Source organism: Lissotriton helveticus, chromosome 3_1, assembly GCF_964261635.1.
Source record: "Lissotriton helveticus chromosome 3_1, aLisHel1.1, whole genome shotgun sequence".
NCBI lineage: Eukaryota > Metazoa > Chordata > Amphibia > Caudata > Salamandridae > Lissotriton > Lissotriton helveticus.
In genome coordinates this window covers 642738572-642810660 of record NC_136061.1, presented here as the reverse complement: position 1 = coordinate 642810660, position 72089 = coordinate 642738572, and positions in this window count along the sequence as shown.

Genomic DNA, 72089 nt, shown 5'->3' with positions numbered 1-72089 from the left:
ATATTCATCACAATATGCTTGGTGTTTGAGTGCACCTGCCAAAATGGGGCCAGGTAGTAGATGGCACAGACAGGAGCAGCTGGCTAAATTACTCTGGCAAGGTTTAGAGTGCTGCTCTATTTAGTGTCTATATTTTGTTGTCTATTTGGAGTGGTTCTATGGATATGATGAATATCTGCATCACCGGGTGGGACAATCACATTCTTGACTATACGTGCAGTGCACAACTATAAAGGATTGTTGGGATCCCTAAAGGAAGGAACCGAGATGTACCACATACAGACATGCATACATAAAGATAGTGAAAAAAGGGACTGTGGGCTAAACCTTGCTGCCAAATGATGGGCTAAAGGAATCAAACTGGACCATCTGTATGATTCAAGAAACACACTTACTCAAGAGTGGCTAAGGGTGACTCAAATTGAGGTGGTTCTTCATACAATAATTTTCAGCCATATAAACTTGAGCAGCCATTTTATGTTCTTAGATCTTATGATAAAGAGGGTTGTGGCTGATGAAATGGTCATTTAGCATTCTGCTCACTATGGGTACTCACCCATACATTGTCTACACTACCCACTTCCAGTGAGAATTCAAAAAACATTCTTCATAAAAGTGATCTCAAATATTTTCCAGATAGTGAAGGTGACTATCTAGAATAGACATAGATTTCAATATTGCAATGGACAGCATAAACAATAGTAACACATCACAGGGATGTGGTCAGACAACTACAAGTGGCACGTTTGCTTCAGGTACTGCGTGGGTGCAATTCTATGAGTAAAGTGCCTAGAAGAGAAACCTAGTGTGTACATGCTTGCCTGGGCCTTGTCACCATGGATCCTTGTAGGACAGGCTCAATAAGGCCCCACAGTTCATACTCATCTGATATTGTGTCATAAAATGACCACGAAAAAGTTCAAAGCTCAGCCAGGTGGCACTAAAAACATTATTCAGAGTTTGATGGAAGGTGGACATCTGACAAATATTGACTGATGTCCATTTCAGCCCTATATACAGCACATACCCTGTATACACTTTGAATAGGGGTGAAAGGGAAATCTACCAATCTAATGACTTGAAATAAAAGGTTTATTTAGAGTATGGCAGATGCTCGACCTAAGCATAAAATTGGTTGATGTCTGATCTGTTCTATTTAGAGGAAATACATTCTAAAATCTTAGGCAGACATTCCTTATTCGTCAATCCCTGGATGTCCATTTTAGTCTTCATGGAGTGACATTTTCTTCCCAGAAAGTAGATCTCAAACATATTAGCACCTTAATATCCACCTGCATCGGTGGTCCAGGCTGGGTGTCTTCACAACCCCCTGGTTGATCTTTGGTAGTCCATCACTTTTGAACTGAACATGACTTCAATGTTTACCCTCATCCTTGAATTTATAGCGTTCCAGACATGATTAAAATTAGATGCTCATGTCCAGAAAAGGTTAAAGAGGCTACTATAACTCACAGTCGAGGTTTTAAAGACGTTTTGGATGTACTCTGGTTTTGAGATCTGCTGGTTAGAAACACAACTAAGGTGTAAGTGTATTCAACTGTAGGGTTTCCCTTGTCACCTTGTGAGGTTTGTATTCATTTTTGGTGTCGGGATTTTTAAAACATTTACTGTTTATTTAAGTAGATATGTTGAGATCTTCATTTCGATTTCGTCTCTGCTAGATTCTTATTTAATTGTTCCTCCTATCCATGAAAAGTGATTTGTTTCTATGGGCTATCAAAAGGAAAGTGTGAAAGTTCAGTTTAGTTTAATTTATTTGTTATTTTCAAACTTTACACACAAAAATGCAGAAACTCACTTGGAAGCACATAAAATCCAAATTTTTCACAGACATTTTAAAAAATATTTTTTCACTTTATTTAACTTTTAGTGCTAATTTAACATTTAATTTTAAAAAAAGCTGCAAGAGCTGTTGCATTTTATTTTTGTTTTTACACATTTGCACAAAGCAATTCCTTGTTGTTCTGAGATCTAGAACTCACTAATTGAGTTGTCCCAGTCACTACTTTTATATTACTCTGCTAAGTTGATTCTGTGGGCCTGATGTCTGGAGGGTTGTGACTCTTATCATTAGATCAATGGTGCCAGAGCCAAGATTGTTGGGGGGATTAACATATTAGGGTGCCGTAAAATATTGAAGTTTGGCTCCCACAATGTGTATGGGTGGACGGTGCCAACTGTTTGCACTTTTTTGCGCAAGGAGTAGGGACGCCATTTTGAAAGTGTACTTAAACATATGGCTGCTCAGCCTGTCAGTGAATAACACAATCATATAGCAGAACAGAGGCTGCTAATAGGATATTAGATAGGGTGTGAGAGTTATGTCATATCTCCTTGTCATTTAAATCCCTGTTGAACCTTTTCTCTATGTCATTGAGGTCATTTGAGGATTCTGGGCAATACCAGTGTGTGATTCTGTCATCTCTTCTCATTTAATTTAATTTAATTTAATTGCGTGTTTATATAGCACTAGGAATTGACTCCCGGAGGAGTATCTCCACGCTTCGACCGCTGGGGAACCCATCCTGGCTCACCCTGAGAGATGGTCCCTGATGGGTATCTCTAAGGTGCGACCAAGCATCCCCGGCGGTCTGGGGGGCCGTTGTGAAGATGAGGCAAGCTGATGCCCAGAGTTGCCGAGTGTGGTTTCTGACTAGAGTAGGCACCGAGGCGAGAATTATCGAGTCCGCTGACCCTGGTTCACGACCCTGCCGCGTCGGGAATCGAACCCTGGTCCCGGGCCGTTCTCTGCTTACGGGTCTGCCGCCTCTAACCAGTGAGCCACACTTCTCCACCAGGAGCTCGGATTCTAGGGCCATATTATCAAGAAAGGGCGATACATTGTGAATTCCCATAGAAGCCCAGGTTAACATAAGAACCTGATCTTCTATGGGAATTCACAAGGGCATATTATCAAGCCCATTATTGCCGCTTTAGCAGCAGTTTCCTGCCGATAAAAGTGGGGATAATGTATCGCCCTTTCTTGATAATATGGCCCCAAGTGTTTGCGATGTTAAACAAGACCCCTTACTTTCCTTGGCTTTCCAGCGGTAGCTCATGTTGACTCGTCAATTGTCATTTAGGAATTGGATTCAAATACAGTTTAATACAATTATAGTTTTAGCATGCTGAAAAGACAAATGTCCAACGACATTTGTTTGCAAAACTAAAAGGAAATTAGAAAACCTACCTCTTACAGTTGTTAAGAAATGAGCTTAAACACAGCCTGTTATTTTATGAACAAACTCAACTCAGTCTATGAGACCAACTTGGTTACCTCTTCACAGGGGTTCAAACATCACTGGCTTCAGTGGTTGGTGCATGTAGCAGACTTCAAGCAAAAATGTACAGAAAGGTTCACCAACTTGGGGAAGAGAAGTCAGTGGGGGATACTTTCTACGGGGCATGTTTGTAAAGTCAACAATTTTCAATATATCTCAGTTCCTTTGAGACTTTGCCTGCTCTCAACTATTCGTTGGAGCTACTGAGAAAATAACAGAGCCTCGCCAGCTGGGCTCAAACGTCAGAATGAGCCAGTCATAACCAAAACAATTTGGTACAACTGGGGCTTATGGGCTACAGGGGGCTAATCACATAGGATAAGGCAAATGAGGAACCTTCAGATCACAGTATCTCCGGAATCATCGATCACAATCATGAAATTATTTCACCATTGCGTAAATAAAGGGCATGATCACCCTCGGATGTGGATGGGACCATTGGCCTTAAAGATAACAGATTGGGGGCAAGGAATCCTTAGATCTAAGGACTATTGAGTCACCAGTATAAAACTTTCAACATCTAGACCAATGGAAGTCTCATGTAATTTAAGGTATAACAAGGACGCTCTCAGCTGAACAGGCAATCTTTGCTGAAAAAGTCCTATAGGACATTGGGCCAAGACAGCTAGGCGACTTAAGTGAAGATTGTGGTGGCAGCTGATCTTTACCAAGCCTGTGTCATTGGTGCAAGGGACTAGACTTGGAAGGTTGCTGCTGTAGATCAGGTGAGCTGGCATAGGGTGATCTCAAAATATTGGAGGAAGATAAAGCTGTGATGGGGGCTCTAGACTGTAATAATTTTCCGCACCCTCGCCTTTGCAAAATACTTCGATGATTCTAAATAGTATCCAGTGGGAGCAGACCGAGGAAGAAGGCCTTGTTGCATGAGCCACAGAAGAAATAAACAACATGACAATAAGCAGAATGCCATAACATACTTACAAGTAAAAGTACAGGTCATCATCTCCAGATGGAGACATAAAAGTGTGAATGTTTTGGGGGTTTGGGGTCCTAATGGTAAAAGGCGTTGGGAGAAGTGCTATATCCACTAGATGGAAAAGGGGAAAGTGGTTCTTCCAAGTTTGAAAATAAAGGGTAACTTGTCTCAGGATGAAGCCTGGTGGGGGGGGGGGGGGGGGCGTAACTTACCGAATTGCACTCTGCAGAATTCTGTGGACCTAAGTAAAAACTTTGCGTGATTCCGCAGAGTTCCGCCCACCAGTAGCTACATCTTGGAGCTGGACAAATGTATTTTTAATATGCCATTTCCTGTCACAGCTTTAGAGCTTACCAAACAGCAGTATATGAAAAACAACATGATTCGCTATTACCAACGTCAAATTCCCCATTTTTATTGAAAGATGAAAGGCTGTATTTGCCCTGCTGAGATTCAAACTTAAGTTCCAACAAGGGGTGCATGGAGCAGCAGCACAGGAGTGCTTCGTGACACTTTCAAACACCTAATCTTGGAAATAGAGGTGGTCAGCTTGTGATCCTGGGTGCTGCAGCCCCTCACTGTAATTGGATCCCATTCCCGGGACGGTGCAGTTACAGAGGTGAGCCCTTCATGTGCCCACACGGGAGCGCTTGCTCTCCCCCTCTCCCCCCCCCCCCCAATACTGCCAGAATGGGCTGTCTATGGAAATCAGTCCACTGGGATCTGCGCCCAGAGGTCCCCCACCTATCTCCTCTGTCCGATTCCCTGGTCTAGAAGGAACCGCTGTTCACAGCTCGGGGTCTGTGGGAAGAAAGTCCTACCGCCTGGGAAGCATGTGCTGGGACTCACATACAGGAGGCCACGGCGAGACACACAAATATGGAAGTTGATGCAAGTAGTGGCATGGGGTGTGTGCGCTGATAAAGTAGACAGGGGGGTTCAGGCACAGCTCTCGAGGCTGGGCCTTTATGATCCCACTGCTTGCCAACCATTGCCAACCAGGGCATGAGCTCTGCTTTAACCCCAGCTACTTCGTAGCACACATTTTTTCTTCAGGGACTTGTATCCAGTGCATTATATGAAATAATACAATAATAATAATGTGAACCATAGAAAGATTTATGAGTCCTGTAGCTGCGCAAGGCTTTATCACAAGGTTGTACAAAAGACCTCCGTCCTTCCTGCTTTTCAGAGGAGCGTCCACGACTCAACAGCAGTAGCTGACTTCCATGCACGTGGCACGCGCCTGGATCGAAATCCTTAAAAGGCTCCATGGCTCGTGCTCACAGGACCAACCTGCACCACGAGAACCTGACCCCCCTTCCGACTCCTCCCCCGCCATCTTGCATCCACCACGCAGTGAGTTTAGAGTCAAGTACCTCCTGTCCTGACACACCTTAATTACAGCTCCCAGATATTCTGGAATGCATGCCTCGGCAGCTCTGCAGCTCCTGTCTCCATCTTCTGAAGGTGCATGCTATTCATGGGCAGAGCCTGCCTCGCTACGCCTAATCAACATCATATCACCGCTTTATTTGGAGGTTTGCCAGTAAACTCAGCTCCACGGCAGTGGGTGGAGTTTGGCAAACTATGTGCTCCAAGCAGAGCTCTGAGTGGCAAACCTCTGCAAACTCTGCTGGTGGAGCGGAATTTACCGCCCATCCCTAGACAGTCTCACTAGCATGTACACTTCACACACCTTAGACAAGGCAAGCTCTCCTGATTTTATCAGCACAGAGAAAACCTTTCCCTGTACATAACATTCACCATTTATGTTTTTACATCCTGCAACATCAGATGAGGCAGAATGCTTTCTCCTTATGCTGCTGAATTTGTTTGCAGCCATTTTTCCCATCGAGCATTCCATCTGTTAAAACGTCTGGCTGCTTTAGCTCATCTAGGGGGACCGGCATTGCAATAGTTAATTCCTGACAGGCGAGAATAGAGGGAGGGCTTTCTTTTCTAGCCCCTTCTGTAGTTGTCGTTGTGGGGTTCTCCAGGAATCCTCTATGCCCCCTTTTTGGTTTAACATACTTCTGGAAGTATTGGACAATCTTTCCTGAACCCAGGGATTCAATTTATTGAAAAATGATATGCAGTGATACTCGTCTGTGACCGAGCTGCAGGGCTGCTTTTGAGAAGCTGCTGATAGTCCTCTCCTGATGCTTGCCTAGTTGGGTTTCAACAGCCTTTAACTCTGTGGAGCCATAGCTGAGGTTCCTAGCCTGAACCTCATATGGACATTGGGATGGGTTCCGGAAAATCCAACCTGTCTATCCAGATGCCCACTTTTCATTCAAACCGTGCCTTTATTAGCTATAAAGGCAAAAACTGTTGAGCACGCAGAAGATTGGGTCTCTGGTAGAAGGGCCAACATGCAGAGCCAAGCGGCCGGGCCAAGCAACGTGGTGAATCAAACTCAGAGGCAGATTTATGATGGGAATGCGCCATGTTTGCGTCACGCAACTGCGGCGTAAACGTGGAGCATCCCTACGACCCATTTACAACGTGACGCATCTAGGCAGATGCATCACGGTGTAAAGCCCTGCGCCACTTGTGGGCGTTCCGGCGCAGGGTGGGCGTTCCTGGGCAGGTGCGCCTCGCAAAAGTGGCTGAGTGAAATCTATAAGATTTCACTCAGTCACTTTCAGGCCAATGCTGCGTCAAAACCCTGCGCCTGCTTGAAGCAGGCGTAGGTCTTGACGCAGCATTGTATAGATGGGGCACCCCCAAGCCTTGCTGGAGCTGCGTCGCGCTTGCGACGCAACTCCAGCAATGCGCCACCTTTACGGCACAGATGCGTCACGATGCGTCACGCATCTGTGCTGTTTTTGCCCCATGGTGCGCGGTATTGTAAATGCGGCGCACCATGGGTGGCGGAGCAGCGGCGCAAAATAACTGGCGCATCCCTGGGGATGCGCCAGTTATCATAAATCTGCCCCTCAGTGTCCAAGCCAGCCCTCCATGTCTGTCAGTCTCTCAACCCGCAGTAAGGATTGAAGAAAGCCGGTTGATGCCTATACTCGTCTCTTTCTGCATCTCCCTCCATAGCAGTGGCACCAGCACAGATGCACCATCTGAAGGTGAAAGGGCCAGCCCTTCACTGCCTCCGCTTGAGGGGTCTTCTTATGCAATATGTTGTCAGTGCCATGTGCTAAAGACTCTCTCGAGTCGGCCTGGGCGCTGTTATATACATAACCCGAGCACAAACAATTCTGAAAAATAGATGTAATTCTAGCAGCGACACGCTACTTGATCTTTCAGCAGAAATGTTTACCGCAGTTGGCGTTTTATTCTAATTAATGTGTGTGCTTAGATGATTCAATATCATTATTTTTATAACAATCATTTGCGAGACAATCATCAATCGTTCAGTAAATGAGCCATTTTTTTCAAACTGCACCTAGCATGCTTGACTCACATCATGCAGAGCTCTGAGGCTTGGACTAAATCACTCACCACAAATTGTCAAGCCATGCTCACGGATCACACCACTGGCTTTTGGACCTACCTGCCCCAGGTACTACTTCAGGATCCCCGAAAGTGATACGGGGTACTCCTGGATCCAACATTTGTCCTCTTAATGAAAGACCACTTCAGTCAAAATTAGCGGGATACCAAACCGCTAGTGCTCTCTCCAGGAGTGATTCTTAGGGGGTGGGCCCGTAAGAGGTCATAGATAAAAATGGGGGGCGGGGGGCACTTACAATAGGCAATCATGAAGATTGTGCACTTGTGTGATATATATTATATATGTATATCTAAATATATATACATATATAACATGCATTATATATATATATATACACACACACACACAAACACATGCAAAGTCATTTGAATCATTTAAAATCAGATTGTAAATTAAACATTACTAAGTTCTGTGGAAGGAGTAGTGGTCTTCAGAGTGTCTCAATTACTACTTAAGACCACTGTCTTCTGGAGTCTCTCAGTTAAACACACCCGATTTCTCCTGCTATCTTCACCTACACTCACTGCTTTTTCTTTGGGTCTGATTTACATTTTGCCAGACAGGTTACACCATCACAACGGTGACAGATATCCCGTCTGCCAAAATATAAATCTCATCGGATACAACAGGATTTATATTTTGGCACCTACGATGTTGGGCACCGTTGTGACGGAGTAATCTGTCCGCCAAGATCTAAATCAGGCTATTTATCTTTTACACTGGCCATATTTCAACAGTTGTGCACCTCCTTCACATTCTTTCACGTAGAATCAGATTTACAGTTGGCACACCTGACCACAGCTCTATGCTTTCTGCAGAGAGGCCAAGGATTGGATGAGCATGTATTCTGAAACCTTTTAGGACCCACTGATGGGCACTGTAAGACATTTGCTCTGTTTATGGCCTGAACTCTACAAATCTCAATCATTGCCCTTATAAACTCCCACCCGCAACCTGGACTCACACAGATTTACAGAGACAGCTCTTTTCACAGAATGCACTTTACATGAGTAATATGTTACATAAAAAAGGGAAACATCCTTTACAACGCAACTTTTACAACACACTACCATTACGACGCAGCTTTTACAATGCAAGTTATTACAACGAATTGCGCTGGGGGGCGCTCTAGGTAAGGGAATAGGTTAATTACTTTCCAACACCTTCCCTACTATCCACGGGGACTGGAGTTGGAATAGTAAATTAAACTATTCTCTATCCAGCGCCCCACAACGCAAGTCATGGCATTTTGTCATCTAGCTTCTCCGTTGGCAGGGGGGTAAGGCAGGGTTGCGTTTTGGCACCAACCCTGTTTTGCCTCTTTGTCAACAGAGTAATCAACCACCTGAACTCGGTCCCCAATAGAGACGCTCCAAGGCTCGCTGGTGAAGGGATCTCTGCGATTATGTTCGCAGATGATACCCTGTTGCTGGCTAAGACACCAATGGGCATACAGCGAGTCTTGGATGCATTTGTCTCATTCTGCCATGACCGGGGATTGGAAATAAATAAATCCAAAACGAAGTTCATGATTTTTAACTCACCGAAAACAATCCGCCCGAATCCTGCCATAGGAGGTGTTCGTTTAGAGAGAGTCCAAACATTTGAATATCTGGGACTAACCCTAAATGAGGATATGACTTGGGTACAACACCAGATCAAAACCCAACTAAAACTCTCCCAAAAAGCAGGTGGGATTCTTAAACTTCTGAAGGAATCAGTCTCTAAACCTATTTCTCCCCCCTTGAAATTTATAAGATGCAGGCACGGGGAGCGGTGATCTATGGTGGTGAGCTATGGAGCTATAACTGCCACCCTGAAATCAACACTATAGAAAACAGGTTTCTCAGGCAGCTGGTCTCTTTGCCAGCCAGCACGCCCCTACTTCCCCTCAGGATGGACTTGGGACTCAGACCCCTTAAGGAAGAATTGGGACTTAAACCCCTTACCTTCTGGAGACGTCTTTGGGTAACACCAGAACTTGCCAGCTACAGGCGAGAGCTCGCAGAACTTTTAAAAACACCAAATGTCTGGAACCTGCCCTGGCTGAAATACATTAGGCAAGAATTCGATAGATTGGGATGTTCTCTACTATGGATGAACCCTGAAGAAGCGTGCAGTGGTCTATCCAGACGGGAATTGTTAGCCTGTACTATGATAAAAATATGTCTGCCTGTCTAAACAATGCCAAAACTGGAACATTGACGAGATCATTTTTGGGTCAAAAGGACTACTATAAACTAGAGCTTGTTTTTGACATTATTAGCGCTAATGGTCATAGGAAGCTTTATCTCCAATGGAGATACGACTCCCTACCGATAAGGGCCCTGACCTCACGCTGGCATCTTAACGCCCCCAGAAATTGCCCTGCGTGTGGTGCCGAAATAGAGTCCGAATTACACATACTATTCTTTTGTCCTTCCTATAAGAACTCTAGGAAGAAGTGGATTATCCCTATCTGCAAAAATCTGGGTATTAGGCAGTGTTCTCACTCCTATTGAAAACTAAAAACAGATTTGTCCCCAATAATTGTTTTTGCGGTTACGAAATTCCTGGCTGCCATGTGGAACACTAGAAGAAAATTTTTGGAAAAATGTGACGCACTACAATTGTGTAATTTCCCTAAGGTGTTCTGTGGTCTGTGATGATCTGAGGCCGTCTCTGGGGGATAGTCCTATGATTTGTGGTTTGACAATGTATTGTAAATAATTTTAACACCGGAACATAATTTCTTTTAACAATTGTAATCATATATGATGTTTTATTGTGCACTCTTTTATGACATTTCCTTTGTCGAAATAAAGATGAAATGAAATGGTAACGACTTGCGTTGTAAAACCTGCGTCATAATGGCATGCGTTGTAAAAGCATGCGTTGTAGTGACATACATCCCATAAAAAACATTAGCAACAGAACATCCTAACAAAATCAAATACTCTTAGGGAATTCAAGAGTAAGTAAAATGTGGAATGTAAACAAAAAACAACATCATGTTCCCAGGCTGAGCAGACAGTCTCTGTTTTTGTTGACTGCAGCTGTCTCCCGGTTGGTGGCCCACAAGGGGGAGAAGGACAGAACAATTACAGATGGGGCACTGGCCACACCAAGAATCAAGTGCAAGCTATGAAGGGGCGTCCTGCAAGGCTGGTGAAGTGCGGCTCTATCATTTGGGTCACCTAGTAGTGCCAACATCACTGGGAAGGAGGTGTAGCCCAGTGTGAGGGCACTTGACAACGAGAGACCACAGATTCCACACCCAGCCCTGAGTGAGTGATGGCAGCTTAGAGAACCATGCTCTTAGTTAAAGCTGTAGCAATGGATACCTGAAGTAACCCATCGATTAAGGGCAGGCCCTTACCGCCCAGGGTTCACCTTAAAATTTCTGTCATCTGTCAATGGCTTACCAGTTATTTGTACAAGGGACGTTTTCTCTGTACCAGTTGCTCTCAAAAAATGTAATTAATAACATTTAACTTTGTGTGAGGGCTATTTCTAGTCACATATTTTATGTCACACCCTCTTTGGCTCTGCTATCCTGTAATTTCATAGGTCAACTTACTGCGCACAGGGATGTAGCAATCATTAATTGTGCACTTCTCTCTCACATTTCTTCATCCATTACCAGGGCTTTAAAAGGGATGTCAAAAGTAGGTGGGTGTCTCTAAAAGTGGTGTGGTCCATGCAACTAATGGCCTGGCTTAATTTTGCAAACTTAGGGGCTCATTAGGATGGAGCAAGGACCGCCATCACCAGCCATGCGGTGGTGGTCCTTCCAAATGCTGACCGCGAGTTTCCCCTTGCCAAATTATGATGGCGGGGCAATCCCACCAGGACTGTGGCGATCGCAAAGACCATCTGCCACAGAACCGCCACAGGCAATCCTTAGGATTGCCTGGCGGAGCGGTCCTCACCAGTAAAATGGTGGCGGTGCCTAGCAGGCATTGTCCGCAAAATTACGATGATGGCTGGAGACAGCATTTCCATGGCGGTGGAACCGCCATGGAAAGGCTGGTGGGGATTGTGTTTGGGGGCACGTTGCAGGCCCCCCTTGTGCTGGGGGAGGTGAGGGTGCACTTGGGGGTAACAAACATTTCACATCACTACGTGGTAGGCACCGTGTGGTGCATGCCATGTAGTGCTGTGAAATGCGCAACATGACATATTGACATCGCGGCGGGTGCTGCTTTTAGCAGCACCCGCCGCAATGTTAAACTTAAGAATGCGTCCGCCATGGTGGCGGTCGCATCCTGATTTGTGGTGCGGGACTGCCGCATGTTTGGCGGATGGTCCCGGTTTACACCAGCATGGTGGACGGACTCCAGTCCATCTGCCATCCTAATGATCCCCTTAGTTGTTATTATTTCCATTGTGTGTTACCCGACCTGTATTTTGGTGCCTGGATTAACTTTCTGCTATTGTATTTAAATTTACAACAGAAGAACTGGCATAGACCTATAACCAGCCAGCACTATTGCCTTTGTCAAGGATGGTTAGCTGTAAAAAATAAAGTACTATTCAAGAGTAACATGCTACACAGAAGAAAAAAAACAAAGAAAAAAACAACATTCCGGAATTAACTAACACTCTTCGAGCTTGCAAGGTTGAGTAAAACGTGAAATATAAACTGGACTAAATCACTATCATAGATTATTTTAACGTTTAATACATTAATTATTCAGAAATCGATATGTGTTCGCCATTACAGTTAAGGACATGAATATAGGGCCCGACAGACAGGGCCGGACTGGGAACCAAAACCGGCCCAGGCAAAGTGCTCGGCCGGCCCCTCAAACTCCCCTCCCCTAGTTGGGGTGCAGCCGAGCTCTTTGCCAAGGCCGCTTTTTGGCCGATTTTGTTACAGGGCCGATTTTTCAGCTATGCTGCACAAACGGCTCTGTAACAAAAACGGCCCCCAGGGGCCCAAAACCGGCCTCCACCCTTGCGGCCGAGAGGTGGATTGCCCGGTGCCCGCAACGGCCAGTCCGGGCCTGCCGACAGATACTCATTTAAATTTCCGTTTTTAATTACTTCCAGGTATTAGTCCTGGGTGGACCCGGCCCACTTAAATCCCTGTCCCTCACCCTGCTAAGCACTGCATCCCATAACACGATAACTGCACTTTGGTGGTCATCATACAGTTCCCATGGAGGATGAAAACAACACACACTTCCAACTGCACACCCATGTGCGCAAGCGCTTCAGCGCCCCACATAGGGGTAGGAAGTAATATAAATGTTGCAATGCAATACAGTACCTATAGGGAAGGTTGTGGTGGGCTATTTCCTTGATTGCCTAAGTGCCCGAGGCACCCTTGCGAAGCTGCTGACTGATTTAAGGCAGAGCCGACACTAGGGAAGGCAGGCCTGGCAAGGCGCAGCTCTGCCTTCCTGCCACAAAGGCAGATCCAGAGAGAGCGAGAGCAAGGAGAGAGAATGACAGCCTGAACGCAGGGACATGAGGCAGCAAAAAAGAAGAGAGGCACATAAAGGAGACGCGTGGAGGACAGGAGAGAGAGGCTTGCATTGCAGAACAAATAAAAGCCGCCCACTGAAACACAGGGACCTAGAAAAGTGGAAGGCAATTAATAATAAATGATGACAAGCGGAAGACACGGCTCTGTTTGCTGACTTGTTCTGGGCAGGGAGACCTACACGAGATGAGGTCGCGAGGAAGCGACGGTGCCCATTTTCCCCGTGATATTTCCACTCTGCTTTCTATTGTGTGTGCATGGGGAGCCCTTTTGATTTTCCTCCGCGCAGCCCCATTGGGAGATGCTCAAATAAAACTTTATATTGTTCTGCACGAAATAAATCAATGGAACAAAAATGAGTACATTTTTTAATCTGTTTAAAGGGCAATGAAGCTTGAAAATGGGATCCCCGCGCGCATGAGTGCCATGGAAATGAACAACAGACCAATGCAGGAAGCAACTCCGGGAAATGTCGCCTCTTCTTCCTTTCTCACCCGACCCTCCACCAAGAGACCCTGATCCGGTAATCCAACCATCCTAGGTTTCCGGGCCTTCTTATAAAAGAGGCCTAAGGTGGAGAAAGCCCACCAGACAGACGTATGGCGATGAACAGGAAGATTCGCTCTATAGAGTGACGTCCAAATATATACTAGTCTTGTTTGTGAACCAATACCCCCCTTTAGTTTAAGGGGCGTCATTGTAGATGGCAGGGCTCTCGTCAAGATTCGGCGGCAACACTTACCACATGGTACAGTGACGTGCTCTACATTATGTGCGCAGTCACACACACCTGTGTTTGGTATTAGTATTCATATGTTTGCAGCTTTCTGGCAGGTAAGGCCATAGGCGTTGCTTCAAACAAGGCATAGGAAAGTAATCAGAGATAGTAACAAAGTCTGTAGAAACGAGATATCCTGTTGATAGAAAGTTAGCAATCTTACTTCCCAAACTTTGATTTTTTATACTGCTGTAAGGAACAGCTTTACCAAGTTATTATGTTTTTAATTTTGTTAAATGGCTATATTCCTCCCTGCGACCACAGTAATGTGTGAACGTGAACTCGCATGCAAAGCTTTATTTTTAATAGTGGAAGAAATACAGATAATATATTCATAATGCTGTAAATCCAATCTGTTCCTGTCTCTTTGACGCCTTCCCTCGATCCACCGAAAGGCAAAACATTTTCCACTTATTTTGTTTATTTCAGTCTGGTGAATCCTTGCAAAGTGCTACTGTCCTGAAAGTACCCCACAAAACTCAAAACTGAGTAGTTTTTACCTTAAAGTTAGATGTTTTTGTCAAAAAGTATAGGATGTAGACTTTACCAACCATCACATTTAACTCAATTAAAAATGCTTAATATTACAGTGGAAGGTTGGCAAAACAAGGGTTGAGGAAATATCCCCATCTTAGAGACAGAGATGTGGCCCAGATGGGACAGGGAAGTGAACGCCAAAATGCCTCCTGGGAACGAAGAGATATTACAGCCGCTGTAAGGTTACCGTCCAAGAGGTCCTGATCTATGAGATCAATCTGGATCCCTTGGTGTTGGAGAGCCGAAGTCTACACGCGTACTCCCCACCCCCTCATGTCCCAATGCACTAGCACCACCACCAGAGCCAGGAAGACCAAACATGATTTTGACACAGTTGAACTGATGAGTTGGTCTAAGCCATGTGCTCCACTTGCCTGGCCCTGGAGATGTGCTGTGACATGCATAAGACCTTGGAAAACCTGTGCGTCCAAAACTGAGAAACTAAATGAGAAGCAGCATGCTTGCAGTGGGATCCCAGTCCTTAAGGAAAGATGGTCCTGGCTTTTCTTTAGAAAGGATGGAAATCTATTCTGAATGGAGAGAAGACAAGCAGTTTAAAAGACCCATGAGGTGACGTCGCAACCTGACTGGACCAAAGGAAATCAAATGAAAAAACGACATGGCACTTCAACTGTACCCGCCGAAAGCAAGGTCAGCAACACCTCTCAAACTGTGAGCATAAGAGGAGTAGGAAAAAAGTGCAAGAGGCATTGACCAGGAGCAAGGACTAAACATAGATGCGTTCAAAGTTAGGTTAGAAAGACTGAAGAGGACGCTTAATAGATGAACAACCCATACAATATTCAAAATAGGAAAATAACTAATGTGTCACTCCCAGGAATGGGTGAGTATAAAGCACAGGGTGTAAAGTTTTGGGACTTAAGGCAAGCAGGTGAAGCAATCCATAAAGAAGGAAAGCGAACCTTATAAGAAAAAAAGGAGTGAATTAAGAGAAAAATGGAAGATACTGCCAGGTTGGCAGTCAGTAAGAGAAATAGACCATCTGGTCGGATGTTCTTAAGAATATGTATGAAGAAAAAATTCAAGAGATTCGGAAAAATAAGCAATGTAGATTATTAGAAAATACATATTTAGAAAAACCTGTGACCATGCCAGCAGAGAAAAAAATGAAAGAAAGAATTGTGCGAAGACAATTTATGAGAAAAATGACCCAGAACAAGGTAGACTCTTAAAATATCACTTTGGAAAGCGGGAGACCTAAACCTCGAACCAAAGCTTGGGAGATAGGAATGTCAGCAAACTGGTCACAAGAGAAGGCGGCACATAGAAATAAGCAGGATGAACATACTCTGAATATGTGGGGAAACCAAATCAGAGGGGTGAGCCACCTCTCAACTATGGACGTGTGCAGCTGAACTACCTTAATGGCTACATTCAAATATTTATATTACCAGAGGGCAACAAGTTGGGGCATATAGCAATACAACGAAGCTTGTTGTGTGTCTCTTCATAGAATTTTAATGACAATTACATGAAACACTCAAGGTTGCTTTTCTCAACAAAGCATGAACGGGCCTCATGCCATCAATAATCGCTGGGTAGATGGAGAGATGAGAGGATGAGAGGTACAGATTTACAGACTAGGATCCCGTGCCTTTGTTCTTCAATTCGTGAAAAGCGTCACTGAGCCATGACCCTGTTGCCAGGGAAAGAAGGTGTTCTGAATGCAGAGAGGTGAATAAGAGGAAAAATGCAGATTTCTAGCACCTTTCAACCCTAGTTAGTATGCATCTATCCAAATGAACAGCTTTATATCGCACCTCAGAGTGAGATATCGCCCACGGGGCACTACACATTGAAATCACATTTACACCATTCAGCGTGCTTACAATAAAGGAAACAAAAAAAGAAGTGAGGAAAAAACTTAATAAGAAGCCAGATAGCACTTTCCAACAATAAATGGATTTTTTTTTTTAAATAGGTTACTTGGTAGTAAATGCCTTTTCAGTGGTGTATTTATTAGAGTTACCTAAAACCGATATTGCCTTGGTTTAGTTTGAGAGACAATGTCACACAGAGTTTAGGTTTGTAGATGTTAAGGCAACGCAGGTGGAGAAGAAGCAGCCAAGCACGAGCCACATTTGGGAGAAGAACAATAGAGTCTACAAAACACCGCCTGAGATAAGTAATCATCAAACACTTGTAACTGGCAGAGGAGTAAGAGTAAATGTGTGAATGAACCACAGAAGACCACTACAGACATCCCTACAGACCTTAATCAGACTATTAACAACATCATCTTCTGGTTACTGGGCCTACGGTGGGAGCCTGACATGGTCCTGTGAGCTGGTCCCAGTCATGTCCACCTGGTGGTATATTATTTAGTGTGAAACATATTCCCATTGTAACAATAATGATGATCAAAATATCAAAATAGTAAGTATATATGGGTAACTATAGGTTTACTATACTTAACTACTCTTATGTGTTCCTTTGCACATAAATATATGTCTTCAAGGTGCATATCTGTGGAGTTAGGAACAGAAATTCTGTACTTACCAATATGTGCTTTTCTCCTCGATATTTTTATTGTCGTTATTTTTTCTAGGATATACTTGTAGCAAGATAATTCTGTAATCGATTGCCTGACATGCAACCCCACATAGCTGTGGACGAATGGATTACTGGTGTAGCGGTGAACCTCATGGCAGTTCAGAAAGATGGGCTGCAGATGCTTCCATCTCTGCTGAGAAAATCTGCTCTAGTAAGTGCTGTGATTTAGTTTAAAAATGGCTTTCAATAGAAGATTATCTTGAAAAACAGTTCTCAACCTTATTAGAGGAGTTTTGATGCAATGAGTGACTATTCATTTTAAAGGGGTGATTCAGTCAATGATGTCACACTAGTCTAAACCCAAGCAGATTTCATCAAACAAAGCAACATTTTAGAATGTCTTTTGTTGGTGATTGCTAGAGATGCAGGACTGGGTAAAAAGAACTGCTTTTTTCCTCTGCACTGGGTATTTCTTTTAAACCCCTAAAAATCAGCAAACAGTTAAAAGATTACTTACGCCACAGATTTTTTTGATATTGCAAAGATATTTCATTTCAAAGAGAGGCAGAGTGGGCATGTTGTATATGCATTTAAAGGGGGAATTTTTTTAGGGTCATTGCGCTCGACAAACATTGTTACTGGAGCATGTTCTACTCATGTATGGAATCATTTAGATGTTTAAAAGATTTTGGAGCTGATTATGAGTTTGGCGGTGTGGGAGAGGGCTTCATCACAACTGCCCTGCTCCCACACTGCCAAACCTTACCACAGGCTGCCTGCCAGATTATGAGTTATTCTGGCGGGCAGTGTTTTGGCGTTCTCGTGTGGGTGCCTATTAAAAATGCACTGTAATTGGAGCTCAAAAGCCCATTCCTGCATGGCATGGACTGTGCAGTCCATGCCATGCAGAAAAGGGAGTGCATGCAGACAGGGGGCACATCATGTGCCCGCCTGCATTCATGCCATGGCCCAGCGACAACAAGGGACCCTGTAGGGCCCCCTTTATTTCCTCACCACCACAGGTTTCATGTCAGACTCACTGCCACGAAAAGTGAGGGAGTCAGGAAACTTGTAATATGCTTGGTGGTGCTGCAGCCGCATAGCCACACATATTGCAGTCTCAGACCGCCGTGCCACGGCCAGGGATCGTGAATTGGCAGATGCAGCGGTCCTGTGAGGTCCGACCACCATAGTTATAATACAGCAGTCGGACCGCAAGTGCGGCGATTCCCGACTGCCACTGCACCTCCACTGCTGGTTTGGCGGTTATATGGACCACCAAACTCGTTATCAGCCCTCTATTTGAAAGAGCAATTAAATAACTGAAAAGCACCATCATAATAAAAATAAGAATACTAGTAAACATATTGTACTAGAACTACATAAAAACTCACCAATGCTTTTATAATTTTTTAGGGGGGGAAAGAGGGAGGAAGGGGAAGGAAAAAACTAAATCATATAAAGAAGAAACATCACTTTTATATACACGAAGTAGTGTGTAAATAAAAATGCATAAAAATATGAAATAACAGATCGCATATATATTCATGAAGGTTGGACATTTTAAGACAAAGTACAATTAGTAGATGAAACACAAATATCGACTTGATTAAGAAACACAGTCAAAGGTAACCATAACAGATGAGCATTATGAGAAGTTGTGCATTGAGATTTGTACATACTATCTAATGTATGATGTGAGCAAACACAATCCCACCAAGTCTTATATGATAATTTAGAGGAGAATGTCCAATTAAAGGTAGTTTGCTGAAAGATGATCGCTAATAACATATCTAGTAATTTACTCTTAGGAAGAGATGGGTTAAAGTGCTTAGTCAACGTACCTAAAAAGAGGTGATAGATATTGATAGAATATTGTAGATTAAAAATCTTTTTGATTTGGGACCAAGCCCTGTGCCAAAAAGAAATTGTGCTTGGAAAATTAAACATATGCATAAGGTCACCCTTAGGACAGTCACAAGACCAGCATTTAGATGAAGTGTCTGGTGAAAATGTGGAGCATTATGCAAGGGTAAAGTATATTCTGTGACAATGGAAAAACAAGGTTTGAGTAACACTAAATGCCCTAGAGATTTTATGAATACGTGACCAAACTTTGTTCGAAAAGAAGACATTCCAATTCACACCAAGGTATTTTTCCCATAAAAGCTCAGTTTTGGATTTGGTTCAAGAAGGATCTGAACGGGAGATAGATTTAGAAACAAAAGAGGTTCTAGGGGAAGTTTTAATGAAATTGATTAAGTCAGAAGAGAGGGTAACAGAAATAGGAGTATGTTATAAAGAGAAATAAGCATCTAAAACAGCATTCATAAGTAGCAAAAAACAAGAATGAAAAAATTGACGACAATGGAAAACAAATCTAAACTGGGAAAAAGAAATAGGAGCATTATTATCAAATAACTGAGTAATCCATATAATAACCTTAGTCTTCCAAGAACGGAAAAACATTGGTCTATTATTAAGTTTTATAAGTTTATTATTCCACATTGGCATATCAAGGAACATGGAAGGGGTTAAGATAGTCGAGGTAGACATAGATTTAATAAAAGAAATAGAATGGTGAAAAATGGGAGAGTTAAGAAATGAAGATTTAACGCAGAAAGATAATGCTACCTTTAGAGAAAAGGGATGAAGAAGAGCTTTCTCCACATCCATCCATAAAGGAAAAAAGGGTGAGAATGAATCCAGACCACAAAAGGAAGCTTGGTGTAACCCAAATGCTTTATGATAACAATAAAATCTGGAAAGCTAATTTCACCCTCAGTTTTAAACATCTTTAAGAGAGATAAAGATATTCTCTTTTTCTTATTGTGCCATTGGAACTTAATATGATAAAATTGATTTAAAAAAAAGAATTGAAATATGAACTGGCAACATAGAAATCAACTACAGTAAAAGGTGGGATATCATCATTTTAATTGAGTCCAAGTGACCCCACCAGGATAGAAATACGGGATTCCATGATTCCAAGAGGAGAGAATATACTCAAGTTTAGTAATGAGGTCTTTGAAATTAATTTTAATGGAATTCGTAAACAAAATAACCAATTATTTAATTTTAGATGAAGTAGCCCACTGAACACCAGTGTTCATAAAGGAATGTCTTATTGTATATTTATTAAGTGGCAGAATTTGCGTTTATCCTTGTTAATCTTATAACTGGAAACATTAGAGAAATGGGTTATTTCCTGAAGCAGAGCAGATAAAGAAGTTTCTGGGGACGAAACAAAGAGAAAAACATTGTAAGCATAAGATGAGAGTTTTAGTTGCTGATCTCCATAACAGAAGCCAGATATAGAGGAAATTAAGACGAATACGGGAAAGAAAAGGTTCAAGTGCTAGAACGAAAGGGAAAAAGGACAACCCTAACATCATGCTGAAGAGGTAAATAAGCCAACACATTACCCTTGATGAGAACAGATGCACATGGAGATAATTGATATAAAAGGGAGATGAGATGCATGAATTTAGGATCAAATCCGTGCAAAGCTAATTACTTTAACATAAAATCCCAATTTATTCTGTCGAAAGCTTTTTCTGCATAAATTGTTATTGCTGAAAGTGGGGATTTGAGAAAGGGAGATTTACTAAGTACATGAAGAAATATTCTGGTATTGTCTGATGCTAGTCTACCCTTAATTAGAACATTAGAATGATGGGAGTCCATTGAAAACAATAGAGTGCTCTGGGCTTCTAATGGCTGGTAGAAACCTGGAGCTCCAACATTCCAACGTTGTCCTTCACAGTTGTAGTTGTGAACAAAGGCCTCACGGAGCCTGTAGGGATTTCAGACCCTCAGGGCTCCATGAGGCCTCTTTTTAACTTACTAGAACATTCTGCTCTCTGGTGGTGGAATGTTTTATTAGCCTTAAAGCCCTCCGTATCTGGGCTATACCGACATTAAAGTCCAGCTCCCTTGGTAAAGGCCTTCGGCCCAGGACTTTAACGCTGAAGCAGGCATTTAAAGGCCAGTATAGCCCACTACGGTTATATGAAACCTGACAGTTATTTCCTGATGAGATGTGGGAGAAAAGATTCAAAACAGAGGGCTGAATGTTTATCATAGATCTTGTAATCCACGTTTACTAATGAGATGGATCTGCAATTTTTACAACAAGTAGGGTCCTTGCGGATAAGACATATTGTGGCTTCTTGAAACGAACAAGATGTTTAGCTAGAATAAAAAAAGTGATGAAATAAGCGATAGAAGTGGGGAAGGCGAATATTAGAGAAGTGAAGACAAAATTGTATAGTAAAACCATCTGGCCATGGCATCTTCCCTACCTATAATGCTTTTAGAGCCAGAGAAATTTCTTCAAGTGTAAGATTTGCTTGAAATGAAACAAAGTCCAATTCAAGGTGAACAGGTCGAGGGATATAATTCAAGTACTTCTCAATGTCAGAGTGTTGAACTGGAGCTTCTGCTGTGTAAAAGGTTTGATAGAATTGAACAAACTCCTTCAAGATGTCTTGATGATTAGTAATCGAGGTACCCTGTGTAGCCAGTAAAAAAAAAATCTTAACTTTCTGGTAATTAGCTAGCAATTTGCCAACTTTGCTCTTTCTCCATAATATCGCCATTATTACTAAGTAATTTGGAATTAGCTTCATAAGTAGCTATAGTATTAAAATGCATTTTGGCTTTAACTAAGCTTTGGAAATCAGAGGATGATTTAGAGGAGAAATACTGTTGTTCTAAAGATTTGAGTGAGAAGAGTAACGAAGTATACCCTTTGGTGGATCATTTCTTTTTTTTAGTCATGAAGGGCTAGATGTAGGTAAACGTGAAATACCGATTCCTTAATACCGAATGTTACCGATTCGGTATTAAGGAATCGGTATATCCAATGTACGTAAAGATTCGGTAAAAATTACTGAATCGGTATTAATCGGTAAACAATAGCGATTCGGAATGGATCGATAAAAAAAATGACCGAAACCCCAATACTGAATCGTAAATACCGAATCCCAATACCGAATCGGTAAATACTGATTTGGTAATTTAAAAATTAGTTTTTTGTGGAATCAGCCAATCCTGTGCATCCCAATTACCTCCTAAACAGGAAGTGACCACACCTAGGCAGCTGCATTGAACCTGGAGCTGACTGTGAGGCAGGGAGCAGAGCAGAGAGGAGCCAGGTGCAACACAACCTATTTTTGCATCCAAAACCAAGCAAAATGGCAAACCAGGAGAGGGAGAAGGAGGGAGCAGAAAGAAAAAGAAAGCAGAAATTGAGCAAGATGGAGCTGGAGGTCCTCATCGAAGATGTCACCAAGGACCCTGACAAGTTGTTTGGCAAGCAGTCCCTGCATGTGCCAGAATCCCAAAAAGACAGCTCTGGCTTGCTATTCAGACCAAGATCAATGCCATTGGAGTCACCCAGCGCTCCATTGAGGATCTTAAAAAAATATGGTATGACCTGAGGAAGACTGCAAAGGCGAGGATGGCAGAGAGGCAAAATCAGGCCAGCAAAACTGGTGGAGGGAGGAGCACAGTACCTTTACCAACTGCACTGGAGCTCCTGGTTGAGTCCACCCTCCAGCCGGATAGTGTGAGTGGGGTTGGTGACGCAGACAGCTCTGCCAGAGCTGCCAACAAACAAGGTAAGATGCATGCACAGCATGCTGTGCACCCCCTCCCCATCCCCAATCCCCAGAGAGGCACAGGGACTCCCATTCCGGTACACGTTTTACTCATAACCTGCAATGCATTATGGGAGATGTAGTCAGAAGTAAGACATGTTCAGAACAGTCAGCCCAGCAAACCCAAAGGCATGTGACAGCAATTAGCAAGCAGAGGACAGGCAGTGTAATTGGCAGGCATTATGTTTATTACAATGCAAATGCTGCCAGATAAGTGAGCATATTTACATTCTGTCTTCACAGGCGAGACATTTTGTAGTGCAGCAGAGGGGAGCAGAGGGAAGGCACCCAGGCCAGAGAGGAGACAAGAGGAGGAGGACCAGTCGCCTGCAGGGCACACAACCCCACCACCACCACCACCACCATCACCATCACCACAGTGACGTTCAACGCCACAAGACCACCATCACCACCGCCACAATCTACGCCACCGTCAGGCAGGAGGCATGCAGTGGCCACCCTCCAGCAGATGGAGGTGTCCAAGGATGACAGCACAGGGGGCCAACAGTCGACAGTGGCTGAGGAGGGCAACAGGGCAAGTTCACAGTCCCCAACAGAGCGCGCCCACACATCTTCCAGACGCCGCAGGGCAAGGGCAGCCAGTCCTCACATGCAGGGTGAAGCTGACAGTGTGTTTGCTGGGCTTGAAGGCAACATGCTGAAGGTCCAGCGCCTGCAAGGGAGAGTGATCAGGTCACTGCAGCGGGAGATGGCACACATGAATGCTCACATGCATCGCATTGAAAAGGGCATCAATGCCATGAAGACCACCATGGCTGAGGGCATGAGTGAGGTGGTGGCGGCTGTGAGGCAGTTCTGCAGCATTTTGTAGGAGGACCGTCTGTCTAGGCGCAGGGAGAGGCAGAAACTGGATAATTACACCAAGGCGGTGAACCGCTTGTCCACTGCAACCTCTCTTATGTGCAGATGCTCAATAGCCATGCAGGAGGAGATGGCACACTGTAGTCGGGATGTGGCTAGGGGGCTGGTCACAGTGACCACTGCACTGGAAGTGCTGCAAACAGACAAGGTGGCCACTACAGCTGCTGGGGGTGAAAGTGAAGAGGCTACTAGCCGTAGTAGCATCACGCCCTCTCCCACAGAGAGCAGGAGGTGCAGCGAAAGCCACAGCACTGTGCAGACAGTGGTGCAAAGGAACGTGGCAGTGCAGCGCGTGAGCGCAAGAAATAGAGGAAGCCATGATATGGTTGAACTGAAATGGGTGATGTAACCCATGTTTGTATGGACACTGCTTTTGATCTTGGTGGTGTGCTCTGATAATTAAACACCATCACTCAAATTTAGTAACTGGCTCACTCAGAAATCTGCTCTCCTTACTGACTCAGAAATAGTTGCGTGTTATCTCAGCCTGTCTGTGTCTCCCATCCGGTGCTGCTGCCACACCTGCTGCTGTGGATAGTCCTCACCCTCGTCCTCAGAGTCAGTTAGTTCCACTGCTGTTCCTTTCTTTGTGGTAAGGTTATGCAGCATTGCACATTTTGCTATTATTTTGCAGCTGATGATGGGGCGGTACTGACGGGCACCTCCACTTTTGTGGAGGCAACGGAACCTGCTTTTTAGTAGTCCAAAGGTGCGCTCCGTAACGTTGCGCGTGCTTTTATGTGCCACATTGTATCTCCTCTCACTTGGGGTAGATGGGTTGAGGTATGAAGTTAGGATGAATGACCGGACGGCATATGCGCTGTCACCTAAATGGGAAAGAAAGTGCCATTAATTTGGGTCACAAGTACATTCTTCCAAGGTATACATCAGGGTGTGTCACATTGATTTACCTAGAAGGTATCCGTCTCCAAATTCACCAGCAGCCAGACGTGTATAGATCCCACTGTTCCTGAATATGTAGGAGTCATGGGTATTCCCTGGGAATTTGGCCACAATGTCAGTAATGATGTAGTCTGCATCACATATCACCTGCACGTTGATGGAGTGGGTGGATTTGCGGTTGCGGTATATGTATTCTGTAGCTGCAGGTGGGCAGATTGGTATCTGGGTCCCATCGATGCAGCCTATTACATGTGGGAACTGTGCCTTTTCGTAGAATTCCAGCTTTGTCTTCTGCAGCTCCGTCTGTGTGCTGGGGAAGCATATGTAGTGATGCATTCTCTGCATCATGGCGTCCAAAAAGGAGTTGAAGAAACGGGACAAGCAACTCTGTGACACACCACCTGCTGCAGCTATCACACCCTGGTAACTTCCTGAAGTGAGTAGGTGCAGGCTACAGAGCACCTGCACATGTGTTGGTATGGCATGCGCCCTTGGTGTCTGATGGTCCAGGTATGGTTGCAGGTCCCATATCAGGTCTAGGATGGTTTGTGGGTGTAGCCTGTACCTGTCATTATTTCTGACTCAGTCATTTGGAACAGTGTGACACGCAGTCTGTACACACGCTCTTCCCGTCTCCAAACTCTCAGTCCTGCTGCTCGCAAACGTAGCCACCTTGCTGCTATGACTTAGAGGGCCGCCATTGTATTCACACTGTTGCATTTTGTGGCTGTTTTATGCACTGCACCTGATTACCACCTGCTGTGGGTCAGTGGTAATTACTGATTCTTAAATACCGAATTTGCACAAATTTGGTATTACCGATTTTTGGTACACCACATTAACGAATTTTTACCGATTTCTTATTTACCGATTCGGTATTTTGGAGATTCGGTGTCGGCCGATTGGTAAATAACGAATCGGTAACTGATTTCCCTTTAATTTACCAATTCGTTATTACCGATGGCATTCGGTAATACCTGAATCTCACATGGCTAAATACCGGTCGGTAATTCTGAAATTTACCTTATTTCGGCTTTACCAACCAATATGTACCCACCTACATCTAGCCCTCAGTCTATTCTAAAACCATGTGCAGCTGTTTTAAAGGTATCCCATTATAAAGAAGAAGTAGTAGTAGAATTATTAAATGAGAACAATTCAGAAGTAAATGATATAAATGAAGTAGAGAATTGTGCATCTTTTAATAATGAGTTGTTGAATCTCCATATATGAGAATCAGTGTGAGGGGGAACCAAGTCCAAGTCTGTAATGGTCATAGAGTGATTGCAAAGTAATAAGGGACTAATATGTGAGTGGAGTATGAGTTGTGATGGGGGTTAGAAACAAAAATGTAATCTAACAATGTGAGCATACCATGTGAGGCTGAGTGACACGTATAATCTCGGGATGTATGATTTGAGAGGCCCTCAAGAGTCAACCAAAACACCTTGGGAAATAGTGGAATTAAATTGTTTGTGGATTTCATAGGAAGTAAATGGAAATGGGGATTGTCTGTCTAAGAACTGATCCATAACTTGATTTCAGTCGCCTCCTAAGATAAAGTATGAGTCGTAATATTGAGCAGATTTTTGCACAACTAAACAGCAGAGGTCCATGCAGGTAAGTGTGGTAGGATGGCGGGGGGGATGTGTTGACAGACTGCAGAATAGGATTTATTTATTTATTTTTCCCTATTCCGTCGTCTGTTGACATCCCCCCTCCAGCCCGCAGCACTTACCTGCACAGACCGCTGCTGCAATTAAAGGCCAAAAAGTGTGATCAGGCTTAGTGGGGGCATAAACATTCAAAGCAGTTAAAGGAACATCATCTCTTAAATTCATAACATCTACCCATATCATCTTTTTTTTGCTTAAGAGATTTCTTACATAAAACAATGACCCTATTTTCCTTATTGAAAGAGGGAGACACAGATAAAGAACCTACCCAACTACGTGTAAGTTTTAAAACTTCAACATCAGTAAAATGGGTTTCTTGCAGTATAACTAAATTAGGATTAGATTTATTTCAATGGGATAGTACTGTCTGTCATTTGACAGGGTAAATATAACTATTGACATTCCCCCATACAGGGAAATGACAAAAAGACCCAAAAACTATATATAAGAAAGGAGTGTATTGAGTAAAGGAATATAGGAGTGATGAGAACGAAAAGGGGTGAGGACAGGAAAAGGAAATAACAAGAAACAACAAGAAAAGACAGTGCATGTCAAAAAATTACAACTGAAAACACATACCTGAATAAAAGACAAAAGGGAAAAACAGGCACCAGGAGTACACAATACAGGGTGAAGGCAGAGAAATGATTTTCTTCTGCTGGCAGTAGGATTGGATACATCTTACGACAAGAAGAACTTTGTAAATACCAAGTAATATGTTGTTTAGATTTCGCAGCAGTGAGAGCCTTCAATAAGTCGGTGACTTCCATGAAAAGGATGATAACTCCTCTTGGTTTCACAGAAGAAGCAGAGGTAGAGAGACAAGGACGCAGTCTGTGAGCTCGAGGTAAATTTAGCAAAAAAAGAGGTAAATCCAACAACTTTGGGAGAAAGGAGGTATAGAAGGAGACAAGGGTCATTGCCTTCAATACCTACAGGGAGGCCATAAATGCAGAGATTACATCTATTCCTATTTTCTAAGTCTTCTGTCTGTTTCTTTAAATGAAGAACCTGCTTTTCTAAATGTGTAATGTTATTAGTTTCATCAGCTCAACAACCTGCTGTTCCACCAAAGACACACAGGTTTCCATGAGTGTCCGTTTATCATCAAGTTGTTGAATACGCATGTTAGTTTCCTCAACAAAAGGCACAGTGCTCAAATTTCCTCCAGCAGAAATTCTAGAGAAATGGGAGATGAAGATTTCTCTGCCAAAGGAGGATTTTGCTTCAGATGTCTGTTAGCGGAAGAAGGTGAATGAGGTTTAGTTGAGAAGATAGGAATGGATGACGCAAGGGGAGTAGCAGAGCTCGCCATACCACCAAAAGCAACTAACGCATTCATTAATAGACTTTTAGAGGTCTAGCACCCACTTGACATGGGGGTAGATTGTGCCCATTAGTGCACAACAAGATTAGGGCTGGGCGTAGTTTGCGAAGTAGTGCTTCACAAAGCTACGCGAAGTGCACTTCGCGAGCTTCGCGTAGCACTACGCGAACTGCGTAGTAGCATGTTCGCACAAGCATCCGGCACTGTGCAATCATTGAAAACGGCATCTTGCACAGTGCGAGCTGTAGTTTTCTGCCACTCTAGAAAAAATTTCCTCGAGCGGCAGCTTTCTCAACGCGGATTGGTAGTTTCTCATCGAGAGCAGTCGCCAGCATACGCGACCACTCGCAATGGGAAAACAGACCTCCCCGCATTGAGAATCTCGCAGGGAGGTTTATTTTCCACGCTCGCAATCGGCAACTTGATGTTGCTGAACGCGAACGAGGAAAAAGTCTCGCCAAGATGTAATTTTGCTTGCTCGCAGTCGCCAACTTGTTGTTGAGGACCGTGAGCAAGCATAGAATGACCGCTGCACTACGCTACACTACGCGTGTTCGCACTGTGCTACGTACAGCTCGCGTAGTGCGAAGTTACACATACTTCGCAAACTATGCGAGTGTAACGTAGTGCTTCTCCCAGGCCTAAACAAGATGTGGTTTCTTTAATCTATCCATGCGCTTGTAAAGTACCAGGAAACCATAAAATTCGCACATGTGTAATGAATTAGAGACCAATATTTCATTAGATACTGCCAAGCAGATAGGTATAATAATTGTATGGTCTCAGTCAGCATGAAAAAATAGTTAGGTGCCAGGACAGAAAGTATTTAGAATTCCCTCATAATAAAATTAGCAAGGAAGTGTCGTAGCATTTCAAAAAGTGTAAGGGAACCAAAGAAAAGCAAAATTCAGGAGACATATTACTTACCAATAAATGAATTGCACTAATTTATGCAGATTCGTACTCTAAGCCATAAAGCAGTAGTTTCCTGATAGAAGAGTGTCTGAGAAGAAATTCCAAACTGGTGGCCACAAGCGAAGCGCCGGCCGCTAAGGTGATGAAGAAGTAGGGAAAGCCTTCACCTGCAGAAAAGATGTCGCTCAGGAATTCTCCTCAATTCCGCTCGCCTGTGGGAATCAATGCCTCTGTGTATAAGGTCTAAAGATGCATGAAAAGCGTTGCAGGTTCATTGCTGTGGCGGAGCTTTTCCTTTATGCGGCTATCTTCGGCGGTGCAAAAGCCACGCCCCGCATGTACGAAATCCACACTAGTGAGTGCTTTGAAAGAAAGTACTCTAATAGTGAACCAGCAAAGATTAACCAATATGCAAATGGAATCAGGAATCACACCCAAGCAATAGTTTGCATGAAAAGGGGTCATAGCTACATATTGGTGCTTTTTAGATTACACCAAAGATATCTACTCATGACTAATGCCACTAAATACTCCCTTGAAATGCAGTCTTGCTTCCTTAAGAGTGAGTCCTGAGTCTTCATGGAAGAGACCTGTTGGCAATTGTGTGGCTCCCTTTGAAGGACGAAAATATTGATTTGCATATCTTGCCTTGAGTCAATCTTTTCTTTATGCTAATATGATAAGTTATTAATAGTTACCTTGAAATTCTGAGTTTTTAGACACATATTTTTTATTGTTGGAGAACTGCAAGGTTAAAAATATTAGTAACAGACGGGATAAAAAGAGAATCCAAAGATATCATTGTCAGGAAATCTAGCGATATCTAAGTAATGCATTCTTCTTATGAGGAAACAATAGTTTACTCATTAATGGACTGAATTATTTTCAGCAACTCATCTAACAGGAGTAATAGCTATGATGTAAACTACTCTCCTGGACTCAGATGTTAGACTTACCTTCTCCATGTGCTTAACCAGGGCAAGCTTCTCTGTAAGTGCAAGATGCTTAACAGGTGGAAAGTGTACTTCAGTCTTACAAAGATAATTTAAACTCTCAACAACTGAACTGCTTATACCGGTTGTAAACTATAAAATGATTCATCCCTTAGTTACAAGGAAAAGTAAAAGCATATGATTGCCACGTATAGAAATACATGACATCTTTTACATCTGATACAGTTCCGGCAACCCGCCAGCATATTGACTTCAGGCCACTTCATCGCCCACCATAGAACCCAGTAGTGCAGACTGCAAAAAGAAAAAATATCTTTCACAGGCTTGATATCTCAGAAGTTTATTGAACATCGCTGGTCTAACATAGTTTGTGGAACTGTAAGGCCATTAAACAGGCCCAAATCCTCCTAGAAGTGGGGTGGGCGCAGGTGTGTAACTTCACAGGGATATTTGGGGTGAACACCCCCTCAAATAAATGCATTCTTGAGCCTTGATAGTTAGGTCTGCTATCTCTTTGTTGGTTTTTCTTGTTGTGCACTTAGAATAAAAGCAAAACAGTGGCCTTTGATTTCAAATGCAGGAGGTGGAGGGTTGAGATATCCATCTGGTAGTTGAATTTCAAAATCTCAAACCAGATAACCTGGAATCAAAACCGGCTTTCAGGTTTATACTGATTGTGAGATCCTAGGCAGATCTTTTCAGAGAGACTCCTTTGGCTTTATAATCACTTATGAGCGCACTTTTACATACTTGAGTTTAGGATATACACTGTACAAGCACCTCTTATGTTTGATTTAATAGACTGTACCCTTGCTCCATCAATAAAAAGTATCTAATCCCTATGTGACTACTGGCTTGGCTCTTTGTTCACTAATGGCATTGCCATTTCAATAACTGTCTGTCTAGGCAGTACTATAATCTGATCTACTAAGGTGAAATGCTTCCGCAGGTTAAAGAAATACACTTTTTAAAATTTGGAAGAGACTGTATCATATATTACCTTATATTTGTTGCATGATATACAGGCCAAAGGTTTTCATGGCTCGCTCATACAAAGAGTCTTAGAACCAAGTCAGCTCAATGGCTCAGCTCTGGCTCAGAACACCTTGATAACTTACCTACACGCCCTCCCAGTGATAGCTCGCAAAGGGCGTGCGGCGGGCGGTAAGGTGGGTGGGGGAGAAACAGGGTGGAGGGGTAGTAAACTTGGACATATAACGGAACGGAGGGACATAATAATTTTTTCCGCCATTCCGTCTTATGTCCGAGTTTACTACCCCGCACCCTGCCCTCCCCCGCCCCACCGCCACACAGCACGCCCTATGCGAGCCGCCACTGCGCCCTCCTGTATTTGCAACTCAGGCTTAGCACATGGGGCTGACAGTCACTTTATAAAATGAATTGTAAAGGGTGAGGACTAGAAAATTTGAGCCCTGCCCACATGCAACAATTTGACAACTCTACCATCTACGCTTCTTGTAGCAGAGACGAAGAATAGTGCATGCAGTGAAAATGCATTTAAAATAAGTGATCCTGGGCAGGGACAGCAGGCCATTGTGTTGTACATGACTGTAGTCATGAGTTCCCAGAGAGAACTACGAGACCCAGGTCGGACGGGCAGGGGTATAGCTTCAGCAGGGGTGTTTGGGGTGTGACACCCCTCAAACGCATTCTTGCTTTGGTAGTTGGTTCTGTGGGCCCTGAGTCGGGTCTGCTATGTCTGTGTTGGTTATTTTCAGCATCCTCATTTCACTAAGAGGTTTATTTTTGGGATCAGAATCTTAAATATATATACTCACCGTTTACCAAAAAAGTAGTACATCTGCACCCACAGAAGTATGCCTTGACAGGGTGCAAAAAACACAGCTTTTTGGAATTCACAAACATTGGCAGTGGTAGGCTTGGAAAGCTGCCTCAGTCTCAGGTTTCCAGGCATACCAATGGCAATCAAACACCCAAAGTTGGGCTGAATGTTTGAAATAGTCCAATGAGTGGCAATCATTTGGGGTAGCAATCCGAACCATTGAATTGCACCCCTTGTGCCACTCTAGAAAGTGCCCCCCCTAATGCAAATCAGTACTGACCCTCTTCCCTATGGAAAGTCCATCCTGAACCTTGGTCATCTCACACTTCCATCCTGCAACTCACTTTTTTTAGTTGGAAAATCTAAGATTTCCCCCCCCGCCCTCAATATCACTGACTTAGCTACGCCCCTGGGAATGTGGACCTCATTATAGCATGAAAAGAATCAAAAGCATCCTTAAATAAATGCTTCTTTAGTGCTGTCTTGAAGGCTGATAATTTGGGTATGTTTTTCAGACTTAACTGAGTTTGAGTTATTCCTGATCCTTGCTTCCAGAATGTAATTTTTTTGCCTGTTTCTCTTGCCATTGAAACTCAATTAGAAGGCTTGCTATAAGCTATTTATTCATAAGGCGTGCCTACAAATGAAATGCTGGGCAAGCCTTGGCCGCTATTCTCATCCGTCTCCTGCACAGGCTCTGAAAAGGATGCACAGAATGGTGAATTGTATTCTTTGCTCACCTGGACGCCAGTGAGAGTCTTTCATAACCACGGTGTTGTAAAATTTCTCAGTTGGGGGTCTATTAGGATGGCGGGTGGCTCGCCACTCCACGACTGTCGATGGCGATCCGCACACCAAAAAACCCACCACATTAGCATGGCGGGGGTACCGCGGCGGATGGAAAGATCGTCCGCCGCTTTTCCACCGGTAGGCAGGCGGTGCCTTGCAGGCACCGCCAGCCATATTATGATGTGTCGTTTTCAATGCCTTTCCATGGCGGAGACTCCTGCCATGGAAAGGCATGCAGAGTTTTCTTTGGGGGCCGTTGTGGGCCTCCAGGGGGGTAGGGGAGTGGGGGGGCTGCACTTGGGAGGTACCCATGGTACCCCTGACATTGGCATGCAGAAGGTGGGAGCCACCACGAGGTGCCTGTCACGTTGTGCATGCCAATGCACAACATGCATATATTGCATTGTGGCGGGTGCCTCTTACAGCACCGCCTACCACAATGTAATATATGCAGGATGCCACCGCCATTGTGGCGGTGGCATCCTAATTGGCAGTGTGGGACCGCCGCACCACTGGCGGCCAGTCCCAGCACTGCTAGGGTGGCGGGCGGACTGGAGTCTGCACGCCATCCTAATAGACCCCTTAGTGTCTAATAACAGAAGCTGCATTCTGTAAAGATGTTTCTTGAAGCTATAGCTTGAGATTTGTTCTGATGTGCAATAAAATGGCTTCTGTTTTGTTACTCTTTTAATAATAAATGCGATGAGTGTTTAATTCTTGTGAGAAGTTGGCCTGATATATGATGCTCACTAGTTCTAGTGATCACCTTGTATCAGTCCAAACAACCCTTATGGTGATTGGTTGTAAGTCAAACTTGTAGACCAGCTATCCTAATGGTAGCATGGACAGAGCAGTCTTAGGCTAAACTCTTTTGGCATGTAAAGACAGCTGTTTTACCACATATAACCCCTTGAATACCAGATGAAAGGACACCACACAGGTTGTTATGAAAATAAACAGTATATTTATTAATAACAAACACCTCTGAACTCTTTATGAGATCAGAGGGCTAAGCACATGACAATCTCTTAGGACAAATACGATAAGTTGCACAAAATTACAATGGTGCCCTAGGGGCACGGCAAACCATATACTAAGTAAATGGTATAAGTAGAACGATTTAGAAAATGAAGATGCCCAGAGGCTGTAGGTTCGCTGGGACTACCCTACCCTAACCTTAGGTAAGTATCAGGAGGCCCACGGGACGCGTGTGCAGAGTGTGAACTCACACGCGAGATGCGGAACAAAGTCAATGGGCAGAACAAATTACGAAAAGGTAAGTAACAGACAGTTCTGACTAGTTAGGACTAAATCGACTGGATATCTGGACACTAGGAGAGTCAATCTACCTATGAGTACCGAAATGCTCTCGTTACCTCACCCACGGGCTGCGGGTGCATAGGTGTGAAAGTGTGTCGGGTTTCCGCGTTGAAGTCAATGGAGCCTTGAAGAAAGATGCTGCAGACGACCAGGAGGAAGATGTCCGGTGCGATCCAAGGGTGGATCGAGGAAGAAGAGGACCTGAAAGCAGAGGGGACAGTGTTCACAGTCACTAGCCAGTGACTGGTGTGGAACTAGGAGGGAACCAGATGCTGTTGTCGCGATCAGGTGAAGAGTGGACGCTTGTCTCTGCAGCCACGTGGACCAGGAGGTGTCTTCGACAACCAGGATGGAGGCACGAGCTGTCTCACGCAGGCTCTCGCTGTCGGTGGTGTCGGATCCGGATTTGGAGTCAACAGGCCTTGGCAAAGGCAACCCACGCGGTGAGTGGAAACGGCGTCTGGAGTGGACCAGGAGGGTCCGGGGTGCTACTCTTTTGGAAGGGAGCAATGGCCAGTCTGGAGCAGCCAGACCAGCAGTGTAGATTTTGTGGATCGTCGTCTAGGAGGTCACTAGCCAGCCGGCAAGTGACCAGACAATGCGTCGAGCAGCAATCAAGCAAAAGGGCCCCACGCAGATCTCGTGGATGCCGGAGGGCTGGTCTTTGGTGCAGGAGCTCCTCGGGGCTGGGGCTTCTCAATCCCCAAAGCACTTACTCGAGGATGCCTCAGAAGTCGTGCTGGAAGCGAAGTGCAGTCTCTTCAAGATGGCCGGTCCCACGTGTCTTGTCGCACCCACGGGTCTCAGCTGTGCTGCAGATGTGAGTAGAGGTCAGAGAGGTCTGGGAGTCTGGGTCTCATCAGGCTCTGAAGTCTGGATCCGGCAGGAAGGACGACAAAGTGGACCGCTAGGACGCTTGATGGTGCCTGCAGTTGCAGGGTGGACACTCCTTGCCCACAAGGGAGATTCTTCAGTCTTCTGTGGAGCAGAACGTCAAAGTCCAGAGTTTCTTCTTGTAAAGTTGTTCAGGATAATCTAACTTGGAATGGGACCAGCTCCTACCTTTATCCTGCTAAAGGGGGCTGTACTATCACTAGGTCCCTCCTATGGGTGGGACCAGGAAGGGGGGTGGTTACACCCCTTATCCTTCGTCCGGTTTCGCGCCAGAGCTGGGGCTGGAGTGCCCCAGCAACTGGTTTGAACCGGTGTATGCACAGGGACACCTTGTGTGCCCCAGGCATGTCTCATTCCTTTCAGGCCTCCCTACCTCAATACACAATATCCTGTCTGGGGTGGTGCTAGCACCTACCAAGGCAGGAAACCCTTTGTCCAGGCCTCCCTCGCTGGAAGGACTCCCATCAGCAGGAGGTCAGACTTGTGTCTGTGGTGGCAGCATTCATTTTGTGATGCTGAGGCTCGAGTTAACTTTTACCGGGGTTCACAGTTACATACATGTCGTGTCCCTCTAAAAGGGTGGAATGCTACCCCCGTCGCCAGAACTGGCGAGGGGGTAGTATTCCAATTTGTATGACACCTTACTCGACATGTTTTGATACTGCTATCCCAAAGTTAGCAATAACCGCAATGATTATAATGCACTTAAGAGTATATGGTATAGCGTTATCATGGAACAGCTATAAGGACTTGGTTCCGCAAGCTGCAGACAGGCTCAGCTCATGCCAGAGCATCATCTCACATAATTCCAAGCAATCTGCCTTCAGGATTGATAAGGCCTGCCATAGGAGTGACTGATGGGAATATATGTGTCCATTTGGGGGGTTAGATATAGGTGTTCTATATCTACAGCAAAGGGTGATCACACCACCTTGCCCCAGCTGTCTTACCAGCCAGTTGTGTCTGTTTAGATGGCCAGCCAGGGGTGGCATAATACATGCTTCAGCCCCTGGTAGGCCTTGGGTTCACCTATGCCCTGGGTACCTAAGGTCCACTGTACAGGGGCTGATAAGGCGTCCCAATACCAATTGGTAAATGCACCTAAAGTACATGGATGTCAATTTAGAGAGAGAGCAGCTAGGCTGTGGGTCTGATTAGCAGGCCCACAGCCAGGGAAAGTCGTAAACCAGTGAAGCAAAAAGCAAAAATCTGGGGTGACCATAAGATTGCAGACCCCACTCTCCTACATAACCCCCCCCCAAACTTAGGGACATTAAACTAACCTTGACCAGGTGAGTCTTCCTGTTCTAAGTGGAAATACCTGGAGAGACCATCTGCATTGCCATGGTCAGTCCCTGGTCTGTGCTCCACTGTAAAGTCCATCCCCTGTAGGGAAATGTACCACCTAAGAAGTTTGGGGTTTTCACCCTTCATTTGATTTAGCCACAAGAGGGGCTCATGGTCGGTCTGAATCTTGAAGTGAGTTCCAAACAAGAATGACCTCAACTTCTTCAGGGCCCAAACCACAGCAAAGGCCTCCCTCTCAATAGCTGACCAACGTTTCTCTCTAGGGGTCAGCCTTCTACTTATAAAAAAAATGGGTTGGTCATGACCATCAGTATTCAGTTAAGATAGAACAGCTCCCACACCCAACTCAGATGCATCTGTTTGGACAATGAAGGTTTTGGAGTAGTCAGGACTCTTGAGAATAGGTGCAGTACACATGGCCTGCTTCAGGTTATCGAATGCCTTCTGACAGCTGTCCACTGAACTTTCTTTGGCATTTTCTTGCTTGTCAAGTCATTAAGTTGTGTCACCCATAATTTTTGACAAACTTCCTATAGTAACCAGACAGGCCCAAGAAAGCTCTGACCTGTGTCTGGGTGGTTGGAGGAGCCCAGTCCTTAATGGCCTGTATCTTGCTCTCCAAGGGTTGAACCTGGCCTCCACCTACAAGGTGGCCCAGGTACACAACTTGACTCTGCCCTATCTGGCACTTGGTGGCCTTGATAGTGAGGCCTGCCTTTTGCAGGGCCTCCAAAACTTTCCTCAGGTGGATCAGGTGATCCTCCCAGGTGGAGCTGAAGACAGCAATATCATCTAGATATGCTGCACAAAAGTCATCCAACCCAGTGTGAACTCGGTTCACCAACCTTTGAAAAGTGGCAGGTGCATTTTTCAAACCAAAGGGCATCACCACAAATTGGTAATGACCTCCTGGGCTAGAAAATGCTGTTTTGGCCTTGGCATCCTCAGCTAACCTGATTTGCCAATAACCAGCTGTTAGGTCAAATGTACTCAAGAAGGTGGCAGAAGCCAACTTATCTATGAGTTCGTCTGCCCTAGGTATTGGATGGGCATCTGTCTTATTGACAGCATTGAGACCCCTGTAGTGTACACAAAACCTCATCTCTCTCTTACCATCCTGTGTGTGAGGTTTTGGTACTAGAACTACAGGACTAGCCCAAGGGCTCTCTGAGGGTTCAATGACTCCCAATTCCAACATCTTTTGTACTTCTTTCTTTATGCAGTCCCTGACGTGGTCAGGTTGCCTGTAGATTTTACTCTTGACAGGTAGACTGTCACCAGTGTCCACCTCATGGGTGCACCAGTTGGTCTGACTGGGTGTCAGTGAGAACATTTGTCTAAAGGATTGAAGAACCTGTTTGCAATCCTCTTGTTGATGCTCAGAGAGGCTGTCAGAAAAGACTACACCATCAACTGACCCATCATCAGGGTTCTGAGTGAGCAGGTCTGGGAGAGGGTCACTCTCTTCCTCCTGTCCCTCATCTGTGGCCATGAGCAAGCCCATGTCCTCCCTGTCGACAAATGCCTGGAGCCTGTTTACATGAAGCATCCTGTGGGGGCTCCTGGGAGTTCCAAGGTCCACCAGGTAGGTGACCTCTCCCTTTTGCTCAATGATGGTATGGGGTCCAGACCATTTGTCTTAGAGAGCTGCTGGGGCCACTGGCTCCAACACCCACACCTTCTGTCCTGCATGATAAACAGTTAGGACAGCCTTTTGGTCATTCCAAGCTTTTTGAAGTTCTTGGCTGGCCTCAAGGTTTTTGGATGCCTTCTCCGTGTACTCTGCCATCCTGGAGCGGAGACCAAGTACAAAGTCCACTATGTCAAGTTTAGGCTTTTTGAGAGGTAACTCCCATCCTTCCTTTACAATACATAGGGGTCCTCTTACAGGATGCCCAAACAGAAGCTCAAAAGGGCTGTAGCCAACCCCCTTCTGTGGGACCTCACCTAAGCTTTTCAGGTGACCATTTTATCATCCCTTTTAGGGTCTTGTTGAATCTCTCCACAAGCCCATTGCACTGTGGGTGATAGGGTGTGGTGAATTTGTAATTTACACCACACTCCTTCCACATTGCAGTCAAGTATCCTGACATGAAGTTGGCACCTCTATCAGAGACAACCTCCTTAGGAAACCCCACTCTGGAGAAAACTCCAAGCAGGGCCCTGGCCACAACAGGAGCTGTAGTGGTCCTAAGGGGAATAGCTTCTGGATACCTGGTGGCATGATCCACTACCACCAGTATAAATCTGTGCCCAGATGCTGTTGGGGGGTCCATTGGTCCAACAATGTCTATCCCCACTCTCTCAAAGGGTACCCCACCACAGGTAGTGGTATAAGGGGTGCCTTTGTTGTTATTATTATTATTATTATTAGGGTTTTGTAGAGCGCATAGTAACCCGGAAGTATCCCAGCGCTGAGACTAAGACAGTCGAGAGGGAGGGTTGTCAAGGAGAAAAGGGGGAAGAGGGATCAGGGGAAGAGGTGTGTTTTCAGTAGTTTCCTGAATCGGAGGTGATCTTCTTCCATCCTTAGTTTACGGGGGAGGGTGTTCCATAGGCTGGCCGTGTTCACAGAGAATCGCCGTCCGCCTGTACGGGCCTTTTTCACTCTGTGAACTGTGATGAGGTGTTCGTGATCAGAGCGGAGGGATCTGGTAGCCTTGTAGGGCGTGATAAAATTTTTGAGGATTGGGGGGCCTTTATCCTGTAAGAGTTTATGGGCCAGACAGAGAGCCTTGAATTTAACTCTTTCTCTTACTGGCAGCAAGTGAAGGTGCTTTAAAGCTGGTTTGGCCGATGATCTGGCCGGAGTGTTGGTGAGAAGCCGGGCCGCAGCATTCTGAATTCTTTGTAATTTGGTAAAGGTGGCTTCGGGGGCTCCCAGGTAGATGGCATTGCTGTAATCCAGCCTAGATAGAATAAGACCTTGGATTAGCAATTTCGGGGAGATGGGGGGGAGCAAGGGCAGGATTTTCCTAACTGATCTAAGAAGCCCAAAACAAATCCCAGCCGTTTTTTTGGCTTGAGTTTTGAAGGACAGGTCTTTCTCTAGCCAGATTCCCAGGCTCTTGATCTCGGTTTTGGGGGCCAGGGGTTCACCCAGACAGGAGGGCCAGATGTTAGGGGGAAGGGAGAGCCCTTTTTGACCAAGAAGCAAGATTTCTGACTTGGACCCGTTGAGTTTCAACGCTGAATTATTCATCCACCCCTGGATTTTGGAAAGGCAGCTGTGGAGATTAGATGGTTCTTGGTTGGGATGGGATAGGGATACCACCAGCTGGGTGTCATCTGTGTTGTGCCACCTGATTTGCCACTGGCTTGGCAGGTGACACATGAGCGACAAAACTCTTTGGTGTCTTCAGACATGTGAGGCCAGTGAAAGTGTGGGGCAAGACTGTCCCAAGTCTTGTTCTGGCCTAGGTGTCCTGCAAGGGGAATTTCATGGGCTAAGGTGAGAAGGAAACCTCTAAGAGACAAGGGGATGACCAGCCTCCTGGTAGCACCAGGCTTGGGGTCTCTTGCCTCAGAGTATAGGAGTCCTTCATCCCAGTATACCTTGTGGGCACCTGTAGCATGCCCTGCAGCCTCAGCAGCAGCCTGCTGTCTGAGGGGTTCAAGGGAGGAACAGTCTAACTGTGCCTGTCTCAAGTCTGCCCTGGAAGGTCCCCCTGTCCCAAGAAACTCAACCTTTTCAGGTTCAAGCTCCTCTAGGACAGTTCCTTCTGGGGTCTTTGGGTCAGCCTCCTGAGAGGGCTGATCCTCAACCTGACGCAGGGGGGAAGGCTCTGCCTTAACCCTACTGTTCTTCCTCTTGGGTAGTGTCTGGTCCATTCTTCCAGGATCCAGCACTTGTTCAGCTGGGCATTTCTTGGCCTGTGACCTGGTCACAGCACGGACATGTGAGGAGAGACCTAACATTTCTACATGAGTCCTGTACTCCACATCTGACCACAGTGAGGATTCCAAATCATTGCCCAAGAGACAATCTACTGGGAGGTCTGAACTAACTACAACCCTTTTGAGGCCAGTTACCCCTCACCAGGAGAAGTTAACAACTGCCATACTGTGATTGGTAGTGACGTTGCTAGCATTGGTCACTAGGTAGTCTGAACCTTGCATGATCTGATCAGGGTCCACAAATGTTGGTGTCACCATAGTGACACTGGCACATGTGTCCCTGTAGGCCTGAGACATTTTTCCATTGATTAAAGGCGTTTGCCTGTATTTGCCCAGAGTACTAGGACTTACAGTAGGGGTCATATCCATGTCCCCAGTACAAACAAGAACAGCCTGAGTAGGTATTCTGACTAAGTCAGAACCCACCTCAGTTCCCAGGGTTAACCCTACTATAGCCTTGGGGGGTACACTACCACTACTAACTGTACTAGGGGTGCAGGTGTCTTAGGGACAGTAGTGATAGGAGTTTGGCCTTTCTTGGTGCACTTACTAAACCAGTGAGTTTTACTTTTACAGTATTGGCACCATGGTTTCTTTGGAACATCAGTCTTCTTCTTTTGGGAATTCTGGGACCCACCCTCCTTAGATTGTTGGGGCCCTGTTGAAGACTTCTGGTCATTTTGTGGATTCTGATTACTACCCTTTTGGTCTGCTTTATTCTGGCCACCACCCTGGTTCTGGTTTTGCTGCTTGACCCTGGTTCTGACCCATCTGTCTGCCTTCTTTCCCAATTCTTGGGGAGAGGTCAGATCTGAGTCAATCAGGTGCTGACGCAACAACTGGTTCTGACAATTATTTAAGATTTGTTCTCTCATAATAAGATTGTATAATCCTGTATAATCAGTAACGTTACTACCCAGTAACCAGCCTTCCAAAGCCTTAGTGGCACAATCAACAAAGTCAATCCAATCCTGAGCCTGAGTTTTCTGGGTGTCTCTGAACATCAATCTGTACTGTTCAGTTGTTAAGCCAAACCCATCAATCAGTGCAGTTTTCAGGACTTGGTAATCATTACCATCCTCATCTCTAACAGTGAGGAGCTTATCTCTACCTTTACCTTCAAAGGAGAGCCACAATATTGCTGCCCACTGACTCTGGGGTACCTGCTGTACTTTGCAGGCCCTCTCCAGAGCAGTTATCCACTTGTGGATATCATCTCCTGTTTTATAGGAGGGCACTATTTTACTCAGGTGTCTATTATCAAAACTCCTGTCTTTATCCCAAAGGATATTGCTGCTACCAGTGGGTGCTACCCCACTCAACTGTTGCTCTCTGGCAAAAGCAAGTTTCTCTTTGGCAAGGGCAAGTTCTTCCTTCTGGATCCTCAGATTAACTTCCTTCATCTTTGCCTCATGCTCTCTCCTCTGAGGGGAAGTCATCCTCCTCTGAGCAGATGCATGAGAGGCATGGGAGTGAACAGACCTATTGGAGTCCCTAGAGTGAGACCTATCTCTTCTAATCCCATGGTTAGACCTGCTTGTGGATTGCACTGGGGCTCCCCCAGTTCCTTCCCTATGTAGGTCTAAGTTGGCCCTTGTAAGTCTGCTGACTAAAGGTTGGCCATTTTCTGCCTCATCCTCGGATAAGTCCCCTTCTTCCCTACTATCTACATTCTCTGTTTCAGGGAGGTTAGAGTCTGGATCACCTGGATCACCTTCTAAGGGGAGCATGCTCCCATCTGGATTAGAGGGGCCTGCGTTAGCAGCCCTTCTAGCATCATATGTCTCTAAGAGCCCTAACAGAAAAGGAGTGGTAGGGTAAGAACCCTGTTTCAGGGTTCTGGAGGCACACAATTGTCTCATCTCCTGGAAGCTGAGGGCTGCATATCTGGAAAGGACCTGTGGAGGGTCACTAACCACAAGGGGAGCCACTGAGATCTCTCCTGTGGTAGACATGCTTTCGCGTAAAGACCACATTTCCGATCACCTGAAAGACCTCCACTGGCTCCCTGTCAATAAGAGGATAACGTTCCGCCTCCTCACCCACTCACACAAAGCACTCTACGAACTTGGACCCGAGTGCCTCAACACGCGACTATCCTTCTACACCCCCTCCCGCCAGTTACGTTCTTCCAACCAAGCCCTCGCTGCTGTTCCACGCATCAACAAAACCACCATGGGAGGAAGATCCTTCTCCTACTTAGCGGCTAAAACCTGGAACTCCCTTCCCATTCACCTCCACCTTACTCAAAACCACCTAGCCTTCAGAAAGCAGCTTAAAACCTGGATATTCGACAAGTAATTCCCCACCCTTCCTCAAGCGCCTTGAGACCCTCTGGGTATGTAGTGCGCTATATAAATTAATTGACTTGACTTGACTAGTGAGGTGTAAGTGATGCACTTACCTACACTATGGGTTTTACTACTGATCCCTTGCTAAGAGTTGTAGTCAGGGTGTGCTAGGCCCTTTATACTACAACAGCTGGTTCAGTAGAACTCAGAGTATTTCTAAGCTTGTTATATGTACCTATGGTACCTTATGTGATTTTTCAAATGATATTTCAAGATTATATTTGGTAAAAACAACAGCAAGCTCAAATCCCAACCGCTGCACACCAATGTGAGAAGTTGGCCTGATATATGATGCTCACTAGTTCTAGTGATCACCTTGTATCAGTCCAAACAACCCTTATGGTGATTGGTTGTAAGTCAACCTTATAGACCAGCTATCCTAATGGTAGCATGGACAGAGCAGTCTTAGGCTAAACTCTTTTGGCATGCGAAGCCAGCTGTTTTACCACATATAACCCCTTGAATACCAGATGAAAGGACACCACGCAGGTTGTTATGAAAATAAACAGTATATTTATTAATAACAAACACCTCTGAACTCTTTATGAGATCAGAGGGCTAAGCACATGACAATCTCTTAGGAAAAATACGATAAGTTGCACAAAATTACCATGGTGCCCTAGGGGCACGGCAAACCATATACTAAGTAAATGGTATAAGTAGAACGATTTAGAAAATGAAGATGCCCAGAGGCTGTAGGTTCACTGGGACTACCATACCCTAACCTTAGGTAAGTATCAGATGCCCCACGGGATGCGTGTGCAGAGTGTGAACTCACACGCGAGATGCGGAACAAAGTCAATGGGCAGAACAAATTACGAAAAGGCAAGTAACAGACAGTTCCCACTAGTTAGGACTAAAACGACTGGATATCTGGACACTAGGAGAGTCAATCTACCTATGAGCACCGAAATGCTCTCGTTACCTCACCCACGGGCTGCGGGTGCATAGGTGTGAAAGTATGTCGGGTTTCCGCGTTGAAGTCAATGGAGCCTTGAAGAAAGATGCTGCAGGCGTTCAGGAGGAAGATGTCCGGTGCGATCCAAGGGTGGATCGAGGAAGAAGAGGACCTGAAAGCAGAGGGGACAGTGTTCACAGTCACTATTCAGTGACCGGTGTGGAACCAGGAGGGAACCAGATGCTGTCGTCGCGATCAGGTGAAGAGTGGACGCTTGTCTCTGAAGCCACGTGGACCAGGAGGTGTCTTAGACAATCAGGATGGAGGCACAAGCTGTCCCATGCATGCTCTCGCTGTCGGCGGTGTCGGATCCGGATTTGGAGTCAACAGGCCTTGGCAAAGGCAACCCACGCGGTGAGTGGAAATGGCGTCTGGAGTGGACCAGGAGGGTCCGGGGTGCTCCTCTTTTGGAAGGGAGCAAGGGCCAGTCTGGAGCAACCAGACCAGCGGTGTAGATTTTGTGGATCGTCGTCTAGGAGGTCACTAGCCAGCCAGAAAGTGACCAGACAATGCATCAAGCAGCAATCAAGCAAAAGGGCCCCACGCAGATGTCGTGGATGCTGGAGGGCTGGTCTTTGGTGCAAGAGCTGCTCGGGGCTGGGGCTTCTCAATCCCCAGAGCACATACTCGAGGATGCCTCAGAAGTCATGCTGGAAACTAAGTGCTGTCTCTTCAAGATGGCCCGTGCTACGTGTCTCGTCGCACCCACGGGTCTCAGCTGTGCTGCAGATGTGAGTAGAGGTCAGAGAGGTCTGGCAGTCCGGGTCTCCTTGGGGTTTGAAGTCTGGATCCAGCAGGAAGGACGACAAAGTGGACCGCTAGGACGCTTGATGGTGCCTGTATTGCGACTTATATAGCGCACGTATCACCCGAAGGCATCAAGGCGCTTGCCTTGGGAACCCGTCCTGGCTTTTCCCTGTGAGATAACCCCTAATGGGTATCCCCAGGGTGAAAGCCAAGCATCCCGCAGCGGGTGGGCCGCCGTAGTGGAGATTAAGCAACTATCGCCCAGAGCTGCAGCGTGGAACCCCATGTTTAGAATAGGCACCGAGGCGAGAATTATCGAGTCAGTGGACATTTTGGGCTCAGGACCCTGCCGTGTCGAGAATTGAACTCTGGTCCTGGGCCAGACCTCTGCATCAGGGTCTGTCGCTCTAATCAGTGAGCCACACTCCTCTGTGTCCTCTGCCTGCAGTTGCAGGGTGGACACTCCTTGCCCACAAGGGAGATTCTTCAGTCTTCTGTGGAGCAGAACGTCGAAGTCCAGAGTTTCTTCTTGTAAAGTTGTTCAGGATAATCTAACTTGGAATGGGACCAGCTCTTATCTTTATCCTGCTAAAGGGGGCTGTACTATCACTAGGTCCCTCCTATGGGTGGGACCAGGAAGGGGGTGGTTACACCCCTTAACCTTTGTCCCGTTTTGTACCAGAGCTGGGGCTGGAGTGCCCCAGCAACTGGTTTGATCCGGTGTATGCACAGGGACACCTTGTGTGCCCCAGGCATGTCTCATTCCTTTCAGGCCTCCCTACCTCAATACACAAAAACCTGTCTGGGGTGGTGCTAGCACCTCCCAAGGCAGGAAACCCTTTATCCAGGCCTCCCTCGCTGGAAGGACTCCCAGCAGCAGGAGGTCAGACTTGTGTCTGTGGTGGCAGCATCCATTTTGTGATGCTGAGGCTCGAGTTAACTTTAACCGGGGTTCACAATTACATACATGTCGTGTCCCTCTAAAAGGGTGGAATGCTACCCCCGTCGCCAGAACTGGTGAGGGGGTAGTATTCCAATTCCTATGACACCTTACTCGACATGTTTTGATAATGCTATACCAAAGTTAGCAATAACCGCGAGGATTATAATGCACTTAAGAGTATATGGTATAGCGTTATCATGGAACAGCTATAAGGACTTGGTTCTGCAAGCTGCAGACAGGCTCAGGTCATGCCAGAGCACCGTCTCACATAATTCCAAGCACTCTGCCTTCAGGATTGATAAGGCCTGCCATAGGAGTGACTGATAGGAATATCTGTGTCCATTTTGGGGGTTAGATATAGGTATACTATATCTACAGCAAAGGGTGATTACACCACCTTGCCCCAGCTGTCTTATCAGCCAGTTGTGTCTGTTTAGATGGCCAGCCAGGGGTGGCATAATACATGCTTCAGCCCCTGGTAGGCCTTGGGTTCACCTATGCCCTGGGTACCTAAGGTACACTGTACAGGGGCTGATAAGGGGTCCCAATACCAATTGGTAAATGCACCTAAAGTACATGGATGTCAATTTAGAGAGAGAACAGCTAGGCTATGGGTCTGATTAGCAGGCCCACAGCCAGGGAAAGTCGTAAACCAGTGAAGCAAAAAGCAAAAATCTTGAGTGACCATAGGATTGCAGACCCCACTCTCCTACAATTCTGATATGCTGGGACAAAGTAACTTATTAGGTTGCTAGTAATAAACCAACTTTGCTTAGTCCCTTTAGTAACCTATCGGTGTAAAATGCATGCGTTTGATACATTGTCATCGTTCAGTTCTCCAAGAAAATGTGTGCATTTGTGTACACATTAGCCCTGCCCAGAAGTAATAAAAAATGCAGTGAAACATGACAGTGCTCTGCCACTTGCGTGATCCTCGGGTCAAGTAGGAGATTGGGTGAAAGGAGTAAAAAGGAATAAAACAGAGGAGAGAAAACATCACTGGTTGTAAATTATATAAACAAGAAGTCTTCAGCATCACAATGCAATGAATCACAGCCTTTAGAAAAACACCAAATAAACACAGTCTTCGATTTATGATTGTAGCAATCTCTGTTGAAATGATTCCTGCTTTTCACAAGAAAGTTCATAAATCTAAGAAGAAGAGGGAAGCGGTAATATTCTAGGACTTCATGGGTCATTTGAGCAAGCCTTAACCTTTGATTATTCAGGAGCTAAAACTCGGGCATCAAGAGAGACCTTCCCTGGCAGGAGTAACCTGAAACAGGAGAAAGATCATTGCTTGGCATGCCTGACTCATACTGGAACTGTGGCAAACAGATACCCTTTGGCTAATCCTAGTTTCACAATCACCTTGGATTATGGGGTTCTGAGGGAAAGAAAAGTGACATGAAGGCATGAAAGAAGTCTCTACACCAGTTTACTAATATGGGCATTTTCCTTAATTTTCTTATGTGGGGATCAGAAAATGCAGCTTTGGCATTTGTGCTTTCTGTAGTTTCAAAATGGCCAATGTCTGGATGGTCACAAACATCAAAGTTATGATCTACTGCCAGTGCTTGATTTGTAACCAAAAAAGTAAGTGCCAAGGATCTCGTCAGGAGATTACTGCATCTTGCACCACACATTGCCCCTGATGTGCTGGCAATGATAGTAACAACACAACTCCTGACCATCACACTTCTGTAAGTGTAACAATTTGGACTTTTTCAGGCCTCTAAAGTTATAAGGATGGCTTGGGCAGCAGGTAATAGTCATTTTTAATGTATAGTGCATAAATCATTAACTGTTGTTATGGTAATCTCTAAATTAGCCAGACAGCGTCATTTTAAGGCAAGCTGTCACAAGCGCCCATGATGAGAACTAAGTGCGGGTGGGGAGCATGGAAACCACTAGCTCAAATTAAGCACGATCTACTGATTTTTCTCTCCCATTTCTGAGTTCTTTTGGGATATGAGAGGAACTGGTCTTTCAAAATATTAATTCTAGGCAGAAGTTGAGATGCAGACTATGTTAATCCCTCAATCGATGTAATTTTCAGCTATTAATATGTCAATAAAGGTTTTCAGTAAATTATCAGTCTTCCATAGAGGAGGCCCACATTAGTTTACAATAAAAGAATATACAGTTATAAACTGCAGATTCAAAGTAAAAGAAGAAGTGAAAACATATAGCAAATGAGTTTTCCATATATTCTAGTACTCTTGAGGTGCCGGAGTTGCTGCAGCAGCCCTGGTGTAGCCCTGCAGGAGTTCAAATGAAGAATAATCAATACAGAGGTCTTTTGATTTTGTGTTTATCGTGTATTCTTTGCTGTGCATTCAAAGACAGAGGTCAAAGGTGATGCAATCTCTTCAGATAAATTGCTGCTTATTTTTAACATGGATATTGGTGTTTAGTTTTCCCTTGCCATACTCCAAAGTGAGTGCAGTTTGCAACCAAGAGACAATCCTCCTGGGGTACAAAGAGTGTAAGGAGAAGGCTGCAGTATGACAAATCTTGTTGGTCCACAACAAAGTTGAAATACGTTCAATTCTCCTGGGGTACAAAGAGTGTAAGGAGAAGGTTGCAGTATGACAAATCTTGTTGGCCCACAACAAAGTTGAAATACTTTCAAATGAACTTTATAAATGCAGTGCGATGGAAACAAAGATTAGATAGAATCAAAACATTTTACCTTTGTGATAAACAGAAACCAAGATTTCCACAAGTTATTGTTTCTTATCTCCATTACAAGAGGCCATTTCAATGGAAAATATGGTTTCTGTACATGGCAGTATCTTATAACTATATGCTTCACTCAAAGTGCTTCAAAACACACCCCATGACACATACTGCAACCCTGCCATTCTCCTGCTGAATGGGGCTTCTAATTTGCTACACTTGTCCTTTAAGTAGTGCTTTAATTTTTCACAATGTGACTTTAGTGACAAACCATTAAAGGCAGCACCCCCACTCTGACAATTGTTCCAGCACCACTGGATACCAGAGCCGAACTCCTTAAGAGGTTTATTGTAGTATATGTCGAGTGGCTTCCATAAATCTGAGCCCTTTCTGCAACTCAGTGCTGATCACAGAGCATGTAAGTGATTCATAAAAAAGCCTTGTACCGTAATCAAGCATGACTCGAATTTTCTGAGAAAATGTGCTTTATTTTTAAGTAAGTCAGACGAGTCACCGCTGGTGTTGACATTTGCAGAGGCAGGCCCCAACTCTCAACTCCCAGAATCTACAGTACATAACAACTGGATTAGAATGACAAAACATCAGCACTCTCACGTTTAAATAGAGTGCAAAGAGAGACTATAACACAAAGGAGAAGCATCTGGCAGACTCCCCTCCACCTCGCACTTCACAATCCCTAACTTCTTCGACAAGCCCAGATAGAAACCCTGCATTTGCATTTCATAGCCCAGATAGAAACTCTGCATTTGCATTTCATTGTTAAATAATGGCAGTGAAAAGGCATGGAAAACTCGTTCAAGTTTGGGAGGTGACAAGATGGCGCCCACCCATGGAGACTGAAACCAGAGCAAGAAGTTATTCAGCTTGACCTCCGAGGATATCTGTGAGTATATGTTATGTTATGTTATGTTAATAACTTTTATTAGGCGCACAGCTGCCCCAGCGAAGGGGCGTCCTGGCGCCTGATCAGATACCACAACACAACAGGTCAAAACTGAGAAGAAAAGGATCAATTAATCGCAGCTAAACAGGTGGGTTTTAATGGCGCGTCTAAAAAGAGTAAGGCTGTCCAGGGCACGGATGTGTACCGGGAGGGAGTTCCATAGATCAGCCGCCAGGACATGAAAAGAGCGCCCACCCATCCTACTCAGTCTGAACCTGGGCTTAATCGCCAGATGGAGAGATTCAGACCTGAGGGACCGTGTAGGAAGATACGGAGAAATAAGGCCCACAAGGGCAGGGGGGGAGGAAAGCTTCAGAATCTTAAATGTCAGACAGAGAGCCTTAAATTTGATTCTCTGTCTGACCGGAAGCCAATGAAGGGAGGTCAGGACCGAGGAGACAGAACATCGTCTCGGAAGGCCCACGATGGCACGTGCCGCAGCGTTCTGCACAATCTGAAGCCTTGAGGCCTCAGCCTGGTTCACTCCAAGTAGCAGAGCGCTCCCGTAGTCCAATCGCGACAAGATGGAGGCCTGGACCATGGTGAGCCCCTGGTCGGAAAACAGTCTCATGTAGCCCACTTTTCTTCTGAGAAAGGCTGGGCTCTCCTTAAATGACGGAAGTATGAGTTTGGCCTGGTAAAAACTGAGGCATCTCTCATAACTCACACAAAGATTTATCTAATGCAGCAGAACAGAGGAGGCACCCAATGCCAAGCAGGCTGAGGGAGGAGGGAGACTGCTGCCTGAGAATGAGTCATACCTCTGTGTCATCAGCAAATTTAAAGCCCTGCAGAGGTGCTGAGGTTGCTTTTTTTAGACAGCGCAAGAGATCTCACCCATGCATATATATTACAGTGCATTAACGTCCCTCAGGACAGAGGCTGATCTTCCCTAGAGGTCTTTGGAAGCACCTTCAAGCACTAGTCTAACTCTTAAGAGTTTTTGCCCATTGGTCTCGAGAACAAACACCCCCCAGGCCCCAATGTCCATGAACTGGAAGATATACCGTGTGAGCGTGTCAGGCCCAGAGAGAGGCATCTATCAAGCTGTCACCTGAAGAACAAGGTGCAGGAACAGAAACCACTTGTCTATGGCCAGGCCTTTAATGAAGAAAGACAGCTGCCTGAGGGGATGCTGAATTCATATCCTCCCGTCCATAGAAAGGCTTGACACAGCGACTGTAGTTCCACCCTGAGGCATGCACCTGGTGGCAGAAATGCGCAGGATGACGCCAGCAGAACAAAACCTTCCATCCTTGAATTACAAGTGTGCGTCCGACATGAAGATGATTTTCATCCATTGAAGACACAGTTCCCGGTTCTGTTTAATACCGGAAAACCTTTCGAGGACAGCGTCCAGGAAGGCGATCCTGCCACCTAAGTCTAAGATGATTGTTATTGACTAATGTTGAGTTCCAGTCGTGAAAATGTCCAATGTAGCAGTTTGTCATCTATGTTTCAAGTCATACTTTCAGATGAGTTGTCTGAAAATTTTGAAGCCGCTGACAAACGTAAAAGGCATGCACACATCAGAGGCATTGAAGGTGTCACCAGAGGTCAGTGTTTTGCTCAGGTGACTCTGGAAAAGTTTTTTTGGGTGGAAGCCCCTTAGAGTCAGAATATTGTTTAGGTGTTTAAGTTGGAGAAATGAATTCCTTCCCGTCCACACCCGAGGAATAGTTCTTTGATCTGTCTATTAAGTGATGCTGAAAAGAGGTCATTTCTTAGTTTTAGTCTTGACATTTTCAAATGGCTGATGAGCCCATCTGAGGCTGTAGATGATGAACATTGTAATGGACCCTATAATTTGCGTTTTATAATAACATTTTCTTCACAACCTGATCGATGGAAGAGAACAGGCATGTGTTTTCCATCGTTTGCTGCCATTTACACACTCCTGAAAAATACTCCAAGTAAAACCTTTGCCTCAAACCACTGACCGCCATGATAATCCTCGCGTTATCTGCTAATATGTATACATTATTATGAGGTATGTAGGGAGGAAAGTCTTCTCAAGTCCTGTATCATCCTGCTCTTGTTGAATTTTTTTGGGCCTCTCCTACCTTTTTCTTCAGTGTATTTTATAATATGAGAGCCTGCAAGGCTTTCAAACTCTGTTTGAGAAGGGTGGCACCTAGAGTGTCTCTCCACCCACAATAGAGTACGGTTACCCCCAGCAGCATGGTTGTGTGGATATGATAACAAGGACATCCGGGGGCCGCTAAATCTAAAGGGGCAGATTTACAATAAGTGGCGCATGCCTGCATATCATCAGGGATGCGCCACTTATTGTGCGCCATGCCTCCGCCACAATTGATGCGCCGCATTTACAATGCGGCGCACCAATGGGCAAAAACGGCACAGAGGCGTGACGCATCTGTGCCGTAAAAGCGGCGCATTGCTGGAGTTGCGTCGCAAGCGCGACACAGCTCCAGCAAGGCTCTGGGGGGGCCCTATCTTGTTAATGCTTCGTCAATCCTTACGCCTGCTTCAAGCAGGCGCAGGGTTTTGACGCAGCATGGGTCCCAAAGTGACTGAGTGAAATCTTGTAGATTTCACTCAGCCACTTTTAGGAGGCGTTCCTGTGCCGGAACGCCCCCCCCACCCTGCGCAGGAACACCTCCTTCTGGCGCAGGACTTTACAACGTGACGCATATCCCAGATGCTTCACGTTGTAAGTACCCCGCACCATGGCGCTTCTTTTGTGCCGCCACTGTGTCACAAAAGTGACGCAACGTCGGCGTAAAAGGGGCGCAAGGGGCTTGTAAATTTGCCCCTTAGTTCGAAGGCGGAAAGCTTTTTAAATTAACCTACAATGAGGAGAAGGCCTAATGCCTCCCACCGTTAAAAATCAAGCAGTCCTGCTCAAAAATGGCCCCCACACTACCCCAATGTATGTGGTGAGCGGTGTATCGTGTAATATACTTGACTGTTGTGCGTTTTGAATTCAAGTAGGGTGTGCATGGAAACCAGAAGCAGTAAGACTGTAGGCCTCTGTAAGCACATTTTAGGTGCAATACAAAATGGAAGCTCTCTTGCACCAAGCAAAGCCACTCCAGCTTCTGTGTCTCATGCAGCACTGGGAACTGTGCCCCAGAGATGCCATGGTAGTTTCGCTCCGTCTGATGGCTAGATTCAATGTACATTCGGCCAGGGATCTGAATGCGTACAAAATACTCACCAAATCAATTTCTGCTGCCAATAGATAAACGGGCATCCTCTCAGGGTGTCTGGTTTGTTTTTTGCTCAGCCAAGGAATTGAAAATACTGTAAGCCCACTCCGGGAGCCTGCCCCATCCACCTAGGAAATCGATTTTTTCCAATTAATGCCAACCACTCCCACCGTTTGTGAACTGTAAGAGATTTGGCAAAGATGATCCTTACTCTGCTACCTCGGGTTGCATTTATTAACCTAGCACTAAGCTTGATTTGCGCCCGATTATACCAGTGGCAGCTATTTTGGTGAATACTGCTCATCCGAGCCAGTACATTGTATCATTTGGACTTCTACAAACTGTAACCAGCACAAATAGGTGTAAGTCTGATCATACCTGAACTTTTTTTAGTTACTGTTTTCATCAAGGCTGTGACAAGTCAAGGCCTTCGGTGGTAGATCTTCTGATTTGACATATCTTGACGTTCACCCTGCTCCAGGTCAGGAAAGACCTCAAGACCTGGCTTTTCAGATGACCCTAATGGTACTGCAACCCTCATCCCCAGCACCTTGAGACCAATGCTTAATTTGCGCCAGTGGTTGCCTGTGCTTAGCCCCGGCACTTATTTGTTATGGCTGGGTCTAAACACAATAACGGTCTCGGCGGTAAATAGATGATATTGCATGCCATGGTAAGGGCTAAATTCATGCCTGCCCGGGTTCGGTCAGTGGTGCTTGATTGAGTGTGCTGTAAAATATTTAAATTTGGATGCATGGCCTCCCGACTTCTCATGAGGCACACACACAGTCAGAAACTGCCTGTGCGTGGTGACGTCAGCCCCGGCCTCCCTCCTTAGCATTGAATCATCAAGTGCTTACTCCCAAGTTGTATGGACCAATGCAGATAAGGGTCCCCACTTTTCACCCACCCCAGCGGACTGCGCAGCTGCAGTGCTAGTCATCGAATGAAGCAAGAAGCAGGCCTAAAAATAAAACTGAAAAAAAGGCTGCATTTCATTTTTGTTTTATAACATACGCTAGAGAAGCTAGTATGACTTGATTAATGGCTTAGGTGCGTGGGTACTTGGAAAAGTGCAAACTTTAATTTCATTCTAGTGTTTCTTTTTATGCAAAAGTAGCGACATTACATGCAGTGGCGGCAGTTTCACATCTGAGCGCAGGATGAGGTCAGTACTAGACTCTGCCTGGATCTTAATCTCATTGGCTATGCCAAGGAGGGGTTTTCTGAGTCACAATCAGGTTTTGGGGTTATCTGCCAAGTGTGCTAAATATCTTAACCATTGTTTTTTTTTTTTTTTGAAAACCTTTATTGTACAGAGAGAGCTCACAAATACGGGCCTACAACCCACCGGGCTGGCCACCACAGAGCAGAATGTCAGGATCAATGCACAGAGTATCACAGTATACAAAGGCGAAGAAACAGGAGAAATGACAAGCATCCTAGAGCGGTCACAGGAGACAAGAATTAGAAAGGTAGCTTTCTTATTTTTTAAAGGACGGGTTAGGGAGTACAGGAGTATGGCGGGCCGAGAAACAAACCAGAGGGGTGGGGCCGCGGCGGGCAGCAACACAACGATCGTAAAAAACACAGGAGAAACAAATACGTAATAGGCATACCAATAAGCACCGGTCAAAACAACGGACATGAGGAAAGGCCATTGCACACATCATCCAATGCCCGCCCACCGCAGCTACCACCCGTCCCACCGAACAGCACAGAAAAGGACCCAATTACGAAAACAATACGAAATGTACCCCCAATAAAAAAAGAGAACCCCACAAAAGGGGGGGGGGGAAGGGAAGGGGAAAGAAGGAAAAGGAAGGGACTCCTACCCAAACACCCGCCCCCGGGTGACGAAACAGGAAAACAATAACCCGGTACAAAATAGACATTAAAAATAAAGAAAACACACCCAGCAAATCAGAATCATCGTGATACCGGAAAAATATCCCAGAAAGACACCAGGGGGACAGAGGACGAGACAGAGCCCCGAAAGAAGGGATACACAAGGGCCATAGAACCAAAAAGGGAGAAGAAAGGAGGAAAAAGACCCCCCAAAAAACAGCAACAGACCCCCCCACCCACCCCACAAGCCCACCCTACACCCCTGCAGAAGGCTACGGCCAACCCCCCAGCAGCGTGCCTGTCGCCCTAAATAGAACCCGAAATATAGAAGAAAGAAACAAGGTAGAAACAGGGCAAAAGAGAAGGGCCAGGGAAAGGAGGGAACAATACACACGGGAGAGGGCGAAAAAACAGGATTATCTGCAACCATCCCACCACCCGTGAAAAGGGGAGAGGCAGGGCCCACGGGAAGTTAATATCAGGATGAGTCTCAGGAGTCTCACGAAGTTACTCAACATCACAACAGCACAAGTCGGTCATAGTTCAAAAACAAGACTACCGCCTATAATAAGTCATTTCAGCCCTGTCCGCTTTTGTCCAAGGTTGTAATCATCCGAACAAACAAAGTCCAAACGACGAGGGACACAGGGTTCAGGAGTAAGTCCAGCGGCAGTCCTGAGAAGAAACGTGAAAGAAAATACGGAGGATACAAAAAAGTTACAGTACAACCTTCGCACCGCAGGCACAGTTCTAAGGACAGGTCCAACGAGGCAAGCCCAGCTGGGTCGGCACAGGCGCCCCGGCCGGGGAGCCGACGTGATGAGAAACAGAAAGGATCATCGAAGCCTGGACAGGATGCAAACGGACCGCAGACCAGCGGCCGAGGAAACAAAGCAGGTCGACGAAGGGCGTCGGAGAGTTTCCAATCCAAGGATGCGGTCTCCGCCGGAGGCACAGAGACCAGGAGCACACCAGCCGTACCCTGCAACGAGGAAGCCAAATCCGACGATGGGGGCCCGTATAATTCGAAAAGTGGGTCGGCCTCCACAGGGGAAACAGGCGCAGCCACGGAAGACCGCCAGGAGTATAGTGCATCCAGGACAACTTGAAGTGCAGGAAACCCTTCACAAGATCCGACATCCGGGCCGTGCGGCGGGCCCCCAGTGCTCGCCCAGGCCCGGCGGAGACTCTCAGGGTCGGCCGCCATCTTAGGAGCCCAGCAAGCCCTCGGTCGTCGGGGGCCCCGGCCGGAGCAACACCAAAGCAAAAGGAGGTCAGCCGAACTGCGGCGGGGCGCCCCAAGGCAGGAAGGAGACCCACCAGAAGAAGGATGGTCGTCGGCCCCCTCGTGCCACCGGCCCCGTTCTCCGAGCCCGGGCGGAAAATCCAAAATGGCCGGGCCGGGGAACAAAGGGGGAGACCAAGCCGGATAAACGAGGAGGCTCTCCCGCAGGAGGCAGCGCCCGCACCCCAAGGCCCAGGCCAGTCGGGTCCGCCAACGGGCACAGCCGGCCTATTCGCACATCAGCCTCTGCAACCAGATCCACAGCGCCAGCAAGGGCCGACCATCGCGCTCCGTCACGTCCCGTCGCTGGAAGGAAGTCCAGGCCAGTCCGCCCCGAAGGCTCCGAGCGGGACCACCGCACAGGATCGACAGCACTCAGGATCACCGGAGCAACGGGTAAGTGTCCGCAAAGTGCCCGCAATACAGAAACACAGCAAGGAGGGCTTCCCGGGGCAGGAGAAATACAGGATAAGCGAAGAAAACAGGCGGTTGAACGGAGCCGAGCTAAAACGCGGCCATCTCGGTCGCGAGCTAGGCTCCTCCCCCCATCTTAACCATTGTTGGGCTTGTTTTTGCGGTCTTAAGCAGTCTTCGGTGCCACTGTTGTTACTGGTGTGGTGCCGAACATAAAACCTTATCTCAGTTCGGTGACAGGGGCGGCTCTAGGCTCATGGCGGCCCTGGGCAGGGAGCGTAGGTAGGGGGCCCCGGAAGAGGGGGTCCGGGCGGAATGCAGAGGCCAGTGAAGAGGAGGGGTCAGAGTGCTTGGAAGTGGGACAGAGCCGGAGGCTGCCAAATCCCTGCCAGTGGCCACCACACAAATATGTATCGATCCTCAGAGGATTATTATATTAAGGATATATATTGGCGTGGTGGCCCCTGGAGTTTGGTGGCCCTGTGCAGGTGCACAGCTTGCACATGCCTAAGGCTGCCCCTGTCGGTGAGCCTGTCGCCTCTATCTCTTCTGTACCGTGGGCGGGACGTGGAAGGCCTTTGTGAGGCCTTCTTATTTGCTAGTGTGTCGGATTCACCCACAGGCCTCAGCCGAGTTGTGGCATATCTGGAGTGCACAGTCACACACTCCACGCCCTCCCACACTCACTCACCCACCCCTGTATCAGAGCTAGGCAGAACTTCCAATAGCTCAAGCCGCATTACCAGAACACTTTCTCTTACTCCCCTGCAGAGCCAGAGCATGGGAGGCAGGCCCTGGCAAGCGGGAGGGAGGAGGCAGGCGGACGGACCGACCAGCAGAGATTAAACAGGTGAGACCGAAAAACATAAAAATACCTAGCATAAAAACTGAAGCACTTTCCAGAATGTCTGACAGCGAGACCCACACACAGCAGGCCACCCTTGAAGCACCAGGAGCTCAGAGCGAAGCGCTCAAGGTTGCCATGAAAAAAATGGTGTGTGTCTCTAAAATGTGATGTTTGACAAGAATGTGCCGCATAATACTACTGAGCACAGCCTATACAGTGTGCAACACAAATAGTTGTTAGTGGGTGCTATTAATAGTAAATGGAACTACCCATCTGTGGGGTTTCCGTTTCATTGACCTTTGCAAAAGGAAAGGCTGACTTGTCCGAGCCTGGATTCCAATGTGAAAACCGCAGATTATGCACAGATCTGACCTGCACAGCAGGGGGGGGTCTTCTAAACGAGCTTACTAAGAAGCACAACCGCAACCCATGACCCACGGGTAATACTGGGGTCTCTGTAGTGCGCACATAAACTAACTAACCTATCTTACTAGGAGTTTAACCTCTGACGCAAGCATCTCCGTAGTTAGAAGTTAACCGGCTGTAGGAGGTCAGCGTGACTGTGATGTACTTGAAGGACATACTCTAATTCGGATGCCTTGGGTTTTGTTTTTCGCCAGCAAATTAAACTGGATTTTTGTTCCGTGTGCAAACAATAAATACAGATTTTGCTTGTTCCACTTTATGGCAGACTTCTGCGGCTTCACCTGGCTACTGAAGACAGTTGGATTTTTGTCTAGTAGTAGTTTCGACTCATCTAACGTACCGCGGAGCAGGCACAGAGGGTTACTATGCTTGCTGCAAAGAACGTGTACTATGCAGATTACAGAACAGTATTTCATGTGCAATGCTCAGAGGGATGCTGCTTTTGTCAAAGAGATCCTTTTGTTACTGTGCACTTCACAAGTTACAATCATGATCTAGCACAGTGAGCTGTGAACTGGCATCAAAGCGCTGGATGCAAACAGCATGGTACATGTTCGAAAGTTAGGTTTTTTTTTCCCAGTCTTTGACTATCCTAATTTTAGAAATAAATTGTGAATTTTAAAGGCAACTCTAACCACTGTGTTACGTTGCAAAATTTGCATTAGTGTCAATAATCATTTTAGCTGGTTTATTCCAAAGTTGTGCTTTAAATGTTCTTTTGCTTTCATTTTTTTCAAAATGTTCTGGGAGGCGGGAGGAACCTCCTATCAAAACCTTAGCTGAGGAAGTCTGTCTTGCTGAAATTCAGATTGGGTATTACATCTGGCTTTCAACAGTGCCAGTTGAGGATGTGGGTGGAGCCAATAGAGTAAGTGGGTGGCCCCAGTGAAGGAAGTGGGTGGAGCCAGGAGAAATGGGTGTGGCCTCTTACAGAAATTGAGCACCTGGACTTAATATTTTACAAATTAACCACTGATTGAGACCCTAACGGGTGAGTAGTGCACTTTACGAACCCCTGATTGATTGACCCTTAGTTAGTAGGACAGGTCCAAGGCCCAGAGGATTAAAGCCTGGCAGGAGTATGTCTCAAGGAAGTTAGCCTTACAGGAACCATGAAGACCTTGCTTTTTGGAAATTAACTGAAGACATGTTCACAACAGGCTTGCGGATATATGGGAGGCATTGCAGGACAGCGCATGTAGTGTGCCTGCATCACCCTGACCTGCCATCTTAAATATCCTGAACTTGTGGGAGAGTACATCACATCTTCTCCAACCCCAGAATCACACGTGCCTGAGTTTTAAAGAGTTTTTCGTCGAAATCATCAAATTATGAAAGAGGTTGGTGATTATGTGGCAAGTCAGCAATTCTGTAATACTGGGAAATACTGAGGCTGCAGAATCGTGCAATCCCAGTGGCCCTGGCTACGAAAAGTGTGACAGCTGTCTGTCATTCTCGGCTCATTTTTTAAAGAGACAGGGAACGCAACCAGAAGCGTGAGGTTGTCTTTCAGCATGTGGCAGGAGGGGCTGGGCCAATAAAATCAGGAACGCCAAGGCTATCATTATAAATGGACCCATTGCAAGGCTTGGTGCGCTTTGTGACTCTTAAGGGTCATGCATAATTTGAAATTCAGAACAAAGACGATAAATAGCGATTTCCCTTTGCCAGGTTTAGGCGCAATAAATCATTTAGACATTTAGCTACTGCCATTTTAGGCGGTAACGTGGACTTGAGCATATGACCCACGTGCTCCAGGCTCGACGACTTAATTACTAATTAACTCCTTCTCAGCATGGCCGCACAGATGAAGGCCCCCGGAGCACCTGAACCTTTAATTGAGAGAACTATGATTAATTTGAAGAAATGAGGTATGATTAGCTATTGAACGTGACCCATTCAGGGCCTGGAGAGAGCGCTTACCCCCTCAAAATGTGATTAATTGGACTAGGCCATGGCTGGCTTGAGCATCCCTCTCCGTTCTTCACGTCGCAGCGAACCTGAGGTGCGGAGCACTTTGCGGCGCTTCGCGCTTTCCAGGGAATGACGAGAAGCGCCACGCATTTCGAAAAGAGTTAATTCCGAAAATGTAATGAAACGGAAGGTGTTTGCGCAGCGCATGAGGTTCGGCAAGCTCTTTCACGCTGCATTAAAAGCTGCTAATGTCACCGTAGCTCGTTATTATAGGAGCCGGGGAGGAGCCTTCGGGGCACAAGTCTATTACTTATGTTTTCAATTATTTGCATATCAATCAAGCAGGGGCGCTCGCTGTGAGTGACTGCTGACAAGCGGCGTGGAACACCTCCAGGTGTTCGATGCAAGTACGACCGTGTGTATGCCATTTGCAGCAGGTGCGGGCTGCCGACGTCTAGAGGAGGAATGCTGCTCTCCAGCATTCACACTCCTATAGTTGCCCCTGTTCCTGAAGGCCCTATCCCGCTTAAGCGCAGTGACCCCTCTGCCCCACAGAGAGGTCATTTTAACTATCCTTCGCTTCCCAGAACCTCCCTCACTCTGGAGGGGCTGCCTCTACCCTGCTCAAACTTTGTCTACCACACACCTATACTGGAAGGGTCGAGAGGAACTGTCTGTGAGTCACAGGCAACCGGAGGTTCTGAGCTCCATTCGCAGGTGCCCTGACCCTGCCCACCATGGATTTACCTGGTACCAGTCCTCCGACCAGTCTAGAACATTGCGGCCCGGCTCCTGCGCCTGGAGGTTACTGCCTCTTCTCCCACTCTCGTTCTCACTCTCTCTCTCTCTCTCTCGTGCCTCTGTGACTTCCGCCTCTTGCTCTTTTATGCCTCTCACTCTTTGGTCTTTTTAGCCCCTCACTCTTAGCTCATTTTGCCTCTCACTCGTTGGTCTTTTTAGCCTTTCACTCTTTGGTCTTTTTAGCCTCTCACTCTTTGCTCCTTTGCACTTTTTTCACTCCTAACCCTTTGTCTTTGTACCTTATTTTTCAATTTCAGCCTATCGCTCTTAGCGCTTTTGTGCGTTTTCACTCTTTACTTTCTCACCTTTTTCCAACTTTTACCCTGTCACTCTCCTGTGTTGCTCTTTCCATCTCTGGTGCCCCCTTCCCATGTTCCTTTTCCAGCATCCCAACTAGTGTGCCCCCTACCAACTTCCCCTGTTCCTTACTTGTTCCTTCCTGCTCCTCCATGCCTTTTTGTGCTCCTGTTAGGTCATGCCCACTGTATTCCTCCCCCTCCCAGGACCTACAGATGAGCTGCTGACATGCCAAAGGCAAGCCCATCTGCACTCCTCCGCACCTGGTACCCAACCACAAACCCTAGTCTTTCCGCCCGTAGAATACTCTGAGGCATTCCTTCAGTCATTCAACCAGGGTTACCCATCCCACGTTGCTGCTGTACTGCACAACAGGGAAAAAACCTTGATTGTCGTTTCGCGTACACAACCAACCCACCGCACCTAAACACCCTCCCAACCTACACACGACACACCTCCCGCTAGCAACTTTGCATCCCTAGATAAACTATCATGCCTACTCCTTGAAACACCTGCTCACTCAGTAAAAATGGCATAAAATCTGGGACATCCTGCACAACGGCGCCCAGGAACTCCTCTTCCTTACGGAAACATTGCTGGCCGCCAAGTCAGCAACGGACATTGCCAAGGCCATACCATCAGGATAAAAGATCGCCAACACAAACCGGGAGGAGGTATTGTAATAATCTTTAAAGACACCGTCAGCTGCACCACAACTACAGAAAGCAGAACCCCCTTCATGGAGCCCCTGCATTGCTAACTGCAAATGTCATACACCCTGAACAGAACCCTTGTCTACTGAAGACCTGGACAACTAGCTACCTTAACCCACAACATCATCTATTTCATCCTGTGCCCTCCAACCATTGACTTGAAAGCCAACATTCTCCTCGAAAATCTCAACTTCCACATGGAAGACCAGAACAACCCCAACTCTCTTGCACTCCTCGAAAGTCTAGGAAACCTAAGACTGACACAACATATCGCTGGAGCACACACTTCGTTGGACACACCCTCAACCCCAACTTCATCACCTTCAATGGCATCAAAATGACTGAAACCACATCTTTCACCTGGATCAATAACACCATTGTCCACCTCTAAATCAACAGCCATTATCAAACAAAACCTGCTACCACCGGCCAGATGCAGCTCGAGCAGCTTCTTGCAATCTAACTAGTCACACACCATGTGCATAAATCAGCCCAACCCCACCAGTGACCTAAACAGTGACAGCAAACAGCTCAGTAAGTAGATCACAAAATGCGCCGATTCGTAAACGAGCCAAAAAAGAACCCAAAAACATTCTAGCTGGTACACTAAAGAACTCCACTAAACCATACAACACTACAAACAACTGGCAAAGAATATAGAGAATGAACCAAAAAGAAACTGACATGGACACTGAGAAAGCAGTACCATGGCACTACCACCAGCAGGTCAGAGATGGCAAGAAGAAGGCCCTAGGTGAGCACATAAATAACAGCTCCAAAAGCTGCAAAAATCTCTTTGCTATCATCAAAGAATTCACCACACCAGCTTTCACCACAAACAGTGTCACCCATCACAAGACCTATGCAATAAATGATCAGGATTTTTCAGCAACAAAATCAAAATGATCTACAACAACTTCAATCACCAACTGAACCGCTGTAGCTTCACCTCCAGCCAATCTACTAAAAACCTCAGAAACACCTTGAAGAGTTGGGAAACAATCACCACGGAAAAAAGATCCAACATCATGGGAACAATCCACTCTGGGCCACTGATGGCCTCTGCTCCCACCAAGTACAATATGGACATCTCACCAACTAGTGAAGTACTCACCTGCATCCGCAACACCTCCATCACCACCACGGAATTCCCAGAGGCCTGGAAAGACACAGCAGTTGAAGCACTTTTAAAGAAACCAACTGCAGAACCCACCCAGTAAGCAAACTACCACCCGATCTCCCTGGTACTCTACCCAGCCAAGGTCATGGAGAAAAAAACTCACCAAGCTACTCGCCCACTACCTCGACACACATCTACTCCTAGAGACCACACAATCAGGTTTCAGACACAATCACAGCACCAAGACTGCCCTCATCACAGCTTCAGACTACATCAAGATGACACTCGACCAAAGAGAAATAGCGGCCCTCATCCTGCCCCACCTCTCAACTCCCTTCAACATGGTCTCCCCACTCCACCCTGATCACAAGGTGACAAGAAATAGGCATCAAAAGACCAATCCTCAATTGGATCAGCTCTTTTCTCACAGGAAGAACACAAAATGTCAGCATGCCACCCTACACATAGGAAGCCAAGAACTTCATCTGTGGCACCGCCAAGGATCATCTTTTAGTCTGACTGATTTCAATATCGAAATGGCCCCACTGGCCAACCTCATCAGATCGCACGGCATCAACATACTTTCCAAAGCAGATTACACCCAATTTATACTCTCCAAAACAGACAAGACTCCTGTGACAAACAACAACTTTGCAAGCTGCATGACCACAGTAGCCACCTGGATGAGAACTAACTGCCTCGAGCTCAATTCAGACAAAACTAAAGTGGAGATCTTCAGAAAGAAAACCTCTGCCTCTGATCCAACTTGGTGACCAGCTGATCTCAGCTCTACACCAACCCCTATCACCCATGCCAGAATCTTAGGAATTATCCCAGACAACAAGTTCAACATGGTAGCCCAAGTAAACGTAGTGACCTCTACTTCTTCACCGCTTGAGGATGTTGTTAACAATCATTTTTGGTTGAAGTCTAGTTTTTAGTTTTTGAGATGTTGTAGATTTCCTTCCATGCTGTTTCAGGCCACAGGGAGAGGGGAAGCAGGAACAGGGCCGGACTGGCTACCGGGCAGTTGTGTGTGCTGCCAAGCAGGGGGATGATTTCGTTGATGGGGACCTGTGTGTATTTCAAAGCGCACGCAGGTCCCCATCAACGAAATAAGCCCACACCACAGAGAAATTAGCCCCCAGCTCGGCAGCACACACAACTGCCCGGTAGCCAGTCCGGCCCTGAGCAGGAAGGAGCAGAGGTTGCTTCTTCACTTCAAATGGAACTTAAACTCCCTGCACTCCATCCACTGGGGACTGATACACTTCAAATGAATGATCTAGAGCTCCCCTTAATGCAAAAAGAGCTTAAGCAAGCTCATCACTAGTCTGCATTTTCTATTTATCCACACACTGGAGTTCGAAAATAATTCCTGTTCCTATCCATTGAAGCACAATCCAAACACTTCACTGTATCCCTACCACATGCATGCAGAGTAAACATGCACTTGCCACCCGTGCCCCATATGCATGATAAGAAGATTCTGGTTGCGAGGAACTGGACAGATATTTTACTATCAGAGGGCAGTAGGTGTTTCTCCTTTGAAGGAGAAAGGCAACAATTGTCTGTCATTTCTGCAACAATCATTTGCTGCGATGACTGCCAGTTCCTCTCATGACAAGTCATTGTGGATCAAAAACCTGCAAAGACATAGCATAACTTTGAAGCAGTCTAAAACTGAACAGCTGTGCACATTCTCCAGAGTCATGCAGGAGTAATTTCTATGTCAACAGATTGTTTCTTTTGCTTTCACATAATTGCTTCCTTTGTACTACAATGAAGGAAACTGTCTAAATTCCTCGCATTCCAGTGCTTCCTCTGTCATACACTAGATGAGCTGTTCCCATGGCTACCCTTGTCCAACACTGAAGAGAGCTAATCCTGTCTGTCACCCTGGTGATTCCTCTGCCCCACATTGGAATGCGCACTGTCAACCCCTTTTAACCAATTTCTTCATCTGTGAAACACTGGTGAGGTCTGTTTCTATTTCTTTTTCTTCAAGGCTCTCTTTGTCTCATATTGGAGGGAACATCTTTAATCACTCTCGACCGAGAGCACCTTCTGTCCAACATTGGGCAGGTTTTACAAGTCCTCTCAGCCAGAATTCTTCCTGTCCCACATTGGTGGGGGCATTATCTCAATCCCTCTCACACTAGAGCTCTCTCTATCCCATATTAGGAGGGAACTGGCCTATTTGTACACAGAGCCATTTATACCACAATGTAAAGGTGGTCCCCATGCCTCTAGTTCACACAGCCCTGTCGGTGACACACTTGTGAACTGTGTCCTTATCCCTCTTGCTCATCTTCAGCACCAAACTGAATGGATCAGCATTAATAGGTCAACCCCAATGCTTCATCGCTCTCATATCTCTACAGAGACCTGATAAACACATTTTACACAATAGGGAATCTGCAATATAGAACATTTACCTTCTATGCAAATTTTGCTGTATAATTTCTAAAGTGGCAATTTCCATGCACATGTATTATGCTGACAAATGTATGACTCATGATAGCAGATAGTGTATCATCATTCCTCATTGTTCAACCATCTCAGCGCCCCAATTTGGTTTCATACCTGACTTTGTTCAGCCTCCTGTATTACTTGACGGATGCACTGTTTTAGGCCCCCATCTCCTGAATCAAAAGGCAGGTCTTACACAGCTGCGTGCCCCTCTAAGTGTGCATCTCCATCCAAATCTGCCTTACCAGGACAGACTCTGTTCCTCTGCCTGACACTCTCCCCATTTTCAACAAAGGATACTCTTAGACTCATAAGTGCAGCACCTATCAGCAACAAAGGTGCGAATCAGTGATTTGAGCAGTAGGGTAGTTTGGACCACAAGCAAACTAAATAAATAAATAAATACTAAATAAGGCCTTAAATATGTGAGCCAATACAAGCAAACAAGAGGAGGTACAAGTAGGAAGGAACCCATTTTGAGTAAAAACTGGGTAATAAGGAGAGGGAGGTGTAGTGTGTTGCGAATGGCGACGAGATAGGGGATAAGTAACCCGAAGATTGACAGTGCTGTCTCAGAGAGTTTGCTGTGGTACAAGCAAACTGCTTGCGAGTGCCAAGTGTGCCCTAGTCGAAGTACAGAATCAATGCTGAATACATGTGGAGTCAAAGCAAAGCTCTGTGAGAACAATGGAGCGGTGCACTCCCAGGACGGTATTGCGTTAATAAAGAAGCTCGATCAGTTTCTTCGTTGAAGCAATCTTTATTTTTGAGAATCCATGTGATTGGTAAAATACATCAGCCAACGCGTTTCGTTCATAAAATGAACTTCGTCATGGCAAAGTAGAAGTAGGATGGAAACGTAACTGGTGCATTCTTGAATACAGAAACCGCAGCACGCTGTACGGGTAGCCGACAGGCAGAGACCAACATCTCAGGTTCTTCTTTGCCGGCCCTTATCAAGGAGGCCACCTCACCTTTGCTAGTGACCATACTGAGTGGTGTGGTTTCTGTATTCAAGAATGCACCAGTTACGTTTCTATCCTACTTCTACTTTGCCCTGACGAAGTTAATTTTATGAACGAAACGCGTTGGCTGATGTATTTTACCAATCACATGGATTCTCAAAAATAAAGATTGATTCAACGAAGAAACTGATAGAGCTTCTTTATTAACGCAATACCGTCCTGGGAGTGCACCACTCCATTGTTCTCACAGTTCTGATTTCCTGCTTGGCGGGTGGCATCCCTCAGCGGCGGGTGCAGGAGCTGACTGTGCACACCAACCACCAACTGACACTTAAAATACTATACTGGGGAACACGCTGAGGAAAGTGCTGCTTTTGGAGTCCGCCGTTGGTTCTTTGTTTCATCAAAGCAAAGCTCTAGCCACTATGAAGCAGCTGAAAATGAAAGCATTTAAAGAGGATCTAAATGTCATTAGTTAAGAACCTGTTGATCAGGCCATATATAAAGGTACTGCTCTACTTCACAACTTAGAGCCATACCTAGCATAGAGTAATAACGTTGCGAGTACAAGTGTTGCCTAGCAGATATCAGCCTTGTCAAGTGCAAGCTAACTCTGTAATTATAAGTGCTGTAAGACAGAGATCAACCAGGTGATAGTAAGTACATAGAGATGTCAGAGGCAAAGCAAACTAGTTGCAAGAAACAGTTGTTTGCTTATCAGAAGTAATTAAAGAGAGTCTTCATACTGCTGCACTGGGCACAGCAGCCCAAGGAGAAGTGCCGGGGGTTGTGCTTATGGAGTTGTCCATACCTGAAGAGGCGAGCCACCAAAGCTGCAGAGTGGGGCTCAGAACAGCAGATATTTGAAGAGTGAATGTCAGTAAGGAGTCCAGAATCGTGGTAGGTTATTGTTCTGATAGAGATCAAGAAGAAAATCACGTTTCTAATCATTGTCTAAAATGATCCCGAGGTCAGTATCTTCCCAGATCTCAGAGAAAAGGAGCTAGAAGCAGCGTCTGAAAGACCGCCATGTACCCCCACCTCATTAAGTTACACATTGGTCAAAAACGCTGGTGCTTTCTTGAATCCAACATCATCATTTGATACCGCCAAAAAGCAAAATATTAGCGAACGATGGACTACATGGATAGAGACATTTGCAGATTTCATTAATGCACTGGAGAGACTGATTATCAAAAAGATTATCAAACACCTCAAAAATCATGTTGATGATGGCGTACAGGAAGTCATAAAGAAAATTCCACCAACTGATGAAGAAATCACCTACCATCAGATTAAAGAAACCTTGAATCTCTTGTTTAATCCAATGCCAAATGTTGACTATGAAAGATATATTTTTATTCAAGAACAACAGAGAGTTGTGAAAACCATCAATACATTTGTAGAGAGACTTCACCCACTCATTAAACACAGTACGTTCAATTAATTTAATGATGAAGAAGCCACACCTCTTAGGGTCATTCATGGATTCTTATCCGATTTACAGCGAATGCTGAGAGAAACATCAATTCTGGAATGAGTGTTGATGGCTGCTAGGGCTGAAGAGCGTGCCGAAAGACAAGCTGCTGGCATTGAGGCCAGAGGTGCCCAGAATGAATAAGTTGAATGTGAAAAACATGTCAAAGCAAAAGACTGAAAGACACAAGGTAATGTTTCCACATAAAAAGAAGTTATGTTTTAGCATGACTAAGCACTAGCAGTATGGGCCATTCGATGCTACACCAGTGTAGTGTTCCTCTATTCTATATAGAAACTCCGCTCTACTTTTCGTGACAACACTGCTTAGAAGCCACAATCAAACCATTAACAAACCAAACCAATGTTAAGGAGCGTGAAATGTATATTAGATGTTACTCAATTAGAGCACTGGAGAAAGTTCCATGTGTTACAATATCCATGCGTATCACAACCGTTGGTTCAAATAAATTCAATTCCTCCGGAGTCTTGTTCGTCCAACTTTTTATTGAATTTGTCGTATCAATTACAATCAGCCCAGTCAATGCGTTTCATGCCTTAGAATTTCATCAGGGATGGATAATCAAATGGATCACTTATCGCCATGTGGTGTGCGCTGTTTTTATATCACAAAGGTCCTCCTGAATCTGATCATTTATGTTGGGTTGTATTGTACACCCTATTTCATCTTCTTTGTTCGTGTTCCAGCCCCCAATCCATGAGCAAAACCAGGACTCTTCTGTCTCAATGCCCTGGATAACAGGGTTACCATTTATGTTATGTTATGTTATCATAATTTGTAGCGCAGACAGCTACTCAAAAGAGTGCCCCAGAATGAGCCCAAGAGTAACAAGGAAACAGGCAGAAGAACAAAAGCCAGGACAAACAGTTAAACAGGAAAGTTTTGAGTTTTTTCAAAAAATGCGTAGGATTCCCAAGACTACGCAGATCCAGGGGAAGGGAATTCCAATATGTTGCGGACAGATAGGCCAATGAGCTGCCCCCTTACGTTTCAGGTGAAACCTTGGGACAGTTGCCAGGAGCATATTCGAGGAACAAAGAGACCCGGGTGTAAAACTGAAAGTGTTTCCTGAGATAGGTAGGGCCATACTCATAAAGCACAGCATTAGCAATGACCAAAGCCTTGAACATAATCCTAGCTTTAACTGGCAACCAGTGTAAATTACGCAGATGCTGCCTAACACTGGAGTCCAACAGTAGCTGAGCAGCAGCATTCTGGACAGGCCGACAGACAACGCATTCGCATAATCAATGCGAGAGGTCACCAAAGCACAAATGACAATTTCTTTAGCAGGAAGAGGCAGCAACAGCAAAAATCTACAGAGGAGTTTTAAAATACCAAAGCAAGTGCCAGTTAGTTTACTGATCTGGTTACCAAAGCTAAGCTTTTCATCAAACCAGATACCAAGATTTTTTACAGGCTGGCCAGATGGAGAGGGACTAGGAGATTCATTGGGCCAAAGTTATGCCAAAACAATGGGGGAACTCCCCAAAGAAAAGGAACTCAGTTTTGTCTGGCTTACATTTCAACTGACCCACTGAAAGCCAGTTAAATACAGCAGACAGGCAAGCCTTGACATGAGAGGTGGTGGCCTAGTACTTCTTCCAGGTAAACAAAAAATTTGTGTTGTCCGCGTAGGCAACCACTTTAGCACCCAGGACCTCAGCCAGCTGAATAAGAGGGGTCATATAAAGATTGAATAACAACGGACTCAATATAGACCCCCGAGGAACCCTTGTCAGCAGAACTTGAGATGTTGACACAAAAGGGGGGATCCAAACTTGTTGGGTTCTATCTTCCAAAAAGAATTTTAACCACTCCCAGGTGACAGTGATGATGCCCAACTTCTGCAGATGGGCAAGAATAAGTGAATGGGGGACAGTATTAAAAGTGGCCAAGAGATACAGTAGGCCCAAGGCGGCCCTGTCCCCAGCAACAAAAGTCTCACAAATGGCCTCCACTTCTTCCACTACGGCAGACGCAGTACTGTATGAGGCCCTGAAGGAGGTGAGCTGCTTGTTGACCATTTTCTCGCATACTTTGGCAATGGCCGAAGCAGAGAGATGGGGCGATAGCTGGAAGGGAGATGGGGATCCAAAGTCGGCTTTTTAATAAGAGGGACAAGCAACGCCTGTTTCCAGTCGGTGGGAATGGAGGCAAGTGTAAGCGAGGTATTAATCAGCTGATTCAGGAGTGGACTGATAACAACAGCTGCTTTAGCCATGAGTTTGGCTGGGTAGGATCATGAGGGTATCCCGATTTAAGACAAGATAAAGCAGCCAAGGAGTCCAACTGAATAAAGAAAGAGTATCATTGGCAGAGGGACAGGATAGGTGATCAGAGGACAGCTGAGAGGCCTGGATATCAAGGTTAGAAAATGTGATTGCAACGCCCTGACCTTATTAGTAAAAAAATTGGAAAGTTCTTCACACCATGAGAGGGAAGGGACGTGGGTCAAGTTTATTGCATTGGGGAAGTAAAGATTTTTACAATGTTAAACAGCTCTTTAGCATTATTGCTCGACTGGGCAATACGATCAGCGTAATAAGTCCACATAGCCAATACAATAGCCGCATAATAAACTGTTTGGGCTGCTTTCAATTTGATCTCGGCCACTGAACTATAGTTTTGTCTCCATTTCCTTTCCGGCCTTTTACAATGCTGTTTCTGAAATTTAAGCTGGGGTGAGAACTATGGTTTAGACAGTGGGGCATTATGGCGTCTGGGTTTAGCTTGCGGAGTGAGATCGAACACCACCTTCTCAATCCAGCTATTAAAGTGAGCAAGGGCAGGGGCGAAATCAGCAGAGAGTGAAGGCTGATATTCTGCTAAAGCAAGACAAAATGCAGCCGGCTCAATTTTAGGAGGCGCCCTACACAGGCCATTCAAACGAGGCCTGAGAGAAGGAGGACCTTTGGAAGTCTGCCAGGAAAAAGGGAACAAATTGTGGTCAGACCAAGTGACTGGCAGAAGGGGAGTCAGTACCAAGGGCAGACTATAGCAAATAACATTTAACGTGTGGCCACCACAATGAGTCGGGGCAGACACATATTGTTGGAGTAAAGACGATTGTACCGCAGCTTGAAAGTTACACGTGTCAATCCCATCCATGTTATCAATATAAATGTTACAGTCACAGAGAAGCAGAAAATGCAAATATCGCAAAGCCCTAGGCAAGATCCAAGTAGCTTGGGGAAAGGACCAGCAGGTCCAGAAGGACAGTAAAGCAATATCCCACCCAGACAATAGTGAGGAGAAATTTTGATGCAGAATTTGAGGGCTTCAATGTCAGGTGAATCCGTCAGTTCACGGCATGGACACTCCCACTCTTCTCTCACAACCAGAGCATCCCCAAATTGCGATCAGCTCTAAATATCTTAAAACTGTTAGGGATAGCAATTTCAACAATGGGATTAGAGGAAGCGGTAAGCCAAGTTTCTGTTACTACGCACTTTTAGAAACAATACGACTGGGTTTAATGTTTTCCGTTGCATTTTATGTTTTCAATCCTATCACATTGTACCCTGAATAAAGTTATGTGGCTAACCCGGTAGCTAGTTTTAACTCACTTCAGTACATGCACTGCATCCCTTACCATGCCATCAAGCTCTCGTTGGGTATTAGTAATTACTCCCTACCATATAAAACATCCTTGATCTCCTCCCTCTCAGTGAGGGGGTTGTAGCCTGCACCTTAACCCCTTCGCTGCTAGGCCTTTTCCCCTCCTGTGCTAAGCCTTTTTTTGGCGATTTGGGGTAGTACGCGCTTAGGCCCCTGTAACTTTTGACCACATAAGGTATCCACACCAAATGTGCGTCCTTTTCTTCCAACATCATGTGGATTCTAAAGGTGCCCAGCGTTTGTAGATTCCCTTGGAGGGGTCCCAGAAATTAAGCAAAATACAGTGAAATTTTAGTTTTTTTCAGAAAAATGGGAAAAACGGGCTGCAAATGAAAGCCTCTGGGTTTTTCCCTGCAAATGTTATCAAAAAAGGGGTTGTGGGGCTGAAATCTTAATTTTCTCAGCTTTTAGGGAATGACCGTTTTTTGTCAGAGAACCAACATTTTTTACACAGTTTTGGCATTTTCTGGAACATAGCCCATTTTTGCTATTTTTAGAGCTTTCAACCTCCTTCCAGTTAATGGTAGAAATGAGTTTGAAAGCAATAATGGATCCTGGAAAGCTATAAATTTTCAAAAAGGAGACATAACTCTGAATTCAGAAAGGGGTCATTTGTCTAAATCCATGAAGGTTTCTTTATAGAAACTAAGATTTAAATATTGGAATAATTGAAAATTAGTTGAAAAAAACAGCCTTTTGTCTCAACGTTTTCACCTATAACTTCTTGTAATTTTGACAGCTCTTTGAAAGCAATATACCGTTACATCCGTGTGACATTCGTGGTTGTGGGGATATAAAGGACTTCTAGTTTCACCAAGAACCAGATGAACTCAGAGCCAAAAACTGAGCAGCAACTTTCAATGGTATTTTATTATTTACTGGGTATAGAGCATTTATTCTTGGAAAATGTATACATGGAAAAATCGGTATGAAAGACACCTATGTATTTCTGAATTGGGTACAAAATATAAAGTTTAGAAACAGTATATATTTGTACATTTTCAAAATTGGGAATACTCATACTAGCATTTGAATTATTGGTCATTTTTCAAAAGGATTTTTTTTACACAATGTCTTTCATTGGGAAGGGAGAAATGCATGAAAACTCAATAGGTAATAACAGTTGATTTACAAATCTGAATTACCCTAAGTCTCTCGATAAAAACGGTACCTCACTTGTGTGGGTCGGCCTTGTGCCTGCGACAGGAAACGCCGCAAAATGCAATGTGATCACACCTCATTTTTGCAGTAAAAAATTGACCCTTTTTTGGCAAAGTGCCTAGCTGTAGTTTTTGCACCCTAGCTCTACCGGCACCTAGGTAAACCTAGCAAACCTATACATTTTTGAAAAGTAGACACCCAGGGGAATTCAGGATGGGGTGACTCGACTGCCTCCCACCAGGTTCTGTTACCCAGGATCCCTTGTAAAGCTAAAAAATTGACAAAAAAACACATTTTCCTCACATTTCTGTGGTGGAAAGTTCTGGAATCTGCGTGGATCAACAAATTTCTACCCACCCCGCGTTCCCCCAGGTCTCCCAAAAAAATTGTATCTCACTTGCCTGGGTCTGCCTAGTGCCTTCGACAGGAAACGGCGCAAAACGCAACATGGTCGCACCTCAATTTCGCAGTCAATACTGGTCCTTTTTTGACTAAGTGCCTACCTGTAGTTTTTTTAACCCTAGCTCTGCCGGCACCTGGGGAAACCTAGCAAACCTATACATTTTTTAAAAGTAGACACCCAGGGGAATTCAGGATGGGGTGACTCAACTGCCTCCCACCAGGTTCTGTTACCCAGAATCCCTTGCAAAGCTAAATATTTTACAAAAAAAAAAACTTTTCCTCACATTTCTGTGGTGTGAAGTTGTGGAATGTGCGTGGATCAACAAATTTTTACCCACCCATCGTTCCCCCAGGTCTCCAGACAAAAATGGTACCACACTTGCCTGGGTCTGCCTAGTGCCTGCGACAGGAAACTGCGCAAAACGCAACGTGTTCGCACCACAATTTCGCAGTGCAAACTGGCCCTTTTTTGGCAAAGGGTCTACCTTTCGTTTTTTAACCCTAGCTCGGCCGGCCCCTAGGCAAACCTAGCAAACCTATACATTTTTGAAAACTAGACACCGAGGGGAATTCAGGATGGGGTGACTTAACTGCCTCCCACCAGGTTCTGTTACCCAGAATCCCTTGCAAACCTAAAAAATGGACAAAAAAAACGCATTTTCCTCACATTTCTGTGGTGGAAAGTTCTGGAATCTGCATGGATCAACAAATTTCCACCCACCCCGTGTTCCCCCAGGTCTCCCGAAAAAAATGGTACCTCACTTGCCTGTGTCTGCCTAGTGCCTGCGACAGGAAACAGCGCAAAACACAACGTGTTCGCACCGCAATTTCTCAGTGAAAACTGGCCCTTTTTTGGCAAAGTGCCTACCTTTCGTTTTTGAATCGTAGCTCAGCCGGCCCCTAGGGAAACCTAGCAAACCTATACATTTTTGAAAACTAGACACCCAGGGGAATTCAGTATGGGGTGACTCAACTGCCTCCCACCAGGTTCTGTTATCCAGAATCCCTTGCAAACCTAAAAAATTGACAAACAAATGCATTTTCCTCACAGTTCTGTGGTGGAAAGTTCTGGAATCTGCGTGGATCCCCCACCCGTGTTCCCCCAGGTCTCTTGAAAAAAATGGTACTTCACTTGCGTGGGTAGGC